Here is a 64637-nt window from a genome sequence, read left to right as displayed (position 1 = left end):
ATAAATTGCAACATAATTGAAGGACCCCCCATTTTAGAGGCTCAAAGTTGGTACTTTTACTACATAAAATGCACAAATTTCCAATAAACTTTGATAAAACTCCATCAGATGTACTTATAAATTTAAAAAAAGACTTAACACCTGCATTTTATACTACTTGATATCCATGATAAACACTGATATTAAAATTAAATCAAAGTAATATGTACAAAAAATCCCTAAAAATAGTTAATTTGTAAATTTTTGTTTTATGTAGATCGATTAGGGACGAGAAAAAAAGGTTAATTGGAATACAAATATCTGATTCTTTCCTTGTAATCGTTAATTTTTTCTACAATATCGAAATAATATTGTATAACGATGTAGTAACATATTTTTAATATATTTTAGGGTCAGACATATAATAAAATTAGGCTTATAGAGGGATATCATTTTAGAAAGAGTAAGGTCCTTCTATTTGTTGGTTCCATTTTTCATTCAACGGTTCCTTATTTTCCTTAATAATAATGAAAAAGGGATTTCATTGCTATAAAACATGGTTGTTTATGCCCCAAAATGGAAATCAATGATACTGACGTCGCATGAAAACGCTCTATTACGAACTGAACCTGCAATTAAAGTGTGATCAATGTTCCTAGCTTGTATGTACCTTAAACAATGACACGAAGGAGGCAGGAGTGCTCCAAGCCTCTCCAACGTCTTTTCGGAGCGATACTCTTGTACAAATCCAACACTAACAACAATAATGATGGCGAATGAAATGGAAGCCGCATCGTCCAACTGCCCCATCATCACACTGATGACTGCAGATGCCAAAAGGAGAAGAATGAAGGGATTGCTAAACTGATCCAGGTACTTCTTCCATAAGGGACGCGCTGCTTTGACACTAAACTCATTGAATCCGAACGTAGAGCGCCGGACAGAAGATTCGGTGGATGTGAGTCCGCTTGGTCCGGAGTGCAGAACCTGAAGGACGTCATCCGGAGGCAATTCAGCTGCTTCTTTTGTTGATAGGGATCGCATGTTGTTTACCATGGAGTACAATAGTCGAATCGCATCCTCAGATCGGACTCACGCAACTAGGGAGTGTGTCAAATGACAAGTAAGTGGTTGGGCTTGCTTATCAGCTGTCAGTCTAACAAGTAAAGCGGTGTCGTTACTCCATCGACGCAACAGGAACTAAATACTACTCAGAAATGTGGCAATTATCAGAACTATTTATCTATATTTAAAGGTAATATCAGCAAAGTTCAATGTTGAACATGACTCCTCCCATTTCCTCTCTTTCCTACTTCATTTCTTTCCTTTTCTTTCCTTCTCTTCTCTTCCTTCTTTCTTGCTCACTTTATTAGGCCTTGTCTCTCTCTCTCTCTCTTCCTTCTTGAGCTAGATAGAGTATTTCGCTAAAGCATTTAGAGATGTCTATAAAATATACATATAGTATGCATGAAGATGGAATACATAGAGTTACACTGACAATAATGAGCAACAACACGTCGTTACCTTTATTATATCACGCATTCCTCCGAAAAGAAACAGAAATAAAGGCCCGAAATAATACAGTAATTAGCCATAAGTCAATCACACCAACTGTTATACAGGGAGCGGGGATCAAATTGTCGCCTACTTTAAGCCTTGATAACTTGAAGACGACATTATCAAATAAAAAACCGGTTACCAAATAGGAAAGCTAATTGCGTGAGCTGACGATAAGTAGTTAAGTTAGCATCATGATGTCATCGTATGAGGGGATAAAGAGCTATAAGTGGAACGAGGAGCTTTCGAGGTCCGCCGTAGTCATGGCATTGGTTAATAATGGAGGTGAAATCTCCAATTCAACGATTGCTTCAACCTTAGGAGTGAATATACGGACTGTTCAGCGTATCCGTAAGAAGCTAAAGGACATCTGGGATGCTGACGCCACCATAAAGAGGGCAGCCAAGGAGGAGGGCACCGACAGGAAGGTCAGGGACACCGACTTTGTCGACAAAGTGAAGAAGATGGTTGAGGATGACCCTACCAGGTCCATGAAGGCCATGGCGAGGGATCTGGGCTGCCATGAGAAAACAATAAGGGACTTTGTGTCTGAGGATTTAAGATGCAGGTGGGCCAGATCTTGAACAAGCTCAAGCACCCAAAGCAGCCCGGGATGCTGTGGTTTTTCTCTGATGAAAGGAATTTCTGTCAAGATCAGAAGGTCAACAAGCAGAACAACAGGTGGATAGCCACCTGTACCAGCCATGTGAGGAAGGTAATGAAGACCAAGTTCCCTGCAACGGTCATGGTCTTCGGGGTGGTCAGCAGTGAAGGTCATGTTATGCCTCCCCACATGTTTGAAACGGGTATAAAGGTCAATACAGAGGTCTACATGGATGTTATTCAGAAGGTGGTTCTGCCCTGGATCCAAGGGGTGGCCGGAGACAGGCCCTGGGTGTGGCAACAGGACTCAGCACCCTGCCATGTGTCCAAAATCTCCATGCAGGGGTTAACCGAGAACTGTTATGACGTCGTAACCAAGGATTTGTGGCCTCCTAACTCTCCCGACCTTAATCCTTTGGACTATTTTGTCTGGGGCTATGTCGAGAGACATACCAACAGACATCCCCATAGCACCAAGGCCAGCCTGATGGACTCCATCAAGAAGGTATTCGGCAACATGGACAATGAGATGGTCAGAAGAGCCTGTGGCCGGTTCAGAGGACATATTGAGGCCGTTATTGATGGCAACGGTGATTATATCGAATGAATGGCTACTCTATACCTATATACTCGTCATAGTTTTGATTTTCAATAAAAAAGTTAAAAAATGTATATTTTGTGTTGTTTTTTGTAGAAAAATATTTTGGCGCCAATTTGATCCCCGCTCCCTGTATATCTTTTATTACTCCCAAAGTACTTAGAGACACCAAACTATCTCTGTCATATTAGTTATTACTTCTTCACCCCTTTTATAAGAAATTATATATATATTTCGTAATATACAAAGTATATTATTATTTATTCTATACGGTATTATAATATTGCTTAGTAATATTCTATTAAAAGCGTAGCTATCTATAAATTTGTATTTTTATTTGATAGCCAAAATTTCTTAATATAAATAATGAAATGGTCAATATATATATTTGTCACAGTAGAGATTGAAATCCAGTAGAATCGTTGATTATCCTAGTAGGGATCATGACAGATTATGATCATGACATCTCCTAAGAGAATCAATAATTCTACTAGTAGAGATTACAATCCTATTCTCTCCTTGGACAAATTAGCATTGAATATTTGAAGAGGTTGCGTGTTTCGGAAAATATGACCGCAAGTCATACAGTATATGATACCGTACCCCGGTAATTTCATTCCCTGTCAATTCATCAAGTGTCTTTTTATTCCTAGTAAATTCATTCCCGAACATTTTATTCCCACTTTGAAGAAGGATATTTAATGGCGTCTTACGATTTATGTTTCTTCACTAGTAAATGGTTTTTGTGTAGGGCTGTAGAGAGGGGCTTGGAAGTGGGCAATGGGAAATTTAGATGAGTGATGATTATTGATGGATGGAAGACGGACACAAATGATTTATGGTGTTAATGGATTAGAAATGACTTCATGATAAATCTTGAATAGTGAGTAGAAATGGAATCCGTTGATATTATTTAAACCTTGCGAAATATAAGTAAATACCGTAAGTACTGCTCTTCTTCATCGTTGATTTGTATTAGTATTCGCTCCTACTTCTTCTCATCCATCGACAATCATCAGATTAATAATCCTCTTTTCTCTTTCTTTCTCTTTCCACAATTCAAATCTACGTAAACAATTAAGCTAATTGCTCGAACCCCTCACTCCCTTCTCCAGGACCACTTACTCGCACTTGCTTCAAGCTCAACTCTGGATTGAATCCTACAAGTTTCAAGAATCATCATCATTTATAGGATAATTCTGGGACTAGTAATAGATTTCTAGAATATATCATTCAACTGAACTGTTTTAACAAAAGAAGTGATTCACTAAAAGAACTCATTTAATAACAGAACTGAATCCTTTACCGATTATTTGTATTGGTTACAGTCAGGTAGCATTTCACTTGAGTCTACTTGTACTATTAAATGAAAAAATTCTTCTACAGCGGCTTCCTTGAGCATTATAAATCCCATATAATATCCAAAAATGCATACCGTTCCAGTTATGCAGGTTTTCTTAGCCAAAGATAATTTATTTACTAAAATAAACCCTTACATTAATATTGGGTTAACTAGAAGACAAGTTAAAGATGTCATATCTTTATTCATGCAATATGGAAGTTTTAGGATATAAAGAATATTGAACTGAGCCCAACTAAAGTCAGCCAGCTTGTATTCCTTAATACTAATTTGGATTTAATGCAGTTTGATGCAATATACATAATATTAGTAATCAATGATATATAAATTTATATTTAATAATTAACAATTTTCTCGTTACAGTTTCATCTTTAGAATTTTTATTTAATTCAATATAAACAGGGTTTTTAAATCAGTTACAATCATTCTAAAAAGTGGGAACAAAGTATTTTTATTGGAAAAGGGGTATCTTACAAGTGATTAATGCCGTGAAAAAATCTTTTTACTGAATCACTAAAAGGAATCACAATTCCCAACATTATCCAAAGCATAATTTTCACAAAAAAAAAGAAAATAAATCGGCAATAAAAGAATCATTTTTGTACAATATTGCAATATACAATACCATAGAGGGTATGACTTTGCCGTCATATTTTCAACCCACGCAACCTCTTCAAATATTCAATGCTACTACTCCCCCTCGTAAAATTGTAATTTGTCCTAGGAGAGACCATCATCATAATTTGTCCTAGGACAGATTACAATCATGATCTCTTCTAGAAGAGTCAACGATTCTACTGGGTTTTAATCTCTACTGTGACATATATATTATAAACGACTAGGGATCAACAAGAAATTGTATTCCTGTTCTTTTGGAAACGGAGTATAAGTATTAATAACTTATTGCTTTATTTATTGATCAAAAATAATACATTATGAAATAGCCATGACGTATCAAGCGAGAGGAGGAAATCGACAACTGGCAACAAAGGAATCGGGTATTTCTATGTTGCTAAGGTAACGCCATGATAAATAGCAGGGGAATTTATTGACGCCGCGACAATAAATACTTTCGTTATACACTCAAAAATCATAATAAAGCAGGCAGCTGATAATCACATTAGTATTTTAAACAATGATGCCATAAGTCTTTCTCCCCTCCCCCCTTCTCCTTGCTCGCGTTTTTCCCTACAGAATTTATAGATGAATATCCATACTCTTGTTATGAGATGAGGATAATAAGTGGGGTGTAATTCTAGACAGAGGACTAAAGGCACATTTATATCGATAAATCCGACAAGCCGTCTGTTTCTCATCGGGCAAGTTCATTTTTCAAATTCCTGTGCCCCCATTTTCAGAAATCCAGACAGAAGGCGACCTTATTTTAGGTATTTTATTCAGTTCTCTATCGACTATCACCATCTAATATTATATTAATATTGAATAATAAAGCCAGGATTGATAACGTTCTTGATAAAAGAAGATGTATATTATTTAATCAATGATGCCATAATTATTTCTTCTCTTCTCCTCGCACGCTTTTGTATTCTTACCAAAATTATCAACCTTACCTATCACGTAATATGTAAAAAAATATAGAAAAGCTGTTCTTATTATCTCATTCATGAGGAGAGTACATCTAAGTAATAAGTCGATATGTGTGATTATGCTCATAACGTAGAATAAAAATAAGGATTATTGAGGTTTACATTTTTGATTTGACCCTAAATTTGACCATTTTACTACAAAAAAAAACCCGGATAACAACAAAAAAAATCTTTGATTTGGAAGGGCACTTAACCCCTTCCAGCCCATCTCCTGTAGACGGCCCTACGTATATGTGTATATATAATATTAATATGTTACATTGGTGATCTCAAGTTTAATAGAAATACAAGGTTAGGCCATCATGTAATCGGGTGTGTTAGAATTTTCAATTTGATGTATAGTACCGACTGCTGGGCAGGACAAGCATATTTTGACAAAACACACAACCAATCATTATCTATGACGTCATTTTTAAAAAGCGCGGTGGAAGTCAAACACCAGTTGTACACGTGTTATGGTATAACTTTGTATTTCTATTAACCTTGGGTTATCTGAAGAATGCTATTTCTTTATTATTTAATTCCTGCGTAGTGAACTTCCTTTCTTAAATAAATTCACTTATATTCAACCCCTGATTGTACATTCCTGAGCCCTCATAAAAAACGGAGAGTAACCTTGAGGATTTGTTGCAGAGTTATACTTGTAAGTCCTTGTATGACTAATAGTGGTATTGGGGATTGGCATTGAAGAAATTCTTGCCAATATCCTTCTCCCCCACCTCCCACGTCACAACTGATTGTAGCTGATCTCTTCCAAAACATTCTTAAAATGGTCAACGTTACCATGTGGATTTTCGTTTTCTTTTTTTAACATGGCCATTATACGCATGGTTTTAACAACTATGCATCAACTCTAAAGCTGGTTAAATAAGTATAACCCTGATATCTCTCTATATTATAAGTAATGATGAAAATCCAGTATAGAATAGGTATGTAAAAAAAAACAAAAAAATCCCAAAAATCAACATGGTAGCTCTAACAATTTCAAGAATGTTTCGGAGGAGAGAACGAATAATACTTATGACGTTTCATTAGATAAGCTACAATTAGCTGAGACAAGAGAGGAAGGAGAAAAGGATATATACAAGGGCATTTGCTAGAATTACTCCGATGTCAACCCCCTATTCAGTCTGAGTCTACCAAGGACTTACAACTGCAAGTCTGCAACAAATCCTCAGGATTACGCTCAGTCTTTTACGTAGACACACGAACGTTCAAAGAGGTTTTGAATATAATTGAGTCTGTTTAGGGAATGATGTTCACTACTCAGGAATCAATTATTAATGACAACTGCTAAGGAAAAGAAAATTCCTTATTATGATTCCAATAACAAATTAACAGGTCAGCTAAAAAACACATCGGATTTAAATCATTGATTATAAGTAACACCCAAACCTAAATTGTGTGTACACGCACAATAGAGGGGGTAAAACCCTTTTAAATTTATAACTCAACAACAAATGTCCAATTAGGTTTTAAATATAATTGAATTTATTTAGGAAAGGATGTTCACTACTCAGTAATTAAATTATATTGACAAGTAAAAACTGCTCAGGAAAAGAAAATTTATTCTTCAGATTACCAATTTCAAATAAACAGGCCAGCCAAAAAATTCTCCAGATTTACTTTACTGCACATATTACAAGAAACCTTAATTTTCCATTTCCCCTTTTTATCATACCGGCAGATAATATAGACCTATGTTCCATGTGATCATTTTTTTTCTCCATTGATATTTCTGTTGCCTTCATAGTGGTGAAAGGGGAAGGTGCGTAGCTTAGATACATCATTCTGATTTGCTAAACTGAGTGACGTCACAAGTGTACCACTTAGAAATGAAAACCATAGATAACTATGAAAAAAATATTTGTAGTATATAAAAACTTGAGTTGAGAATTTATCAAGGTGGGGGATGTTATAATATGCCATGGTCTGTTCAAGATATCTTGACTCTTAAGAAGTCAAAATCCCATAAACATGTATTTCACTCGGTGGATTTCATTTCCTTTAACGCAAGGATAGTTGATTGTGCTGGTGCCTCTTCATATCAAGGTCTGTGATAGTGACTTTGGATCTTGTTAATAATTTTGCCTATATATAAATTCCTCCAGATCTTCCACGGAATCATCGTATACTTCTATATATAAGAACTAAGAAGTTCTATAATACGACAGAATAATCTACTGAAAGACCTAGTGAGAAACAGAAAGAGTTCTCACCCTCTATCCACAACTCCTTCTTTGAAATTCTTGTAAGTCAACTCTGGTTCGTCCCGGACTCTAAGCAAACGATTCCATTCATAAGATCCCTTCACTGTGCTTAATGTATATAACGCAGAAGTCGCTCATCTCTAACACAATCCATTTATCCGATATCGATTCCATTTATAAGTTGGACTCCGTGATATACAGATAATTTTGTATAACTCGGCCACTCCCAGCTCCCAATGTTTTGTACATAATATCCACTTATTTTTAAAATATTATTGATTTCTTCTCTATACTGATGATTTTTATTATTATCAAAATATATTTAATATTAAGATACTGGTGTAAATCTCCTATCTAAAGAAAATTGAAAAATATTCATAAATGATTAAATGCAGTTGTTCAAAGTTACAAGACAAATGCAGATAGATGTGTGGTGATAACGCCGACTACATAAAAGAAGGTGGGAATTTCTTAGATGAAACAGAAAAACGCAATATAAGTTTTTTACTTCAATGAAAAACTGAGGAGGAATTTTTCAAGAGTCAAATACAATATTAAACCACTGAAAAACTGTTCAACAAGTTATTAATATGAATGATATTTGTTTAAATTTTTACATGAACTTATTATATACAAATTCAATCAATTTGATCGTGCGGTATTTGAATTTTGATATCATGAATCTAATCAATTTCAGTTGGTGAGGCAGGTTTTTAACCAGCTAATCCCTTCCTTATTTTCTTTATTCTTGCAGCGTGAATACTTATACACTCTTCTTTAATAATAATTTTCACGTCATGACGTCACAGTATCTTTTATGATCAATGTTACCAAATATCCGATTTTTATAAAGTTCAGTTAATCTTAAATCCCGTGGCTCCTAAGGATTTTATCACTCTTTTGAATTAATATAAATTATAGTACTCATATCAACAGATATGCTTGTCATACTGTCGCAATATTGAGAAAAAGTATCTCAGCTCTCTTTTATGTTATCGCCACAAAGATGTTCACTTCCCCCCCCCCCTTTTTTTTTCATTACTAATATGAAAATAAGATGTAAGTCCCAGGCTCAGTTTACATGTAGCAAATCTTACATTTTGTGTTAGGTCTAGTAATCTTAGAGTAAAATACAAGTACGGGGCAGTGTTTTTAATATTATATTTGTTGCGTTATTAAAATGGAGCAGCTTACTTCTGTCAAATTATAAAAAGTCGTGAGTGACCTTAATCCTCCTGCATCCACCACCTTAGTTGATGTTTCCTTTTGTAGAGTCTCTTTAGTAAGCTCCTGCTATTAGTGTTATTGCAGAAGTTGAATTGACAGAGCAGTGTAGCGTTTAATAATATAAATATGCATAAGTAAGCAACGTGGAGTATAATAAGAATAGATTATGTGAATCCTTATAAATATACATACCCGTATAATATCTTGCATAAACTACAAATGATATTATTTTGTAATAATTGTAATATGTCTTTAAACAGTTGTATAACTTATCTTCTTCAAGGATAGGAGATGCAATTAAGTATTATAAAAGTATTTTTATTTTTATTTTATAAACATTACAGGAGTATAAAGTGCTAGCGGTAGTACCTAGCATTGTCCGGAGTAATTAGGCTTCGGCTAAAAGACAAATTGTTCTTTCATAAAATAGAAGATAACTTCTCCAGAAATCCTGAGTGTTATATTCCCTTTTTATGAGCATACTCACACATAGCTAATGTTGGATCAGTCCTAGGACATAACTACTCAATATAACCATACTTGTATAAATTCATATGACGTGTTCTTTCCTCACAAATGAAAGCATAATAATATGAAAAAATTAGATATAGGGATGACTCGAGGAGTAACAAAGAGATCTGTGTAAACATGAAACTAAGGATAGTGATTAGAAATGAAAAAAACGACTGTTTTGTCTGCTCTTTCTTCTTATTTGTTTAATTTTTAATCAGTCGTGGTGGAGTTAACTTCTCCCTCTGAAGTAAGCATTATTGCTTATGTATTGAGTCAGTTGTTTTAAAAATGCATAATAAAATAAATATATAAGAATTTAAATATAGTTACAATATTTTCCCGCCTTTATTACTATTTAAAATGTAGAAGATTATCCTCTTGATAGCAGTAATTCAATTTTCCCCTCCAAAATCATCAACCAGCCTGGCATTATTAACAAGGGTCTAAAATTGTCTACCGTTTTCCGACTGCGCTCTTGCAAAAAATCCAAATCTACTGATGAGTCTTTAGAGCGCTCACAAAGAAAATTAATTTTAACATACCCGCCTATATATTTATTCAAATCATAACATATACTGAAAATGCACATTTATTATGATAAAATAAGAGACCAATAACAGGAAGAACAACAGTTCCCTTTGTATACGATAAATTCGATGTCACTGACCAGAAGTGAAAAAAAGGAAAACAATAGCTAGCTAGGACTGAAGAACCAACTTATCGGTACCTAGGACTGATGAAAAAGATTGGACCGATGAAAAAAAGACTGACCATGAATGTAGTCTTCGATCCAATACTAATTAAAATACATGAATGGAAAGAGAGAGAGAAAAGTAAATAAAAGGCAGAAAGAAGTATATAAAGAAAAAAATAGAGCACAGCATAGCAAGGAGTTACTGGTGCCCACCATACTCAGTGTGTTTTTATTTTTTATGATTCATACATACTAAACCATTAAACTAAGTAGTGCATCGATCACCGTTAGCCTGATGATATAGTATGGTCAATATTTGTCTTAATATTTTCGCAAGATGTCGCTTTTCTATGACGTCACGCATTTATAAATTGTAGTTAGTACGTAGTATTAATAAGCTTGAATAAGTAATAATACGTATATAATTTTTTCTTGTCTTAAATATTTACTACTTACATATTATTATAAAGCAAATTTGAAACAACATTGTGATGTCCGAGTATGCAAAAATAGAACTGAGTTAAATTTCCCATTCCCAAAAATCCAAAAGAAGTCGCACGAAGAAAAAAAAATGGATATTAAATCTTAAATATCTTCCTAATTGGAAACCTACTGACCAAACTGTATTTGAAAATCACTTTAGATCATTAATCCTTCTCCATAATTGTTCAAGCAAAAAGTATATGAATAATGAAGTAAATGAAAGTAGAAACATTACAGTACTTGACTCATTCACAAGAGAACAGAAAATTATTCTCCAAGAAGACAAAAAAGGTAAATTTTGACAAAGAATTTTTTTTCGCTAATAATGACGTTAGGCTCCGATACGCTACTTGGTGTAAGGCTTTAACAAAGTGTTAGGTTTCGCTCGGGAAACCATAGATAAGTCTGCCTCTGTTATATTTTTTGTTAGACGGAATTTGTTCGGTCCAACAAAAAAACTCGGTCTGGACCGGTCTCTAGAAAAATTCGGTCTAGAAGGGTCCAAAAGAAAAATTCGGTCTCGATCGGTCCAAAGGAAAATTCGGTCTAGATCGGACCCCAAAAAATTGTTCTAGAGCAATTTTACAGATAAATTGCTTATAACATGACATGGTATGTATTTTCAAGTACAATGACGTCATACGAAGTTCAAAACGAGATAGCTCTGATGATTTTGGATCCTGTGGTATCCTATATGTATGCAGTATTTCTTTTAAAACATATAGTTGTACTGTTGATATTCATTTGAAAAAATTAACGACGGTTGATCGAGAAAAAAAAGAAATTTGGTCTCTCATAATATATAAAACCGAAAAAATGGTCTATAGGATAAGTTCGAAAAAAATCGGTCCATAACGTGAGACCAAAAAAAAACCTAGTGGAAAATCGGTCAACGGTCTTAAACCGCGGTTTGGACCGAAAAATTGGTCTAGAAAAATCACTTAATACTGAACTGAAAAAAATATTCGTTACTGGACCGAGTCTCAACACTAATACATATATTGTTCAAGTATAATATAGGAGATATATTTATTATTTGTAAATTCAGAATCAAAAAGATTATAGAATAAATTTATAAAAATAAATTAAAAAAGATGTGCCCAAAACTATACCACCGCTACACTATCCAACGGGAAAAATCTATTATTCTAGTTTGCTTATGCCCTGTTATTCCTCTCTATTTGGAAAATCCTAACATATAAATCAGCGAGCAAGGCACGTCGGGACCTTATTGTATCAAACAACCTTTCCTTCAAAAAGACACAGACAAAATACCCGAAATATATTCGTAGTTAGCCAGTTCTTGATAACTTTGGAATTATTATTCAATAATTATTGGGAGCTGTTCACAGCTTAAAAAGATTTATTTCCAATTCAAGGAATCAACGTTCATAACACTGATTCAGATAAATATTGACAGCAAACAAGAAATTGTATGGTATATTTTTGATTTAGCAGTAGATATAAAAAATGTAAAGGGGATGTGAAGATGATGTTTATACCACTAAAAAAAGTGTAGGTGACTAAAACATTCAAATTGTAGTAGTTATTAGTAGTAATTGTAGTGTTACCCATCTAACACATAAATATTCCATGTATTTTGTTGTCAATTGTGGATTATATCGTCTCACTTCATACATCATAGCATTTTAGTAATTTATTGTTTTTGACAAGATGACTATATAAATGGTCACCTTGGTAGTCGATAAATAAACGAAGTAATAATTTTACTCATCGTACGATCCGAATTCAAAAAGACAGGAATACAATTTCTTGTTGAACCCTCGTCCCAGATATATAAGTATTGGTTCTAGGAAAATTGGTGGGAAATATTTTAGCCGAACGGACATTTCAATGAAGGACAATTTGCCGAATATAGCTGAAAGTACATTTTTGTTTGCTGAAGGATTATTTGGGACAAGTGGCCGAAGAATTTAAATTTATTGATATGTACGATTACATATTTTAATTTCATTTAAATGATAGTATGATGAACAGGTATTGTTGATATGCTATATATGTAAATTAATGTAGGTTCTATTGCAAGAGAATATTGTCATATTCATTAATGATCTTTTTATTTATACAACACAGTAGTGCGTGGTTCGAATGAAGTTCGAATCTACCGCTTACGTGTTTCTAAGCAACAAAGAGTTCAGTTGCTACATCCTGAGTTAGCTTAAATCCTTCAGCCGCCGCTTGCGTTAGCACCAAGCCCCCCCCAAATCAGGTTGCTCAGGGAAATGATTGACCATAAGGCCATTGACTCTACTGTCACTATGTTTCTAAGCTCGGAGGACCTCTTCTTATATTCTATCATGCACCCTCCTCCACGGGCTGTGTACAATCCATCCATTAAAATCGGTTTTATATAATACTTCATTAGACCAATAAATTATAACGAAAACAAATATAATACAAACCTTTTATATTTCTAAGTATATAAATTAACAGCATATATTACATAAACATGGCACAAAAAGTACAAATTACTTGCATAAAAGTAGATGGTGCACAACCTGTGGGCTGGGGATGGTTCATAGTATATTGAAAAGGTCATTGATGCTTAGAAATGCAACGGCGGTAGAGCTTAAACTATCTTGGGGGTCAAGCACTTCACCTTTACAACCTGAGAACCGGGCTGTATTTTGGATATTAAAGAGTTTCTAGATACTCAAGGAAGCGGTGGCTGAAGAATTTAAAGGTAATTCCATGTCAAATCAACGAAGGCATGTCACCCGACCCTCTCATATTTGGATTCTCAAGTTCAGAAATTAATTAAGTGTACAAAATTTTTGTCATCATTCCAGGTCGCCATTAAAAAAACACCATTTAATATCCCACCCCACAGCTTGTATGGGTGAAGTACGGGACCCCGAAGTAGTTTAAACTCCACCATTGCCGCGTTTCTAAGCATTTATGACCCTTTTATAATATGCTATAACACGCCCCGAACAATAGGTTGTGCAGAATTGCTCCTGGGCCAAGGTAGGTTAAGGTTAATTCCATATGAAATAGATAAAAATAAATTAAAAATGTCGACGGACTTTTTGAGTTTTGGATGATTTTTGGCACACAAGCTCAAATTCATGAGTAGATTAAGTGTCCCAAATTTCAGCACATAATTCTGAGTTGTTTCTTTGAGATATAAATATATATATATAAACATGTCAATCAATCTTTCATAGAATGCTATAATACACCCTTCCCGCAGGTTGTGTAGGTAAACTGCTGGACCCAAGGCAAGTTAAATTTTTCTGCCACCTTTTCCCTGAGTATCAAAGAACCCTTCTAATATCCCAAAGTATATCCCGGCCCTCAGGTTGAATAGTTGAATTACTAGGCCTCAAGGAATTTCAACTCTCTACTTCAGTGTTTCTAAGAACCAAGGAAACCTTCTTATATGCTATAATACACCCTGGCTCACAGATTGAGAAGATGAACTGCTGGCCCCTGAGATAAGTTAATTTATCAACTGCCACCTCCCTGAAAATACATGAAAATAAGTATAAATTCTAAATAAAAGGCGGTAAAAATCCTATAAAATGGAGTATGCATTATTTTCTAACTAATTTATAATGCATTTTGAGATCTATTATATTACGTAATAATTGCATTCTATAAAAATGCTCTATCATGTCGGGGTTTTTTATTGTATCTCGCAGCCCATCCTCTAAAAATGTGGGGGGAGAGGAAGTGCTAAAATTAGTTAGACCATTCCTGCCAACTGTGGAATTATTCATCTTTTAACAGTAAAAAACTACTCACACCTTAACAGCAAAAGCTAATTTGAGTTCAACCAAGCAACTTTAAAGACACTAATACGTATAAGAAAATGAGATAAATCGAGTTCAACCAATCAACGTTTAGGACAATAATACGAAGAAGAGAAGTAGTCAATTCGAGTTCAATCAATCACTGCTCAGAAAACTAATAAGAGGAAGATGAGTCAATCATTCGAGTTCAACTAATTACCGTTCTGAAAACTAATAAGATGAAAATTCAACAGCTGGCCTTCAAATACATAACCCTTTTTCATATTAATGGGTTAGGCGATAATGTCGTGCTATACAATTTTTTATTATAAATCATGATTGAAAGGGGGAAAAAAAAGAAGATACACCAATCAAACCATCAAGTCATTTCACACAATTATTAACTTATAGTAGACACTTTGTCAAGTTGTACATAATATTGGAATTACGAAAATAGAAGGAAATAAGTACACGTAGATATTGTTATTAATAATGAATGTAGGTAAGGTGCCAACTGACAAGGATGGAGGCAAAAAAAAGTAACTTAAATGTCGAATTATTTGATGAGAAGAAGAGTGGAAAACATTATACATCTCTAACACAAAAATATAGAGTGTATTTTGTCGTCAGGTGTTGATATGTCTCCTTCTTTTCTCCTAATCAGTGCTCTGAATGTTGATTGGTTGAATAGGAATTAATTTTTATTGACCTGTGGACAATTTAGAACAGTTATTATTCCATAGTTGTCTAACTACTAACAACTGATTTTGGGCCTTTTCTCCATGTTTCTTTTTGTAGGAAAGGTTTCGCGATAAAATAAATGTAACAATGTGCTGGCAGCAAATATGTTCAGCATAATATATTTTTACAAAATGATTAAGAGATTTCGTTACATCCATCAAAGTAGAGGTGTTTTAAAGTAAGAATATATTTAAGCTACCCCACAATACTTATGTTAGAGCAATTAATTTCTTTGTTTCTCCTGCGTTGCACAAAAAAAAAAGTTAAACACATGTACAGTGCACATATTATGCATGTACTTTAATCAATTAATGTTATGCATAAAATACAATTACAACACAAAAATGGACAAAATAACAAAGGTGAAACTAATGAATGAGAAAAATATGTAACCATAAAAAGTCAATAATGTTTATTTTTACATTATCCTTAGGGTTGTAAATCTAAAGGATTTTCGTTATGTTAAAAAGAAACCGAAGATTAAATTGGTAACCCCGATGATTTGAAGAATGTTTTGGAGGAGAGTTGCTTAGCTGTCATAAAGTGTCACTTGTTTAGCAGCAAGCAGCAGTGAGTAGAAGGAAATACACACAAGTCCAACTCCGTATATAGCAATTACTCCATTGTCGATCCTCAACACTACTCCAAGTTCCACAAGGACTTACATTTGTAAATAGAGTTGTATAAAATGGGATCTAAGAAGCCGATAAGGAACATGGCAAAAGTTTATTTCCCAAAGCTCTTTTATCCTTGAGGAGAAACCATCTAATTAAGCACTAGTACGTGAGCTCAAGAATAATAGAGCGTAACACTAATTATTTGTCGGGGAGTTATTAATTTAAGTTCTCTTATCGAATTGAGGATCGGCATCGGAGTCATTCCTGCCAATGTCCTATGTCAGGGGGTAGGATTTGTGTTTAATCTATTCCTCTAATGGCTTCTCGCAGCTAGTCTAATAAAACTCTATGAGAGCTGAGCTGCTCTTCTCATAAACATTATTCAATTTGAAAGGGTTACCACGTCATTTTTCTGTGAAGGGATACCGGCAAGTCATATTTTACACCACTCTGTTTATAACTCCCCGACAAATCTTCAGTTTTAGTTTTTTGTTTTTTTCAAGAGCATACATACACTCTCATTTTTGCAGTTTATACTTGGATGTTCTCTCCTGAAGAATGGAAGGTTAATTATAGCAGCTTTAGTAAATAATAATAAGGGTGTCCACAGAAGGTGAGCTGAAGGAGCTGTATCCCCACCTCCCCAAATAAAGGGTCTTTGCTTCTTACTAGAAAAGTTAATATTTCATTTTTTTTATAAACATTTATTTAATTTTTTATTAAAAAAATTAGTTTCCCATAAAAACGTAAGGATTTTTGCAAAAAATATTTTATATTTGAAATTTTTTTACCAAAATTTATATTTTTTGTAAATAGCTGTGGATTTTTAGAAATTTTTTATACACTTTTTTTTTGTGTACTGCAGGTTTTGACTTTTTTTCCCCAAAAAATTTAATTTTTGAGAATAATTATGGATTTTGGAAATTTTTTCAGAAAGATTTAATATTTGAAATTTATTTTTTCTAATTTTTTTCTAAAAAAATTAATTTCCTGTGAATATCTATGAATTTTTGTAATTTTTTATAAGCAGCTGTACATTTTTGGTTTATTTTTCCCAAACAAACAAAAATTAAGAGTAAATAAGGATTTTTGAAAAATGTCTTAAAAATTTAATTTTTGTGAATAGCTGTGGATTTTTGGATTTATTTTCCTAAAAAATATTAAACACCAAGCCTTCCCCAAAATATAATCCAGCGGACGTCCATGAATGAAGCGGTGCTAGCTAATTTTGCCTTAAACTATTTTCCCTCAATTTCTACAATCTACATAAATAAGATTTTTTGGTCATTTTTGGTATTTTTTGTTAAAATTTATGTTCCTTTGGAACTTTTTAATCAAAATATGTAATTTGAATTACTATAAAATGTATTAAATGGTTGTTTTCTGTTGGAAAAATGACGTAATCATTCCCGTAAATTTGAATGCATAAGTCAACAATATCTTAGTATAAAATGAATTCGAACCAGAGACATGTAGGTAATAAATTCAGTATAATACGAAGAACTAAAATAAATAAACAGGGTAACGTTCGAAAAGAAGAGTTGCTAATCACTTCTCCGTAAGTAATTATCATTAGACATGATGGATTATTCATACTAGAAAAGACTCATGAATTGCCAAATAAATAAGATATGAGGCAAGGGGATGATGATAACTCCATCATTATTCCAACAAAAAAATCAATTCTATATTGATAAATATTACATATTTTGATTTACAAATTTATAAAGAACATCAAGTTCAAGCAAAAATAATCAAAAACGATTTTTAACCCCCATTTTATTTGTATATTTAGGGTAAATATCCTTTAAGGAAAATAATTTAAGGCAAAATGTCCCAAGGTGAAATGGTTTAAGTTAAAATGACGTTAGGTAAAATGGTTTAAGTCAAAATTACCTGGCCCCAATAAGGCAGTGCTCAGGTAGGCAACAAGGTTGTACTCGCTTATTAGGTGTAATTGATATTCATCAAAAATAGGTAATAAAGCTACGTTTTCTGATGTTTAAAGGACTAAAATAGTGGCATTACAAGAAGAAGGTCATTCGGAGTACGAAACGCCCTTGAAGATGTGCTGTAGCAAGACAGCTCTTCATTTTTTGATTTATATGCACAAAAAGGGAACAGTACGTCCAAGGAAAAGGTCCACGAGAGAAGACGCCAAGATCAAGTTGACTGTTTCAAGATCTCCCACTAACACCTGCTAAATAATAATAATTTTAAAGAAAGTATAGTTTGATTCGAAAAGGGTGCAAAAAGTAAGTGTTAGTACCACTTCAAGTCATTTGACTAAACCGGTCCTATTTTGTTTTATTTCTTAAATACATACATTTTCTGGTAAAAATAAAAAATATACCACGTGCAGGGGCTTATACAGGATAATATTTATTTCTTTGGGGTTGGTTTTTGGAATTTTTGTGAAAAAAAAATTTTAAAATCATGGTAAATTTAATATCGTTTTTAAACGTTAAACTATCAAAATACCGATACCTATTTTGATACTGAAACCGGTACGATAATATTGGTTATGAGATAATACTAGTTCCTTGATTATAATCGCAATACATTTCATGGAATTTATGAAATGTGGAACTCTCTCGTTTTAGAAATTTTTGTAACAGAAAAGATAGAAAATCTTTTCTATAAATAGATACATTCATGACTATGTTGGTAGTTTTGGCGTTCTTTATATTTTTATTATATTGTGCTCAATAAACATAATTTCCTTGTATGAGCAATTACTTGATTGAATAAAGATGAAAGAACCTATTAATAATTATACCTGAAAATACCTATTGTACTATATATTTTGTGCACTAGTTTGGATTTTGTACAGGCCTAAATTGTCCTTTATGACTTTGGATAGGTATGACAGAAAATAAGGTCCATTTCAATTAATTTTACCGTCGACTTGTCTCATTTTTGGTGATTGTCTTAAAAGGCTCGTCTAATAAGAAATAACTTTAAATTTTCTATAATAAAAATTAATGTTTAAACTATAAGTGAGGCTATTAACATTAACATAAAAGTTCTTTAATTTGTCAGGGTTACCATGTTGATTTCCTTTTAACATTCCCAAAATGCTCCCAATTAGCATTAACACTACTCACTCTCGTTTCTTTATTATTATTTCTTATATTAGGTAGTCAGACAGTTCTAAATTATTCAGTGCAAATTAAAGAATGAGTTGTCGGCATACAAATAAACAGACAAACAATTTTTTTTATCAATATAGATCCTCGGTTCTCAAATGGGGATACACATACCCCTTGGGATACTTGGAGGTCTTCATGGGGTACTTGAGATTTTGAAAGAATATTTTACAAGTGGTATATAAATCAGGGGATTCCTCAAGGGTTGAGCTGGTGGGGCTCTAGCCTCCCAAATAAAGGAATTTTTTTAACTAGAAAATGTAATATTTGATTTTTTTTTTTCAAAAATTTTAATGTATATATATATTTTTTTCAAATAATTTAATATTATAAATTTAATTTTCTGTCCAGAGCTTTAAATTTTTCTCCAAAAAGATGAAAAAAATATTATTATTTAAAATTATTTTCTGAAAATTTTATAATTGAAATTTTTTTGGGTCTCAATTGTTTTAACTATTAAATATTTGATTCATTCACACAAGTAATTTTTCAAAGTTTTCGTTTTTGAAACTCTTTCAATTATCCCTAAATAATTGACCACCTTTAAAAAATAATTTCTCAAATGGTAGCTGAGAACACAAGTGTATAAATCATAAGGTAACATTTGTGCTTGATTATATCTAACCGCAATTCTGCCAAATATTCAAATATCTTTGAGTAAAAATGATTTAATTGATAGAATTCATATTAACAGATGCAAATAAGATAATATGAAGTGCTATTGGGCAGTTGTTCTCAAACAGTGTGTCTTGAGGCAAATTCAAGTGTGCCGTATGATTTGTGACCGCAATACATTATTTGCATATAATAATCCAAAAAATTGGTTTAATTAAAGTAGGTGTGTCAAGAAATTTTTATTTGTTCTTTGTGATTGAGGTCGGGTGAGTTGGAGGGCCAGGTGTTGCGATCCCAGAAAGTGATGTCGTGGGAGTTGAAGAGGTTAGTGGTCCTCATGGCGATGTGTGCAGGCACTGAGTCTGACTCCCAGCGGTCGTATCCTTTATCCAGGGGATAGCGAACTCCTCCATGACTTCGCAGTACCTTATTGCGTTAACCCTTTCCTTGGGATTGAATAAGAAAGGAGACATCGCCTCACCCGGATGACACCCAGGGTCATCACGTAGGCCGAGAACTTTGTGGTGAAGACCACAGGGGCCTCTTCTCTCTCCTTGGCAAGCCACCTGTCATTCTGGACGTTGTAGCTTCTGTGGACAGTCTATTTCTTCTTGTCGGAGAAAAAGATGATTCTTCAGGTCATTGATGAGACGCTTACCATTGGTGAGCCTGTTGGCCTTCATGGATGCTGTGAGAATGTGTTGTTTGGCCATTCAGTATGACCTGTACCCGAGGTCCTCATTCAGAGCCTTGGAGACCAGCTGCTTGTTCACTCCACGGTTCTTGGCCAACGTGGACAAGGAAGTCCCTGGCGAAGCCTTGATGGACTTCCGGAGGCCTACAAGGAAACGGGGAGTGCGGATTCGGTCACTTTTCATGTTGTGGGCCTTGCGGCAGACCTTCTCCTCAACTTCCCAGGCATTGAAGACCTGGTACACCGTGGTCTTGGGGTCGTTAAGAAGCTTGTAGATAGCAGAGGCGTGTGTCCCGCGCGAGCCAATTCGAGGATAGTGTCTCTCCTTGCTTGTTCCATGATGACTATTGTTTGTTGTCAAAACAATTGTGGTGGAAGTTATAGTGTATTGTTCTCGCAACCTTTTATATTAGTATGATTTAACCCCGAATATCCACATTATGGATCTGGATGAAGTTTAAAGTAGTTCCAATTTATCGTGGACACCATGTAATGTATGTACATTCGCGCCCAGGACTTCATCCCACAAGATTCCTAGGTTATATTTGCTTATACTTAATCAGTGCAACTCAATCTAATCAATTAAATAAACATTTGAAAAAAAAAAAAACGACGTATAAACTTCATTTATTTATATGTTTAGGCGAAATCTCCTTAAGGCATAATAGCTTTAAGACTAAATGTTCTAAGGCGAAGTGTTTTAAGGCAAAATGTCCAAGGCAAAATATTTTTTAATCAAAAGTACCTAGAGCCATATAAGATGTTGGGGGCAAGAAAGGAAAGGACGCAAACTTACTAAATCTCTAACTTGGTTAACTGACACTGATTCAGCTTTTACAAAAATTGCAATTGCGACTTTGTTAGTTATGGATGGGGAAAAAGTCCCGCTACCATTTTGTATCTTAATCGTACAGGGTCTCACAAAACCACAATTTATTGTTTACTAGCGAATTTTGGACAGTATAGTACGAAAGTAGACAGACCTCATTATGGAAGACAATGGACATCTAGTAATGCTGTAAATGTGGCTCTGGTGTGCGATAGTGTTTCAGAGTCTCAAGAAACATCAATTCGGAGACGTACTTACCAGTTACAGATTACTGGACGTAGTTTAACGCGAATTTTGAAAAGTGATTTGAAAATGTTACCTTACTAAATTAAATTAGTCTATAAAGTGCTACCGAGAGATCATGATGAACGAGTTGAGTACAGTAATACAATCATAAGGCTGTCACGTGAAATTGAAGATTTTTCGTCTATTTTCGAATCGCAGTCACCATTTTGCCGATAAAATTTTCAAATCATAACGAGAAAAAAAATGTTAAGACCAAATAAACTTTTTATGAAAATCAAACTTACTTATCTGTTCTTCGACCAAAGTTATAGGCAATCAAAATGGTAGCAGGACTTTTGTTCCACCCGTTACATCCATGCCCTTCTGCTCACATAATATCATGGTCGATACAACAAACATCGAAGTTAGTGCAGTGCTAGAACAAAGGACACAAAATAGATGGCAACCCCTTGCATTCTTTTCAAAAACATTGATATCCCTTGAAGTAATTTGAAAAATTATTTTACAAATATAAAAAACAAAATTCAAAAATTCATAGCTATTTAAAGAAAACAGAAATTTTTTTTTAATTAAAAATTATATTAAATTTTCTAGTAAAAAGAAAAAAATCCTAAATTTTTTTGTTTGGACACCCCTGTATTACCAAAGTACTGAACTCACCCTATAAATTAGAGTGTTGTTTTAGTTTATATTATTTTTACTTTTTCCCCTTTCTGTGTGTGAATATATAGTGCACGAAGTATAGAATCGATAAAATGTTGTCGATAGTGTTTAATTATTTAATGAGGAATAAACTACATGTATATATATTTACAAGTATGTTATGAATCAAGATAAAAATATAATTAAGTGTTGCTTTGACAGCTTTTTGAAATAATTTCCTATTATCCAAATAAATATTTTCTAAAATTTCACATATTATTTGATTATAAGGGTCAATTGTAATGGATAAGAAAACGATTTAAGAACAAAACACAAAACATCAACCCATGTCGAGTCGAAACGGATCAATATTTGTTCGAGTTCACACAACATTAATTTGTAAGTCCATTATATAACAACATAGGATCTATTATGTACATAATGTAAGAGCAACAAGTTTTCCTACTTATTGATAGTTTTAAAAACTGTTTATAATATTATAAATGTGCATTGTATCAAGAGTTGTGCTACTCTTTTAGAATAGGACACCTCACATTAAACTCTTTCTGAGCAATATCCATCAAGTATAATTTAAAAATAGTTTAGGTCAAAATTATCGGGCCCCCTCCATTCTTTTTTCTACTTGGGACAATGATCTCGATAACAATTTAGAAACGCATTGAAGATGGGGTAATCTCAGACGGTGAACATTGGTCATCAATTGTTAAAAGGCACTGGAGTAGACTGGGGATCTTAGGTTTTAACAGGGATCCTAGACAGTATTTTTATTTCTTATGAACAAAAGTGGTTCCGATATCGAATGGCTACATCCTCACTTTAAACCAAAAAAATTAGAGTGGAGAATAAATACGGCACGTTCTCTGCCTAGGAGATTGAAAATTCAGAACACCTCTTCTTCCTATGTCCGTCCGTGCTGCAATCAGAAGGACCCAATGCAAAGAGGGAGCAACAGAAAAGTATTGAAATTTGTGTAACAAACTTTTTTTATTGCGTTATAATTTTTAAATTAGTTGAAACATTAATTATATAATTTATTTAAAACAAAAATGCATACCCCTTATCATCTACGAAATCTATATTTTTCGATCGAGGTTACGTGACTCTTGAACATAATTCATGAGTATATAGTTTTCCTTTACTTCTACTTCAACCATCTTGTCTCGTCTTTCCTTTTTGGTCTCTTAAGGTTTAGCCAAAGTTAAATTAACCCTTGTGTCGCTATATATCTATGAGATGTACGTAGATTAACATGATAAATGATGATACTTTTTTGTAAAAGTAACTCTAAAGTTCCGTATGTTTTTTCAAAAGAGGAATTCTATTAAATATTATTTGATTTCTACTACTACTAATAATAATTAATTTAGAACTTGTAGAAACAATTTATGATTTTAATTCTAAGCTTACGATATGTGACAATTGGTAAGGTGATATACTATTCAGATAAGTACAGAGTATGAGTAGTAAAAAGCTGAAATTTAATCATTGTTTGTATTTAACATCTGCTGTAAAAAAAATTGTATAGTATTTATATGTTTCTTTATACATTTGTTCTTTTAAAACACTTGCTAAACTACTCCAATTATTAAGTACACAATATTTGTTGGTAAAGAACTCGAGGCTAGAAAAGTGAGGATGGATAAAAAATCAACAACTAAGACATAGTATAAGAGGATCGATGTAGTTACGTTTATTGTATAACACAACCTTTTTTCCAAAAATAAACAGAATAAATGCCCGAAATCATCAGGTAGTTAGCCAAATAAGTCAATCATTAAAAAAAATCAAATTTATTTCTTAAGTACTCGGAGACTATTACTGTCGCATGGTTTATCCACAATTTTTAAAATGAATTACATATTTGAAATAAATACATCAAATAAAAATATCGTATATTAAAATCGTAGATAGTATTTTATTCGATTCTGTTTTTTAATATTACCTAATAATAGATATGTTACAAAAGATTGAGTTTTCGAATCTTTTTTCTCCATCACGTATTAAGTTGCTCAAACAGCTGATCGATATGTAATTTTGTGATGCGTAAAAAGCAATAAATATATATTTCTTTTAAATTCTATATTTGATGACTTTTTTTTAAAGACATTACAAAAAAATTACCATAATAATATTTTAGAGGGTTTAATTGCAAAGATTCAAGAAAAAGACGCAATTCAATAACTTAAAATGACTTCCAAATTGGTTTCGACGTTTCGGTCCAAAAATGATCTTATAATTAATAGAGAAAATTTTTAACCTGAGGAAGCTTGAACATTTTTCTATTCATTAGTGAAAACACCATTAAAATTGATTGACCTAATCAGTTTTTATGAGATAAAGGAGTTTGTAGTCGCTAATCACTAGAGGATGTAATGAACTGCAGATTTGCTTGTGTGTTTTGGGGAAAAAATCCTCCCTTCTAGTTGACAGATAAAAATTTTAAAAACACCAAAGGAAGTTGTAATACTTTTCTATTCATTAATGAAAAAAATATAAAAGTTGATATATAAAAATCAAAGGTCCTCAAAATTACTGTCATGCTAAAACTCTATCTACTTAAGTTAATCATCCGTTACTACCTTTCTATGAGTAATTCATGAATGGACTTTATCAAGTGATATTCTCTTGAAAAATTCTCTACGTTATCTTTGTCACAAAAGAGAAAGATTCCCAGGAATGAACTACTTTCATAATGCAATAATTGAATATTCCATGTATGATTGATATATTAATCATACGTAATAAAAATTATTAGAATTCAAGTATTTTAGGGAACATTATAAAGTTCAACTGTCCACAGCTATATTACCGAGGCGATGGAAAGGGAAGGTGCGTTGCTTAGATTCTGCATTCTGATTTGCTGACTTGAGAGACGTCACAAATATACTAGTAACAATAATATAACAACGTGACTTGATAATTTATAAAACCCTTCACTCAGCAAAATCAAAACCTAAATTGGGTCATCGGTCATCATTTTATTACACAGCTCCAAAATCCGTAGTGTCTTCTGTATACATTTTTGTGACCTCCTTCACTCTCCCTGCTACTTATGCAGTCTTTTCTGTATCGAGGTCCTCATCCGTACTCCTACAATTTCCCTCTCTTGTGACACTCCATTTTTGGCGATCAAACAATCGGCAAATTCCGTAGGTTAATTAATGCAAAAAACAAAACAAAAATAGTACTTCAAATATTATTGATTGGCCAAATGGGCAGACAGGGGGTTAGATTTATTCATAAGGCTTGATAAATTACTTTCCACTTTAAATTATTTATATTTTTTTCTAGAAAATCGAATTTCAACAACGCCAAGAATCAGTGCAGTCAGAGAAGCGACGTCATAGTAGTGCTACGTGTGCCGTGTGCCTCTTGTCCATCACCACCTGCTACATCCTATCACAATTTTTCAAAAGATCCTACATTGAACTAAAATTGGGTGAAGGCCTGCAAAAGAAAAGATAAGTTCTATCCACATACATCTCACATCTGCAGCAACCATTTCAGCCAAACCCGTAATGAAAGATATTTTCGTAATGAGTTACTTAGACTACCATAACGAAAGTTACTCAATAAATTATAAGTTTCATTTGCAAATTTATACTCCTCCAAAATATCAAGCTAAACTGTGCCTTCTGAGTGAACAGAAAGGTCATGGAGAAGGGAGATCCGCCAAACTATTTTGCCTTTATTTGCATCTACTAGTAAAATTATCCCTCAAGTTGTATAATTTCATCAAGTTAGAGTCTCTAATGTCAGTGTGAATGTTGAATGTGATATATTCTCTGAGAACGAAGCAGCACTAGCCCTGAAAGGAAAAATTTGCACACTGCAGGAAGAGCTAAAATTGTCAAAGGTGGAGACTTCAAATCCAAAGAAAGAAAAAATTTTGCAGTCTTAAAAAAATCCCTAATAGAGCTCTCTACATATTTTTTTTTGAGGGAACTATTCCATCTTATGAAGCTAATGAAAAAACATTCATATTATGGGGGCCGTTCATCGTATCCTTTGGTTTATAACATATGAGTACAATAGAACGATTGACATCATTCACCAGAGTACATCAAAAGAAAATATTTCTTCCAGTATATAGAGGTACCCCGTTTCCTGGAGAATCTACCCTTGCAAATTGTGTTTATAACAGTTCATGATCTTGATAAACAACCCTCCTCAGTCTTTGTACATGGTAAATTTAATTTTCCTCTGAAAGATTCGCAAAATACCACATTCCTCCATCTCCCTGGCATTTAAAAATGAGTTATCATTAACAGTTAGGAAGTAGTGCGGATAAGCTATGCAACTATTACACGAATTTTTTAGCAATTCTAACATTCATGCCTTTGTTGATTGTCTTCATGTTTGGATTTTAAAAGGAGTCATATCATTTAATGTCAACGGGCAAGAAAATATCGGCTCCAATTAAACAAAAGCGATGACATTGTTTGGAGTATCAAAAAGTAGGACTTCCTCTGATAATATTAAGGCATTAGATTTTGCTTTGTCTAATGCTTCAGCCTTTATAGCGAACAAGTTATGCACCTATCAACCACTGGAAGCTGAAGAATTAGGATCAGTTTTTATATCTGCTGCAGCATGATACTCAGCCTTCTCTTTGAGGATTCCAAATGTGTTGGGCTATGGATGTCAATATAGATTGGATTTAGTACGATACTACCCGAAAATATCCGCAAGGTATTTGAACACTTTGAAAAGAATTATTAGGTCTTATGAAACTTTTGGGAAGTAATTGTTTGAAATGTGAATTTTAGACTCTTGACTCAGTTTTTAGTTGCTGTTTTTTTTTTAATGTTTTATTATTATACTCATTTTACTCGTCATATTCTATTTTATTTCTTTTATAGGTCAAAACAGGTTTAATTACTTACCGGAATTTTTTTATTGCTTTGTATTAGCAAATACTGAAAGGTGTTTCGGGAGGGGAATCATTTTAAACTAAAATGTTTATTTATGTTATCATTAACTCAATTCTTCTACCTACATATTTTATAATATCATATAAGTGTTTATGAGCCTTAATATTTATATTAAAAAAAAGATTCCCTCCAATATCCTCTTAAGATGACTCAAACTCTAGCTCAACTCAAAATAATCCTAACCCACAAAAGAAATATTTTAATTATGATAGAGTGGATGTTACAAAAGCTTTACTTTTGAAGATGAGAGCAAAAACCCCTTAGTTTTGGACAGTCTAACCCAGGCTCTAACTCTCCAGTGTGGAGTCAAATATCCCCTAGAAATTTTCAAATGTTATGGAAAAAATGCGTACAGGAATTCGAAACAAAGCTTTAAATTGAAGGCCAAGAAAAAAATTAGGAGTTTGAAACAGCTTGGACAATTATCAAATTAATAAAAAAACTCACACCATTTTGAAGGGGTTCACTTCGTATATGAGAGCCGTGTTTGGGATCCTGAGATCGTTTTCAGAGCCCTCGGGTCTAGTGGTCAACACCAGCAAGACATAAGTGTTACCTTCACTGGAATAACCTTTGAAGGAATGTTTTATGATATTGAAGTTATCTAGTAGATCTACTCTTTTTGGAGTCTCAATAACAAAAGAGGATGGAGCGATCGGTATCGACACTAACGCAGAGAGAGTCCTAGAATCTATCTCGTGTACTATGTCGTAGTACGATAGGCACCATATAAATATATTAGATAGGGTAAAAATATGGATTGCAGTCGCAATACCCTGAGTTATACACTTACTTATTCAGAGTAAATTGAAGACAAAATACTGAACATCCAGAAAAAATTTATATGGTGTTCAAAGCGAGCTTATCTTTCAAAGAGCCGCCAATATGATACAATTTCATTGTGGAGAATATGTCTAAAAAGTGTAAAAAACCGTGTGGAAATTTTTAAACTTTACATGGTTCACTAGACTTAGAATCTGTTTGAATTTCTGGGCAAAATGCTTGAAAGATAATTTTAAAAGGAATACTGGGTTTCTAATCAAAAAAACAATTTTAATGGGTCCTGCTGAGCTGTTAAAGTCTTAAAGTATGGCTAGTGCTTACTGGAAGAAAATGACCAATTCATGGAAATCAATTTTGGACTTTGTTCTTCCTATACTGGGCGTAGACGAACTATTTAACTTCAACCACAGGTTAAACACTGGGGATGAATTCCTCAAGGCATCAGGACTTTCAGTAATTAGACAATTGTGGTTCAAGTCCATAGAGGCTACTCCAACGTCTTTCATTGCAACCATATCTCAAGTGCCTGCAAATAAGGCATCGAAAGCCAAATTGTGGGTTCTCCGGCTGGTTTTGTATGTAAATGCTTCCTTGGATTAGGTTGTAAGCCGCCGGAGGATGTACTGAAAAACGAAAATAAAATATTTTGCAACCCTTTCATGGAAAAGTGGCTCCACTACAGGATAGCTACTTCAACCCTTCTTACAAATAAGTTGAGAGTCAAAGATACAGAGAAAGAGAGACTGCAAATTCTATAAGTACAGTTTAGAGACTTCAAGACATCTATTTTGGTACTGCCCAAAAGGGGTTAATATTGTGCAAATGATCACAGAGTTTTTGAGGAAATACTACAATTCAAAAAGACAATAAAAGAGGAAAGTTCTTCTCGAAACAAGTTCCTCCCGAGGAAAATTCATTCCAAACAATAAAAATATTTGGAATATATCTTAATGAAAAAAATCAACTTTGATGTAATATTTCATTCTACTTTTACTACAAAGATTTAAAAATTAAGTAATATAATCATTATATTAGTAGATAAGTTACTAATTGAAATAAAGACTTAAATTTCTGAAGCTTAACGAAAAACTTTGTTTAACCCTTAACCACCAATAGCAACAAATTTGATACATGGTTTTATATTTTTTTTATTTTCCTAAATTGAATATAGAAAGATTACTTATGTAGAGTAGAAGGCACACATTTTAGCTTTTTTAATAAATATAATTTAGAATATGTAAAAATGTGTTAGTTCCTCGAGATAAACTTTTCTTGGAGGGAATTTTCCTCGGGATGAATTTGTTGAATCTTGACTTGGACTTGTAAAAAATGGCTCGAGAATAGGGTTGAAAATATGAAAAATGAAGTTTATCAATCCCTCCACATTGACTTCAATACAAAATAATTAAATACAAGTTAAAATTTGTGTATAAGCAAATATAATAAATGGAAAAATGGAATGCATTAATATATTACTCTGTTTCTCTTACCTGTGGCAGAGAAACAGAAAAGAGTATAAATATTAAAACATTAGGAGAATAGCAAATAATAATCAAACTACAAATAAATGAGGCATTCGAAGAAAGAAAGAGAGAGAAAACCCATAAATTCATAGCTTTGTCATGTTCTCAATAGAAAAGTAAAGCCATGACATGAAAATGTTGTTGTTAGAGAAGCAATACTGACACAAATAATAATTGACAAAATCCAGGGTTGAACTTATCTAGTGGAACACATTTGATTATTTTCAATAGTAAAATTCAAGCGAGATGTTTTATGAGGACATTTATCAGCTCTAATAATTATCTGGATACGAAGCATAAATCCCTTGCAGGTCTTGACTATGCAGTCATACAGCATACTCGAGTTTGGTTCACTCCTTCTTGAAGGAAGCTTATGGAGACTGGGCACTCCTGTGAGGAGTAACACACACCCTCTCCTCCATACACGCTTATATAGAGTAGTCCAAGGGGTTTTGCGTCTGAAGAATAGGGTGGCCACATGTTGAGATCAGGAAATTTGTCTCTCAGGAAGGCCTGGGTTTTAGTGGTACAATGACACGGAGCTCCATCTTGAGTTAAAACAAAGTAGTCCCCGATCTTTTCTCTGTCCCAAGGTAGCACTTTCTTTTTCTGCTAAACTAATCATCTGATGTTAATGAACCCCAATGCCAAATGAAAGCTGAATAATCAAAAAATGTATAATTATTCCATAACGACCTCAAATCGACCTCAGAATTGGGAGTAGGCCTTAATGAATTTCTCCAGAATTCCTTCCAGATCTTGGACTTCCACTCTGCTTTTTGTGTTGCAGGAGGATCTGTTGTTGTGTCTCTCAACTGCACCCTACACAAAGAAGTCGAACAATGTCCAAAAAAAAGTTCTGACAACAATGGCAACGTTATCTTTGCAGTGTGGTATGGAGTAGAGTCAAATTGCCAGACGAACACACTTTCTGATCAGTCTTTCAGAATAGTTGAGATCCCTGGCAATGACTTTCATCGATTTGGATGGATCATCATCAATGATTTTTTGATTTGCAATCATCTCCAGACTCTTCCAGTTCCTTCCTGACTCTCCAGAAAAAGGAGTTGTCCAGAATTTAGTAACTTTTCAATCTCAACATTGTCTTGTCCGGCGCAGATCACAACAAGGATAATCTGCCTTCTCCATGATTGTGGAATAAATACTTCGTGGATTTACGAAATTTTTTTCAGACGCGAAACATTTCTTTTTATCCAGCAAAATAATAAATGCATTCTACTTCTGCTTGCACAGCTGTCACTGTCGCTCATAGTTCTCTGTTAAACAATGGATACAGGGTGTATGTCGGTCTATTACTGATAGAATCCGACGTAGTTTAATTGGTGAAGTTTAGGGATCTGAGTCCCCTGTAGCACTTTATTAAACATAAACTACTTTTTTCGGACTCAAGTGTTAAAGCATTTTTAGTGGATATACAATAAAGAAAAATATTTATAGCAATAAAGTGTTGTCAAAAATTTGAAGTGGCTAGCATGAACAATCAGGTGAGAATCACGACTTACATTAACACTAATATTACCGTCTTATACAGGCAAATTGTTCTTTCAGACAGATTAATATGGTGTATATGCGTCTCAACGAACATAAACTCCCAATTAATGCAAATTAAGTTCGTTTTGACATGTGACACAGTTGTATTATCGTATAATAATTGGATTATGCCTTATTTTAACAAATTTGCAAAATACAACAATATTTTCTGCTTATAACTCTCAACCGCAACTTTCACATCCTGCAGACTCGCAACGAATAACAGAAGTGTATACCACATCCTCAAAGTGTAAAACAGGTGTTTGTTTTTGAAGAACAGGTAACACAATTTAAAAAAAAAAAATAATGTAAAGTCCTGGCAATTCTCATTGAGGCCTAATCAGTATTTTTGTTGGTTTTTGGTAGGGTGTTACTGCAAAATAAAGCAAGATATGAGATTCCATTATAACAATGATTTTTCAATCGTTTAACACAGAATATAAAACTAATTTTCCTGTTTTATAAGTGCCTAGACATCTATTAATTCCAATATTGTGTATAAAACCAATTTTTTGAGTAAAATCCAAGTATATAACATAAAGTTGTATATTAACTAAATCCATAGAAGCTACAAATATGCACTGTTCCTTAGGACGATTTACAATTTTGTAATCAAAAAGAAGTTTTTCAAAATCAATCTACTAAGAAAAACATATGACTAGCCAACTCAACGGGTTCAACTATTAATATAAATATATAGGTAAAGTACAAAATTCCGATGTACGGAGAGGGAAAATCTTGTAGGAGGCGTGCAAGTGTTTTGTGTACCCCCGTAGAAATAATGGATGTTGATTACTTTAATACTTAGTAGATAAATTCTTAATCTTTCACTCAGTCCAAGACTAATGTTTGACTTCCTCCACGCTTTCTGATATTGAACGTCAGAGTTTATGAGTGGTTACGTGTTTTGTCAAAATCTGTCTTTCTTACCCAGCAGTCGGTACGTAACATCAAATTGAACATTCTAGCAATAGTGACGGCATAGACTATGATTGGTTGTGTATTTATGTCATAATCAGTCTGCCTTGCCCAGCAGTCGGTACGATACATCAAATTAAAAATTCTAGCAAGCCCGATTACTTGATGGTCTAATCTTGTGTTTAGATTAACCTTGACGGAGTCTATTTTTTGTATAATCTGTTACTTCGTTTAATCGCACCATTCGCTGGAAAATAACTCATCTCAAGATATCCTTCAAATTCACGGATAAGTTGTAATGGATTGAATAAAAGTTATAATGGACTTTTCAACATTTATTTATCTAGGATTTTGTCAAGTTTCCAAGAAAATCTAATGGGACATACATCAATTTCCATCCGATATTAGCACCTTGAATCTTTATTACGGCAGAATATGAAAATACTTTGTCTGAATTTTTAATATCTCCTTTTTTTCAATAACTATCATGAATTCTCAAGAGAGCCGGGGAGGATATTCAAATACTCGAATTTCATATTATACAATTCAATTGCAGGTATTTAAAATATCAACTTTTCCACAATACTGTATTACGTAATTCCTGAAAATTTCATTCAGTCCTCTTGATGTTTAAGAAAGTTATTTTGTTTTATTCATATGTAATATTTTAATAGATCACAGATTTTGGTGTAGGTTATAATATAAAAACTACGGAAAAAAAGTGTGAAATTTCGATTATAAATTGTTCATAACTTCGTTAATATTGAAGCTAGAGAGAGGAATTTGGTATCAAAATGTTTTTTTTACCATTATCTATTAGATAAAATAGGTTTAAAAAGGAAAATATTGAATTTGAAATTTTTTGTAATATACATAAAATATATAATTAATTGTTAACGTTGCATAAAATAATAATTTGCTCACAAATTCGATAAGGCAATAATTTCCTCATACATAATATCATTATTCAATTAAATTTCAACATTTTTTTGCCCATCGATGGAGTTGGTGTATTCCAGATTGATTTTACGCCGAGAAGCATTAAAAAATAACCTTTATAACCTAAAATTTCTGGTTTCGTGGCCTACAAGGGTCTTATTTGTAGAAATATTTATTCCCAATATCTACATAATTTAGTGGGTTTTTTTTGGCTTGATAGATATAAGTAAAAGAGAAAAAAATATTTAATATTTTTTTTTAGGTACACGCTTCCAAATTAAAAATGAAGACAAATAATCAAGAATTTTTCTAGTATAAAATAAAAGTGGAGATACGTTCCCTCTAGCCTCCCCCCTTGCAGACGCCCCTGAAAATATTTTGTGGATCTTTGAAAGAGTGATCAGTTCTCAATGTAGTGGAATGCGAAATATCCCATACCCCTCCTTCTCCGTCATCCTAAAAACTCTTAAAATCATCCCCTCAAATGGACGTCATAAATATATGACCCCTAACGATGATAACATCATAGTTTGTCGTAAAATGAAGGCATACAACTGCATGATAAAAAAGAGTATCTGGAAAAAAATTATATTTTAAGAGTTATTAAAGATTTTTGGTTTGAAAAAAATATCTTTGTATACTTATCGAAGATTATTAATCGCCTACAATATGTAGTTCTCTGCATACCACAAAAAAATAGATTCTATATATAAGTTATTTTAATGTTTCTTGAAGTAAAAGTAATTTGAACCACACAGCCTCTATCATAGGTAAACATTTGTTGAGCAGTTTAATTAATAGATTATCATAATACTGGTGAATAATATACATGTGTGCGTGTCCAAAACTTATCTCTCTGAAATTTTTAAAAATAGTTAAATAATTCTGTAATTTTTAAAGTAGTCGATGAATTAATTTATTTAACATGAAAGATGAGAGTCTTAGACACATGTCTATTCAATTTGGCCACCCATGTTCTCCACAACCAACTCCAGCCGGGACCAGAACTTGCTGCATGACTTGGTGATGAAGCTATTGGACTCCCGACAGCATCCCCTTTAAACAACCAAACACTGCAAAGTCAAGCGGTGAACAATCAAGCGAGTGAGGGCTTTTTCTTAAGCTTGTTGAGAAGAATCTTCGACCTTGCGAGGCATTTTTCCTTGTCTACAGGCTTGAGGGCTTGACGAGGAATTCTCTTGTATACCTTAAGGCCAAGATCTTTCTTAACTAGCCGGTCCTGGAGAGGCCGCTGACGGTGACCTTGCCTCTCTTGTCATCGACAGACTTTTTCACGGCAGAAACCATTTTGTCCGACCTTCGAGGCCTTGACTTAGATCTTGTGGTCGCCTTAGGAGTCCCTTTGGCTACCACGCTGTAAACGGTGGTGTGGCTGCAGTTCAGAACCTTGGCAATTTCATTGGGAGTTTTTCCCCACGCGTTAAGTTCCAAAATTGCGACTCGACGTCTCTCCATATTATCGGCTGTTGTTTCACTGTTGCTATTTAGATTTTGCTGTAGTTTTGTTTATAACTAGTCAAGACCCTTGCCTCGAAGTATAAATCGGTTTCAACTCAATAAAATCACGAATATGTGCATGGCGTAAATTTTAAAGGACTGTTCAGTTTTAGACGCACACAGCTGTAATTAATGTAAAGCATTGTATATAATATGTTAAAGATGTCTTTTTTTCCATCTCAGTCAGTTATCTTTGGATTCTAGCAGGATGATCCTTTGGGTTTCTTTGACAGGTTTTCTTTTTGGTGTGTTGATTTGGTGAGCCTGGCGTTGATGTTGAGTATAATCCTCCATTCGTCGAAATGTGATGGAACATACGTGACATTTGAAGTGATTGGTATTCTGATGATTGATTTGTTCTCTGTAAATATGGATGCATTAAATTATTAACTTACGGAAAAAATAGCCTTTTTTTTTTTTTTTTTTTTCACTAATATATTGGTGACTATGAGGGGAATATAACTCATTAATATAAATTTGTCATAAATATTGGTTTGATGTAAAATACATCTATTATCTGGATAAATTATTTTTCAAATAATACTAAGGTTAATATTCAGGAGACGTAAAACAAATCTACCTCTAATGTGAACATATGTAGTACAACCAGAGACAGTAGCAAACAGGCCTGAGTAGTTGGAGTCAGGATTCGTAGAATGTATACCCACTCCGTCTACAAAAATGATTATATTTTTTATGAATAAAAAACATTTATAATCTAAGGCTTCAATAAGTGTTGATAAAGTTATTTTTCTTCTAAATGGTTATAAATTATAGATATTATTTATGAAGTACTATTAATTTAACTTGAAAGTTGAAACTGATTTATAATTTAACATCACAAATTTCAAATCTGTTCTATACGTTGGCCATACAATCACAATTCCCGAACACGTCTAACGTTTAAATTATTATGTTCCATAGAGCGTAGCAACTAGGCAAGATAGTTCATTACTCAGTCTTGTGAATAGTCCTTGTCATTGATATAAAGTGTAACGTTGCAGGCAGAGGTTAAGTGTATTGTTGTTCCTTCGTTAAGAGACTTACGAATGAACTAAGAATAACTATTAATAAAATAAAGCTAATTAAAACAATAATTTTATCTCTTAAAATCAGTTTTAACAAAATAAGTGAAAGAAAATTTCACAAAAAAATAATTGGGTATCTTTCTACAAAAAACTACATTTTTTACAAATTAAATATAAATATTGTGGGTTTAGCTTTTTGATGCTTGAGAAAAAAGCCCTTTTGTAAATTCCCGTGTTGTAACTGTCCCCAGTCTTCCCTTACTTACAAACCTCCATATTTTGGCCTTCCCAAAAACGTTAAAGTCTTAAAATAACTACTATTTTGTTGTTATAGGGACAGTAAAAGTTTCATACCATTTTTTTTAGCAGACCTAGAAAAGGTTATTTTCCAGGTACTACTGACAAAAAACGAAAAATAATGTAGCCATAAATTTGGTATTAAATCACTTGACATAAACAAATATGTTATAATCATGGTTGAAAATAATATGATCCCCCAAAAATGAATATAGTCACCCTGACAATTTGAAAACTGTTTGGTAGAAGAGCATTATAGCTCTCATGCCATTCAATTCAATTAGCTGCGATCAGCTATGGGATGAAAGAAATAAACACAAACAATAAATCAATCCTCAACTCTACTCCGAATCCAACACTAATAACTCCATAACAAACCACCCGTTTTACTCTTTGCGTTTAATGACATAGTGTTTACTTTATACCTATACGTTATATGTTCTCTCTTCAAAAATATAAGAATTAAGGACGATAGGTTTACAACATGAAAAACGTTTCTTTTGGAGCTAGGATCTTTACTGATGATCAGAAACAAATTATATTAATATAATGAATTCGTTATATATACTTTGAAACTTTTAATAGCTGAATATTCAATAACTATTTTATATACTACCTACAGAATAATTATGTATCGAGTGTCTTAGTTTTGTATACTTATTTATGATAAAAGAATCGCATCATCATCCAACCAAAGAGTCGCTTAATTGAATAAATAATAGTTGGTTTTGAGTATGGCATGAGTTGTAAAGATTAGTATAATTAGAGGTGAAAAAGTTGTGGAAATATCGATGGGCTTAAAAACCACACCTGAGATATTTTACTACAATTATGGGGACTCTGAGAGACAACATATGTGCTGCTAGAGATGCCCATTAAAATAATAAAAATTAAAAAATTAAAGTGGTCACCATGACCTTCTTTTTTTTTTTTTTTTTTTTTGTAGAAGAGCAGTATAGCTGTGAGCATTATGAGATGAAAGAAACAAAACAAATACAAATACCCCTTACCCGGTATGCACCTATGAAAAGAGACTTTTAAAGTGAAAAAATTGTTTTAAATTTAATTTTCAAAGTATGCGCCTTCGCTAGCCACACATTTTCCCTATTTTTCAGCCAATTTATGGGCGTCTATCTAAAAAAAATGGTTTGTCTTTGGCTGCAAACAAGCCATCCACCCATTTTTTTGTATTCAGTGTGAGAATCAAAGCGTAAATCATTGAATGCGTGGCCCATCAATGCAAACAATTGATAATCGGAAGGCGCCAGGTATGATGATTAAGCTGCATGAGCAAAGGTTGCCAGTTGTACGATTCAACAAGCTGGTGGGGGGGGTTATAGATCGATGCGGTGATGCGTTGTCATCAAGGAAAATTACCTTGTGTTGCCTGGCTTCATATTTTGGCGTTTTTGGCGTATATCATGGTTCAATTCGGCCAATTCTTGTTGGTAACGATCACCATTCACAGTTTCACCAGGTTGTAGAAGGTCATACTAAATGACAACATACTGGTCTCAGAACCCACACAGTATTGCCTTCTTTCCGAAGAGATTATTTCTCATGTCAAAATCCCCACTTTGGAATTTTTCAAACCACCTGAAGCACTGTGCCCTGCTTATAACATGACCACCGTAAGCTTCCACAAGCATTTTATGGGATTGAGAAGCATTTTTCTTCAATTGCTAACAGAAAATCAGTGATGTCCGCACATCATTGATTGTAGGTACAAAATTAGACATTTTTACGAGCGAAAAAAGTGTGTCGTTGAATGAGAATTAAGAAACAATGAATTAAATAATGTTGACACATGTATATATATGAATTTAGATTTTTGGACCGGTTTATAATGTCTAACTGGAGACACCTAGGAACCAATAGCCGAAAGTCTCATTTCATAGGTGCATACCTAGTATAACTCTACAATAATTTCTCAGTCTTACTTTTCGTCTTTGACTCACAAGTTATACTTTTAAGTTCTCTCTTCGAGAATGAAAGAATAATAATAACAGTTTTGGAAGATAAAAAACATATATTTAGAAAACGATTACAAAAAGTTGGTCCCAGATAAATTGGGAACATCTTCAAACGCTTATAACAAACGAACTAGATAGGGTAGAACCATAACTTTTTAATTATTTGAAAGCTACATTTAATGACCCTTAATTATTTATAATGAGATCCTCCTTTCTTGATAACCTCGGGCACACTGCTCCAGAAGATTTTGCAGGCCCGGGCGACCTCGTGCAGATCCATCTTTGCCATTGTTTGGGTAATGGACAGCATCAGAGCCTCCACAGACGAATGATACTCGGCACAGATATCGGCTGCTCGGCTCTCTTCATGAGATATAAATTGCATGGGTTTAGGTCCAGGCTATTTGCAGGCAAAAAATACGGGCTCCAAAAGTGAGGACATGTTGTAGCCAAGACACCCTGCACTTTTATTGCTTTGTGAGCAGTTGCATTGCCTTGCTGGAAAGGGAAATTCCTTCCTTCTGTTACTCCATCCATCCAGGAAAGTAAATTAAAAGTGCAAAACCAGAAACAATACAATGACAAAGTTGGATCCGCACGAGGTGTCCCGGACCTGCATATACTTCAAGGACCGTGTGGCCGAGGTTATCAATAGAGGCGGATCTGATTATGAATAATTGTATGATTCAACCACAATAATATGTTCCTCAGGTTATATTTTTCCCCATATTTTTCTGACAAAGGTTATATTTCATGGTATTACGAAGTTAAATTTGGGGAGGGGGGTGGGGGTGAGACTTTGCCAGAAAACTTGTACATAGCTGGAAGTGTTGGACGGAAGATTTATATATTTAAAAGAAAAATTATTTCTCTCGATCAGCTGTAGGTGTGAGAGATCACCATGTCTGGTGATCCGGTTTGGACCCCTTCAATGCTAATATCGGGACTCAATGTTATCAATCTTCCATCTAGTTTTGGACAAGAAATCTACAGGCCTAATTCTAGATAGAAATAAATTAGGATGTTACTTCAATCTCTTCGCAAACGATAGACGAGGGAGTACATTCAAGATGAGCAGAGAGGTCGAAGCGTAGAAATCCACAAAGAAATCTTCGAATAGGTGACGTAGTGGATGAAGTGTTAGTGCATCCAGAGTGGTCTCTAGGGAGAGTTATAAATGTTAATCTGGATAAGGATGGGCAAGTTAGAAGCGTTCTTACTTGAGCGTCTAATGTTCAGACTTCATAAGATCAACCATGTATATGTATTGTCTGTGCATCTTATATATATCAAGTAAATCATTGATATCATGCTAGAGATGTAATGGAGACACGTGTTGTCGAGTGTAATTAAATATAATAGTGTTTTAATTATTTGTGCCATAATGTTGGGCGGTATTTCACAAACCCCTTAAAATACCTTGCAGTAGTTTCTAACACAGATTTTGAAGTATGTGTAGAGATGGTGCCTGTGTCAGAGCTTGAGAAGAAGGCTGGAGCGAGACATATGGTATTACTGTATTACTGAATTTATACTATTGTAAATACCACCTGGGTGTCATATGATTTTGGGGGCAAAAAGAAATTACAGCAATTAAGACATTAAATACTAAAATAGAATTAGTACCAGGAAAATATTATAATTATATTTAAATTCATATATATTTTGTATTATGGATTTTCAAATCAATTTAAAGTAATGATAAAAGTAAATGCTAACTCACTACAACTAGTAAGATAATGAACAAAAAAGAAAGAGCACACGGTACAACCGTTTCTCCTTTATCAAATCTTTTTGTGGACTAAAATCTATTTATGAAAACCGGCGGTGGACTTTATGTACAAGTCGGGGGGAATTATATTATGTTGACGTCATTAGGGGCCCAGCAGGATTTTTAGTCTTTCAGAGTCAAATGTGACAAAGAATCATTTTTAAATAGATAAGAGAAAAAAAAGTTATATAAATTTCAGAGTATAAAGTTTCGAGAAGGGATAAAATGGAAGCAAGGGGGGGGGGGGAATTTATCCTTTCTCAGAGCCAAGCAGTTCACCTGCACAACCTGAGGGCCAGGGTGGATTATGGGGTTTGACTAGATTTGATAAGATCCGACATATAAGAAAAAACAATCGAAAACGGATTGGCAATGTATGTCTTGGAGCTGGTACACAACTCCTACAAGCTAACTTGTATTGTTTGACGGCCATTTTAAGATTACCTCACCTGAATTTGCTGTTTCGTCTGCATAATCGACTCCACTTGTCCGGCATATCACTGAGAGAACCTCTGTTAGGAATTTCCCACCTAAGGGAATTCTCGAAAGAGCAAAAAATTACACGACCTCCATTGATAGTATTTTCAACCTTTCCGAATAGGTTATCAACTTTTCCAAATCCCTTCTAAGACCCATGTAGAGCTTACTTTTGTACTTGTTATCTAAAAACATTGAAAAATGAGCACTACATAAATGTTCCTGCGTCCAAAATTGCCCTATCCAGTAGAAGTTGAGCGATTTCCATAAAATATTAAAAGACATGATGGAAAGGCTTCCTTATCTCAGGAGATTATAAATTCTCTTCACTTATATATTTTTTTCTTATTTAATTTTAAAAACGTCATCTCCATCATGAGAATCTGTTGCAATTTTTTTCATCACAAGGAGTTACTTGTAAAATGTGAATCAAAATATGAAGAATAAAGCTTTCGGTTTAGTGAATGAAAACACAACAAACCTGGAAACAGAAGCTAATTATTTTTTTTCATAAAACCATATTGGACCAGATGTAATATCTGGTTCAAAACTTGGCTCAACCGGTTGCCTAAAATTTAGGAAAAGATTTTGTATAGGCAGTTTTGCATAGTCAAAGGGTTTAATAATATTTTTAGAAATCTTGGATCTTTATCTTGCTTAAGAATGAGAATAATGCGTCCGATTGAGGCAAAATCCGATAAGTTAGCAACAGATAAAAGTTTTTGATAAAATTGGAGTAAAACGGGTGTTAAAAAAATAGCAGACTTTTTATCAAATTCAAAGGTAAAACCAGATGGTCCAGGTAATCTATTAACTTTTGCATTTGTATTTATTGCATCCTGGATTTATTTTTCCGTAAAATGCTGCTCTAAAGAGTTTCAAATCATCCTTAGAAACTGAAAGCGATTTTTCAGGTGCATATCTCCATTCCTCACAATAATACATCCCATTATTTCTGCACCTTGTACACGTAGCGGTGATAGTGTAATCAAAGCATTTGTTCATTTGAGAAAAATATTCTTTAATTTCTTGGCAGATATATTCTGGATCATCAGATATTTCACTAGTCGATGTAAACAGTGATAGATTTTTCTATTTGTTCTTTCTTTTATCCTTCTCAAGGCATCGTAGCCGTGAATGAGATAAATTAAAAATAGATTCCATTTTGAATTTGGTTCTATTTAATAGGTATGTTTTTCCAAAAGTTGGTTTGCCATATATCTTTTTTCTATCGGAGTTAATTCACTCCTCGTGATTTCTTCGCATCTAGTAATATCTCGCCGGGGTTTTCCAGCTTTCACGGCTCCCTTTTTTCCTAATAGATTTTTGATTTTTAAGATCCTGCTTTGAACTAGAGTAAACATGTTCGTGTGTGCATTAATGGAGTTATATGTCGTTTGAATAATATAAATAACTTTGTCTTGGTGTCATTTATTATTGTGGAGTTGAGTTTCCATTGTCGTTTATATCTCATTTCTCTTAGTTTTGGACATATTTGTAAGCTAATGCCTCTATGATCTGATAATTATGTGCCAATGACATTGTTAGAAAAAATAGATTCCTTTAAAAAACCCTTAATCAAGAATAAATCAATACACAAGGATATTTTCCTAAACTGCTTGTCTTTTGTATAGAATGCATTTGTAAAATCGTGCATTTCCCGAATTTGGTTGAAATTTTTAAGAGAACAATTCTATTTTTTTCCTTCACTAGATGTATCATCTTATGAGGGCAACTGATCAGTTTTTCCCCCCGATTCAAATAATATAGAGTGTCCACACTTCCATATTGCTACAGCGCTTGGTATAGTGAGTTATCACTAATGATGAAAATCCAGTGTAAAATGGGCATGTTAAAAAAAAGAAACCGAAAATCAACATGGTATCCCTGATAATTTGAAGAATTTATGGAAGAGAGAAAGAATATTACTCATGACGTTTCATTGGATCAGCTACAATAAGCTGAGACAAGGGAATAAGGAGAAAAGGATTTTAACAAGGACATCTGCTAGAAATACTCAGATCCGAAATTATGTTCACTCAGGTCCTGAATATAATTGAACTTATCTAGGAAATGATGAGTACTCAAAAATTATATAGTAATGACAACTGCTTAGAAAAAGAAAATTCATTTTTCAGACTATCACTTCCGAAAAAATGGGTCAGCTAAAAAATACACTAGATTTTCTTCATTGGCAATCACCATGGTTTCCCGAGATACAATTTTTTGGAGATTTCCAGAAGTTTTACTCTATTATGAAAAAAATGCATCCATTTGATATTTTTTGATTATTTTTCTGTAAAAATCCAGCTATTTATTTCCAGCTCAAAATATTTATCCGTAAATTTAGCATTTAATTGTTTCCTAATTTAGGTGATCTATTAAATGAATAGCTGAATATATATTCAAGATTTACTTGAGATATGTCTTCAATGATTTATACTACAGCACAAATGATGTGCATCAACTAAAAAAAATTACCAAAAAATACTTAGACAAAAACAAAACAAATGAATTTCCTGCGATACCAAAATGTAAAAATTAGTTTACTCACGAGCTCGCTAAAAATTATTTTTCCGGAAAATGAGAAACCCTAGTTTTGATCTGTTAAATTGTGAAATTGCCTAACTTCACCAATTACTATGGGTTGTACTATCAAAATTTGAATTTTCCCTCAAAACTTGAAATCAACAATATTCAATGTTGTCAATAGGGCATGAACAAACTAAAAATAATATTATCTGCATGGTGGTTTGACAGTCTTTGGCTTGTCGTTACAAAAGGTTGTTTAAAAAAATGCTGAGAATAATTTTCACAGCGCCCTCTAAGTAGTTACATACACTGGCAAGAAAATGTATGAAAAAATACTTTTTCGTCATTTTCATCAATGTTTATAACTTTATTAATATTTTTTACTTTATCCCGATGAAAACTATTATGAAAAAAATGCATCCATTTGATATTTTTTGATTATTTTTCTGTAAAAATTCAGCTATTTTGACCAGGCTTCATTTTATATCTAATGTTTTTCTCTGGCAAGTATGAGAAATAAGTAGTTAATTCCTACAGAATGGTTATCATTCTATCTTGAAGACGCCAGCCATTCTTTCTGGACAGAGATTAATGGGAAGATTGTTTTTTTTTTTCAACAATACAACGACCAAAATATACGTCCAAGCTCTGCAAAAAACTTCTTAGAAAAGAAAGAAGCATCTCACATCTTATCTATTATCTAATGGGTAGCTCAATCTCCTGATTTGAACTCTATAGAGCTATTTTGGTCACACCTAGACAGAAGTGCCCCACAAGTAAGGTGAACATTTTGAAAAATGAATGAAATGACATCACACCTCCCTATCTTGAAAAACTAAAAGCAAGAATGCCAAAAGTCTTGAAAGCAGTTATAGCAGCAAAGGGAGGATTTTTGATGAAGCTAAAATTTAAACAAAAATATTTTGATTTTTTACAAATAAATGTGTATACCCATATTGAGCCTTAATTTTTCTTCATTTTAATATCCTAATTAATGTGTTACCAGATGATAAAGTCATAAGAAGTTAGAAAAATAAGTAAAATTCAATTTTTTCTAAACTTTTTCTTGACAGTGTATATCTGTATTTTATATTGAATAATAATATCATTCAGGGAGTTGTATTATTATACCGCTGGATGGGGCCATTCTTTCTGTCACTTTGTTTAAAAACTCATGTTAGTAAACAACACTCACGCCTAGCGATGAAAATCGGGTGCATTTCTAGCTCGCCCATTATTTTGGAGTCGGGAAACTGAAGTGTTAATTTTCTTTTCTTTATCTGTTCTCATTATTATTTAATTCCGGAAGAATGAACTTCCTTTTCTACTACAAACAAGCTATCATTGATATATGTATACGTAACTGGATTGAGCACTTGCGTGAGCACATAAACGATGAAGAGTAATCCTGAGGACTTGGTGTGTTATTATAACATTGATTTTTCGTTGGACTTATACCGATAATTGTTTTTTAAGACGGTTTATGCGTTCGATTTGGACGCTTCATGACATATAAAAAGCGGCCGAACCAGGCGTTAAAATTTTGGGATCACTGCGTAACTAATTATTGGTTATTTCAATAGAATAGTAGAAATGAAGATATACAGAGTGGGAAGAAAAATGAGCGATTTATTTTTTAATCTTGTACGCAAACAACTCATCTGGTGAAGAAGCTTGTATTCTAAAAATTAATCTCCGTCCAAATAACTTTTATTTTGTTTATTATGCATCGCACTACGACAAAAAATGAACAAGCAACAAGCCAAATGCCAAAGGGCACATAATCTACTTAACGTCCAAGTAAGCGGAAATGATATCATTAAGATTGTCGGCGTCAATGTCAGCACAGTCCAACATGTTTGAAACACTGGTTTGAGCACCAAGAGGTCTCCTGGAAGTGGTGACTGTAACAAAAAGAGAGAGGAGGCCTTCATCCACATCCTAAAGTTCAAGGTAGATGCTGACCCACCGACCACCGTGAAAAGTCAGCAAAAAATTAAATCAAAAGAAAGGTGCAAGAAAATTCGCCCAGTTCCCCAAACCTTATAACCCTCGACTATTTCTGGTGTGGCGCTATCGAGAAGAAGATCAATACCCCCCCCACACACACACACGCAATGTGGACTCGCTACAAGGAGTGGTGGACCAACTACCCAGTAGAGAATATCAAACATACGTTTAACGTGGCCGTCATTGAGACTAGTGGACGCCATATTGAATGATAAAACTTGTGTAGGACAATTCTTACTATCCCAAAAAGTTTATTTTAAAATAAAAAGTTACACGAACTTAATTCAACATTTCCCTGACCGCTCATTTTTGCTTTCCCACTCTGTACATATGAGTAATTATCTTTTCGAATACCTTGCTGCAATATACACATGCATGGTGCATCGAAGAATGTTTTCTTTTGTCTTCAATGCTCTATAAGAAGAAGTAGAAATAATAAACTATTCACTTTCTCTGATAAGCAGAAAAAATATATATGAATAGACAAAAGAAATGATGAATGTACGTATTAATTAGTGTAGAGTTTCGATCTGGAAACCGAACTAATTCGGTCCTTTAAAGAAGTTATATATTTGGACCATAGGTTGCATTGAAAAATACAATCTTGATCGTTCTCATATAAAACTCGGATAGTAGGAGTACAGTTTAACTTTTCAAAGTGTAACTAGACTCTTTGTTTTATAAAAAAGGGCCGTAATAACAATGGAGATCCCATTTTTTCAGTAGTAATATTGTCTGAAATATTATATATACATATTTTCTATTAATATTATTATTTTTTTTTTTGGTTGGTGGAACTTGGTTTTTGGATTTTTTTGAAAAATAATACCAAAATTAAAATTTATTGAAAAAAATTTCAAAAATCCACAGCTAGTGACATAAAATTCAAAAGTTAAATTTTTCGAAAAAAAATTGAAAAATCCATAGTTAGTAACAAGTAATTAAATTTTTTAGAAAAAAATTTGCAAAATTAAAATTTAGAAAAAAAAATCAAAAACTCATTTTTTCGAAAAAGTTTTCAAAATTCAGTTATTTACAAAAAATATATTTTTTTATAAAAATTATTAATATTAATTTCTGCTTTGCTGCATAATTTTCCCTAATGACCTTTTTTTGAAAGAAAATATCATATTTAAAAATAATCCTTTTCGGGGGTGGGGGGAGTTACAACCCTCCAAACCACCCCGTGCAGACAGCCTTTATTAGTCTATAAGTAGTAAGTCCTCCATAGTCACTCCAGCCCCTCCCCCTAAGAATCAGGCCCCATGATTTAAACCAGCAATATAAAGACAATGTAAATATTTTACATATATACATTAACATAAAAGACTCCAATAACTCATATGATACAGAAAAATATATTCAGGATAGGACTTACAAAAATTGAAAACTATTAAATTCGGATCTGTTATCTTCAATTTTGGATATAATCGTTCTAGAAAACATCACTTTAAAACGAACTGGGGAGATCAGTATCAGACCGACTCTCAACACCAATACGTATCTTTATCTTAACATCTAAGATTAGGAAAAGATAAAACTCTTCATAATACATACCTTAAATACAAAATCACAATCCAAGCATTGATAATGTTCCTTTTCATGTTTATCAAAGACCCCTCGATTCTTGAAAATGAGTCCACAAATAGCACATCTAGGATGTTCCTTTTGAATATGACCTGTGAGTTGGGCCAGAGAGAGGAACTCTGATGAGCAGACTTGGCATATTCTATTAAGAATAGGTATATATATACATACATTTGAAGAAAAAATGGATTTTTGACTAATTCAAAACTTACTTGTGAATATCCTCCTTATGTTTCTCAATTTTCTCTTTGGAAATGAATAATTTCTTACAAACTGAACAACTGTGACTCTCTTCATGATGTTTATCCAGGTCCACGAAAGTTTTGCAATTCTTGGCACAAATGGAGCAAGTGAGATGTGAGCGCACCATGTGGTTTCGAAGGTTCTCTGCACTTTTGAAGGACTTTTCGCATTTATCACACTTGATCATTTGATAGCCCTATATGGTCAAAGAGGAAAAACATAGCTTAAAATAAACTGAAAGGAAAGGTTTGACACACCCTACCTTGGAGGTTGATAAATGTTGTTTACGAATATGCTCACTGAGGAAAGTGGCCTTATAGGTTCCATTACAAAACCTACAGGGTACTCTAGGCTGTTGAGTGGCAGCTGAGGACTTGTCCTTTTGATAAAGTCTTTTAGAAGACTTGGATTGGACTGGGTTAACAAGAGACGGTGCTTTAGGTAAAGGGTTATCAGGTTCAAGATAAACTAAATTGCCACTCTTTTGTGGACTAGTATTCGGTATAAGGGAGGTAGAGAGAGGTAGCTCAAGTGGATGGTTTTGAAGTGGATCCAAGAGTTCAGATTCAGAGTAGAAGTCCATATCTTCATAGTCATTCAAGTAGTTCTCTTCTTTTACATTGACTTCAGTCAATGATTGGATTCTGAAATCAAAAAAAGGGGATTAAAATTTTTATCATTATCATGGATCCCATTAGCCTTCATCGTGTATCATAGAAGTTCCTAAGCCCCTGTTACTAGCGACGATAATATGAAACTAAAACTTTAAAATATTTGAATAAACAAGATTGACAAGATATATTCCATCATTTTCACATTGATTGATTCGTCAAATAACAAAAAATATGCAATATTATGAATTAATGTTAGGTCTTTAAACTAGTTCCATCGTTTAGAATTTCCAAGATCCTAAACGATTAACTTATCATTCATAAATAAAACTTTTTCCCACAATCTATCTAATTAAGGATTAGTGAAGGATACTACCCAATTTAGAAACTTACTTTTCCATAATTTCTGCATTATCAAAGGACTCAAAGTCATCTTCAAACTTTGGTCTCTGAATCTTAAAATCATTAGAAGGGAAAAAATGAGAGTTCATCAAGACCCTTTGATCTTTTAATTTTTCAATGGGTTTAAGGTGCAGGGTGCGTTTATTATTAAGCATTGGTTCATCACAAGGGATATTTGTCGATGAGAAATCCTTATTATCGACAATATTTCCGTTATTGTATTCGGGAAGTATATGAAATGAAGGATTCTATATTATAAAAATAAAGATAAAATATGTTAGTTGGTTAATATTGGCAATGTCCTTATTCTTGCCTGCCCAAAATGCATGTTATCATCCACAGAGTCATTCCGAAGCTCACTTTTTTCAACTAAAAGAATTCTCCTTTTGACAGAACACGGAGGCTCCTTACTGCCTGCTTCAACAATAAGGTCCTCTCGAAGAGCTGTAACATCGTTTTGTATAAGTAGGACAGACTGTGATGGTCCAAGTGTGGACTGAGTCCCAGGAGTTTCCTTGGATGCAAGTACAACTATTTTACCGCCACTCATTTTGAATTGTACATTCTTCCTTTTTCAAATTTTTCTTTTATCTTTTTTTTTAAAGAGAAGAAGGAAAATAAAAGTTAGAAAATTCACTTCACTTCACTACTCGTTTACATATTTATTCCATTTGTGTTTCCTTCATCTCCTAAATATTCACTACTAAGTAGTAGCAGAAAAAAAATGCACTGACGACGAATATCTTCTATTATGAAGTACATATTATTATTATTCCCCCAAACCGGTTCTTCTCTTACAAAAATATATCAACTAATGTTAGTGCTAACTAACATTCTGGCCATAGATTTCTTTACACACACACTCTTTTTTTATTATTAGCATTTTGTGGATTTGTAAAACCAGTTTTTCGAGTTTAAAAGGTCTCCAGCGCATTACTAATTATAACTAAACCTTCATTACACAATTTTATGATAAACTGCAGTCTTGTTAACATATATATCTTAGTAATAGTTAAATATTTATAATGATCCGAAAAATAGCTTTGTTAGGCTAGATGTAAGACATTATTGGCTAAATTGGAGAACATACAGGCCGAGTGCATCAAACTAGTTAGAAGTAGAGAGGGGGAAGAGACTATACTAGTTATTTATCTAAATATCTATGTAAACAGCTTTTGACAAATTGGAATGGGAATTAAATGTCTTTCATAATAAATATACTGTAAATTTCGATTGTACCCTTAATTTAATGATAATTCTCTTATTTTATTTTAATATAAATTGATATTTATGGGACAGCTTTTTAATCGGGCAATACAAAAGAAAGTTAGTAGGATTTTTCTTATAATTGAGTCTGGATTACATTTACAATATTTCTATCAAGCGACTATTTTGATAAATCCTTTGAAAACGCCTCAAATTACCCTTAAAGTAGCGAAAATTCATCGTTATAAAGAGAAAAATCTTTCAAAGACCAAATTTCAATCAAATGAAGTCTCATAAATCAAATGAAGTCTCTAACCTATAATTATCATTGTTGGATATCTCAAAATTGCCTGAATTTATTACTTCCTTGATTTTTGTTCAGGATTTTTTTTATGTTAACTCACCAGAAATTTACTTAAAAGAAGTTGCCTCATTATATCAGTATATTTTTGGTATCCGAGCATTTCTGTGAATATAAAACTTGGGGTCGACAAACTTACAATCTATCTTTAGTTTAAACGACAGTAAAAGTTCAAATGCGTCTTGTTTTTTTTGTGGAATAAGGTAATAATGTACAGTGACTGAACACTATTGGTTAAGAGGAACATAAAAAAAAGACTGCCCAAAGAACAAAACTGTATTGCAAACATAAAATACAGCAAATTCACACTATCAATGTTTAAATGTTTCGAAATATCATTTGTATGACGCAGAGCGATTAAACTTTTTCCAATTATCCGTTATATGGTCATTTCCTAATTTCTTTACGGTCATTTTGATGCTCATTGGTTCATATATTTTTTTAAAGAAGCGGTGATCAGGTGATTAGTTCTTGTCCAAATTTAGTTGTCTACGAAAAAAACTCATTTCCACGCAAGTTGTCCATTTCAGGCACCACATAGCAGAGATGTATAAAATATGACGGAGTCGCCGTAGCTCACCGATAACGCGCTCGGGAAAAGTTATTTTCTTGAATTCAATGTGCGTTCGTGCCCAGGTGATCCCTAGAGAAAGAAATATACTTTAAGCATATGGATTTCACCAAAAAGATTCCTAGGTTAGTTTGAGTAAAAAATGTAATACTATAATGTTTACTGCCACTCCGTCTAACCAATTAAAGGAACATTAAAAAAAATATGTCATAGAATGCTTCAGGTTTTTTTTATTTTTCAAAGCTTTTTTCAAAGAATTATTGGGTCATTCCACTTTTTTTTTTTTGCAATTTACGGGATGAATATCACCGATTTTAATTATTTTTGGTCAGCTGGCTTTTCTAAATGGAATAGGAGAGTGTGTGAAATATTAGGATTCTGTGACTCACCTGAGCATCAGAGCTCACAATAAACAATGATAAATAGACAGATTTTATTTGAAAGGGGCTATATGGGGGTAATGAAATATTGGGCTGTAGGTATGTACCGAGTGCTACATTGAAGTCTGAACACTTCCTAATTTAATAATAAATGATGTTTGACTGATTGAAACTAATTCATATTTCGATATATTAAAACATAAACAGTTAGTTTCAAAAAAAAAAAAAAACTTGAGCTCTCTAGCTTATGAACAAGTCTAGAAAATGAGACTTGAACGTGATCGGCGAATTTCAATTTGCACACTCCAAGCAATTGGGAGTTTCGAGCACCACCGTCTACGCCGTCAGCAAGTCCAAAACGTTAGAGAGGAAGAAGGGCTCAGTCAAAAAAGGTCAAACTGGAACCGTAGGAGTTAAAGAAAAGAGTCCAGACAAATCGCCTCAAGTCCATGAGGCCCCATACACACCAGACTGTCCAAAGAGCTATCAAAAAAATGAATGGACAGTTTCTTGATAGGATGGAGAGACCACTTTTGACACCAGCAGTTATAGACAACCATCTCTTCTGCTGCAATACTCTTTTAGATAAGTCTTTTGAACTCTTTTTGAACACTTTTGGTCTCACTACAGACCTGTTTCTAACCCCCTCAACTTCACTTTTTGTGTGCATGTGGAGGGAAGGCCTACAGTGACTCTCATCCAAACACCGAGGCCCTCAAAGCCACAGTCAGTCAGCACTGGGACGCCATGGCAGAGGATTACATCTGTTGCAGGTGCCAGGCCTTCCTCCTTCTGGAATCCTTAGGGTGGCTACATTAATGACTAAGAGTGCTCAAACACACATATATTTATAGTATTCTTTTTTTTTTATAATTCTATTGTTAATTAATAAATTATATCTCGTTTAAGTTTAAAATTTGAAGTGTCCAGATTTTAATGTACAACTTGGTATATCATGGCGTTACCTCACTAGCAAAAAAATATACAGAGTATAGTGTTGTCAACATGAGATCTTTCTGCTTCTTTTCTCTTAATCAGCGTTTTGAGCGTTGACTCGTCGAATTAAGCTTTTAACACTTTTGAACAGCTGTTGAATAATAATTCCATAGTTGGAAGAATTGGCTAACTTCTAGCTGAGTTTGGGCATTTTTTCATATGAAATGTTGGATGATATAATTGAAGTGTAAAGAAGTGATATATGAAGTATAAAAAAATTGTTCATATTTTCTTCTTTTCTTGATTTTTTCAAGATTATTTTTATGTTGATACAAACAACATATATATATTGTTTAAAAATTATGAAATGATGATAACAATAGTTATTAATAGATCAATAAAATTCCGTGTTTTATGGATAACATAAGGAAAACAGAATAAAAACTACAATTAATTGAATGATGATGAAATGAAATATAGTTGATTCCAAGACAATTTTGGAAAAAGTGTATCGCAATTATTGCTTTAATTGGAAACTAAGGAGTGCATATGTTTTTTTTTTGTTTTTTTGTAAGAGCGCAGGAAGAGGAAGGAGCGAGACTTATGGTTAAAGGTGATAATTTTGGTAAGAATACAAAAGCGTGCGAGGAGAAGAAAAGAAAAACTTATGGCATCATTGATTAAATAATTCACATCTTCTTCTATCAAGAACGTTATCATTCCCGCCTTTATTATTCAATGTTAATATAATATTAGATGCTGATAGTCGATAGAGAACTGAATAAAATGCCTAAAATAAATTCGCCTTCTCTCTGGATTCCTGAAAATGGGGGCCCAGGAATTTGGAAAATACTTACCGGATGAGAAGCAGATGGTTTGTCGAATTTATCGATATAAATGTGCTTTTAGTCCCCTATCTAGAACTACACACCACTCATTATCCTCATATCATAACATGAGTATGGATATTCATCTAAAAAATCCAGTTAATGATGAATGCATCAAGTCAGACTTTAACTCTGATCTCACAAAGATGTTTATTGCATGTAATATAACCTAATCCATTGCTAATCCTCCTCCGTTCAAAAAATTTATGGAGAAATACGCGGGTAAATTTATCCCTTCCCGAGGAACCATCATTAATTAAAGGAGAATGGTGGTAATGATGTCATTTATAGAAATACAAATCTAGGAAATTGTAAATTGTAAAGTTAAGATAATTTTCAGCCTATTTAGAGTCATCCACACCAAATTACGAAATGGAACACTGAATTTTGTACCATCTAAGAGTAAGTATTCATTTCTTTTTTAAATCTAATCCTAAAATATGGTTCTATTTTAGCTAAAATTATCAAGAATTATGATACGCAACTCATTAAATGGCAAAAACAAGTGCTTATATGGTCACAGCAACGGGAGTAGTAGCTTTGGATAGTTCATAACTAGTTTGTCTGACATTAGTTTCTTCCCTTAAAGACTTGGGTATGATCATTAGGTTTTCCAATATTAAATAGTGAATAAATATTACTTTTTTATCACTTAAGGATTAGCTATGGTTGATAATCCCCAAGAAATGGTCTTCAAAAAATTCATAAAAGGCAAAAACAACTGCTTAAATGGTCACAACAACGTGGGTAGTTACATTGGGTGTAGCATTATAATTAGCAATTGTGCGTATCCTTCATGATAATAGTATGCTGTTATACAAGCATAAATAACGGGGGGGAAATCTTTTTTGATGCCCTTAATAAGGAGTAATATCGCCGGACATTACTACATAATTAGCTTTTGCACTAAATCTTCCAGATGGATTTAATTCTAAATTTTTTTTATTAGTATATTTATTGTCTAATTTTATGATTTTGACATTTACTTTATTATTAATAATTAGTTAGATCTTATCTATCATGTGCACAATTGTATATAGCAACTTCCACATAAGGAAAAAAGGGTGATTATCTTTTTTTATTAAACTCCACGTCTGGCTTTTGTTTAGCAACTTAAATTTATGACATATTTAACTGAATTCATGTCAGAACAAGAAAATACTATTTGGATCAATCTATTATTTCAATATTCTGTATTTATAATTTATTGTTATTATTAGTTATAAGATTCTAATTGTTTAATTTTGTATATTTAACATATATGTATGATGGTTTATTTTTTAGTATGTAGATTATGTTTAATTTAAGCCTTCTTTTTAAAATTGGAACTTCAAATGTATTTCGAAATACTATACTTTGTCATTTCATTAGTTATTATTCTGAGAATATGGGTCATAGTGAATTACAATTTCATGGGGTGTGACGTTTTCAAATCTACTGTAACGGATAAAAAACGTCTAAGTCAATTATACGTAGTATATCTTCATTAAACATTTTACTAATAAATACTTTCGTTATAGCCTCAAAAATCATAATAAAGCATGCATATGATAATCACATCAGTATTTAAAACAATGATACCATAAGTCTTTCTCCCCCCTTCTCTGTGCTCGCGTTTTTCTCTAAAGAAATTCTCAACTTTGCTTATGGTACACCTGAATTAAGATCCTTGTTAATATCAACTCCCTGTTTTATGATTTTAGAGGGATTTACTGAATGAATTACTGCTATAAAGAGGCGAACCTTCTACATTTAAGATAGTATTAGTGAAGGGAAAATATTATAATTATACTTAAAACCATATATATGTTTATATATACTTTATTATGCATTTTTATATCAATTAACTCCATAGGCAAGAATTCTTCTCTTAGAGGGAGATATCAATTCATGCACGCATGATTAAATAATGAACAAAAAAGAGCACACGCATAAAACCGTTTTTCCTTCTCTCATCGCTATTACTAAGCTTTTCCTTTACACACATCCCATTTTTAGTCATTGGATATTTTGGGTTGAGTCTTAGAACAAATTACTTTAAGATAAGGATAATGATATATTCGAGAATACCTACGAACGTACGTAATCACATGATAAAATTATATTAGTTTTGCATCTCTCAACCTTTCATTCAAAAAGAGTAAAAAAAGGACACTAACCCTTTTGATAGTTTTACAATTTCTTACATCCTTGTCCCCTATTTTTGGACTATCGTTTATTTAACATGTCGTTAACAGGCTGACAATGCTTACCCTTCCCCCCACCCGAAATGGAACTTTAGAATGTCCTCCTAGGTTCTTGGGTTTTAGTCTATAAAAACATATTGAATCACGGGTTTTTTTGTATATAATAGCTAATAAAGAACAATTATAATGTTTTGTTATTAAAAAATATATAACAGTTAGTTATTTGATTCAAGCAAATATATTAGATGCAGTTTTGTGCTTTACGATACAAATCTGTATCCAACTATGAGTAATATGAGTCAATCAACACATAGCTATAAAAGAAGAAAAAAATCCTTTCAAATATTTTATGTGTCTTGATAGATGAAGAACATGATAAAATTGTTTTGTCTGTCCATGGTTGTAACCTACTTACATATACATTTACGTTGTGTCAGCTGTCGATTTCTACTTTTCGTCATGATGTGTAAGGTAATTTTGAATATTAGATATTCTGCCAGATAGTCTATTCGCCTCCTTTTTATGTGTTTATATAGGGAGTGCAACATAACTTCCTTTATAATAAGGCGTGATAATCCGACTGTGCAGGTAGTAGTGGGGTGGGTGAGGTTTCATTCTTAGGCGAGATTCTAAAGAGTTTGTAGAAATACCTTCGAAAATAAATATTGGGAAAAAGTGTTTCACAATATGTTTTATTTAATTAAACTAATTGCAATTTAGATCCAGAGTTTTTATTTGTGCAATTTATGGAAATCAGTGAATGGCTTTAATTTATTGTACACAAACAAGGATACATTCAATTTTGTTGTGACGTGACCGAGAGAGAAAGGCGTGGAGGAGACCTAGGATATGTGTTACGTTTTATTTACATGAACATACTACCTGACAGAGACTCGCCTGACGGGATATTTATAAGTGAGTACTATATATAAAAGTACATTACCAAAGAAACGGCTTATGATAATATTAGATATTGAGAGGTAGAGAAACGACTTAGCCAGAATAATACGCAACATTATTCTCTCAATCATCAAGCCACACCAAACTTTTGATTAAAACAAAAGTTTAATATGCAAGGTAAGCATCGGCTCATCCACATTCCCAGAATATTTTCATCTATGCAACGGATCTAAATCACACAATAATGATCCAGACCACCTGCTCGTTGGGACATGAGGAACAACGCCTCTTGTTTCTGGAGTATTTTCCTCCATAAAAATACATCGAAGATCCCATAGTAGAGAAGTCAGACCTGTACAAAACACTTTGGATTTGATCGCATAATCGTTACCTGATTTTATGAACATAACGATGCACCATCACCCCGTGAACGATCACGAGCCAAGTCGTGCCCTTATCGGTCTTGTGGTTCTAGAGATTCAAACCAGATGTTGTTACGTTACTGATAGACAGGCGTGGGGGAGGCATTTTGTGTGTGTACTGTTTTATTTGTATGATAAATGATCTTACAACATGATAGTGACTCGCCTACTTGAATATTTATATGTGAATACCATATATAAAAGTAGACTACTATACTAACGTCTTATGGTAATACAAAAGATTGAGAAGAATGTAATCGACTTAGGAATAATATGTAGTACAAAACACTATTCATTTTCATTATTTGAAATTTGCAAAAAAATTGAATGCAAACAAATCTAGGGACGATTATGCTAATGTGCTAAATTGGTGCCATCAGATTTGGTGTTATGTAAGGATCTTCAATTGCTTTAAACCAAGTAATTGGAACCAGATTTCCTACAGAAAACCCCCCCAAAAAAAGTTTTACTTTATTTGAAGTACATATCTGCACTTGAAGCAAATATTTACAGCATGATGACATTGAGAAGGGCATCCCCCCCACCCTCTGCATAATACTTTGATTAAATTCAAATAGAGCTATGATTTTTCTGCATTAAACTGTTTCTTATCAAACCGTTGTCTTTTTGGGTTTTTTTTAATATTTCATTTTAATCTATTTGAAGTAGTTTCTTTTTTGATAAATTTGTTCATTTCGTTAAATATATCAACAAGGTGTGTATTCATTTGAGCGAGGTTATTATCAGCGAGTGTCATCCTAGGGACATTCATATGGCCAATAATTTATTTGGGCTGGCTAATTTTCAAGAATTTAGATTTCTGCGACATTTTCATATATTATTTATTACAAGATAAATGTCATTCTTATTAGACAAAAAAGTCCATCAAAGATTAACGTTTTTAACACTCACGACGATAATTGTCGGAGAATGTGTATCCCGTTTTTAAGACCCTACTCTACGGTAACCCATCAATCAGAGTGTTTGAACGCCATCATACTAAGTGACTCTTTTTAAAGTTATTTACCTCATGGAAGATTGCATAGTTGATGCAAAATCTGACAAGAGTCATAGTCACTCCTATATACTTCTCTTATTTTATTCTTAACACCACGATAGTCAGTAATGTAATATATATTATATGAAAAGTCGCCGAAATTAACCTTGTTGAAATTAAGCTCGTCCATATGAATGTCGCTAAGTTGACACTCACTGAAAATAAGGTTGCTCAAATGAGTGGACACGATATAAATAGGACTTTTAAGAGATGACAGGTTAAGATCCCTTTCATATGTTCTATGAGAACTTTGTTAAAATACATTCAGTTGAAGTTAGTAATTCTTCGTGGCGTGTTACTTTATATATACAAGTATGCCTTGTTTGTTATGCCGTCTGTAACGTCCGTCAAAACAATTTATAATTACTCAAACTTTGAATTTACATGAATAATACAGAGGAAAGTACTGCTAGACTCGCTCAGATCTTTTCCGATGAAAAAATGATTTTGATTTCTTCATGTCCTCGTAATTATCAGCTAACGTTATCCCTTTAGTTTCAGGAAGAAACAAGAATGTGACGGAGGCAAATAGGAGTAATATACCAAATATTACTAGAGGAACATCTTCGTGAATATCCGTTCCAATGTCCAGAATGAATGTACATATGGCAGATCCTACCTAGGGATATTTGATTAAATGAATTTGTCAAAGTACCACATATTTTAAATCACTTTACCTTACTCCAGCAATCAAGGATGGAAAAAGCTTGGCTTCGTACATTGGTTGGAAATACTTCCGGAGTGTAGATATCAATAAAATAAAAACAGGCTACTACAAGACTCTGAAGAATTCCATAGACAATTAAACGAAATACGTCGTATTGGAGGAAAATGAAAGTAACCCCAATGACACCAGTGAGGCCATAGCAGCATAATAAATATGGTATTCGCTGAACCTAACGATACATAATATAACTTTGATCATTCAAATATGGTTCTAGGTCAAAATCCCCCGACAACATGGTCGACTTGTCTGAGATATTTTTCTATTTAACGAGGTTTTCATTTTATATGCACAAATTACATAAGAAATAAATGAAGGAAGAAGGATCAATAAAAAGTTCAAATAAATTAACATTTTAGTTTTATCCCTCTCAAAAAAAAAAAAAAACCTACCAAATCATTATACAGATATTATTGTTAAAAAATAACTAAATCAAATCCTTCAACTAACAGAATTGAGAACACATATACAAGCATATAAAAAAAAACAGGAGCAAATAAAAATAAAATATAAGAAGCAATCGACCATTAAAAGTACAAACAGACTCCATAGTAAGACTGCTTCTTTTTAAAACCATTGTAAGATCTTACAATCCACCTAAAAGAGTCTAAATATTTTGCGGACATTTAGGGATAATACCTAATAACATCATCTCCATATTTCCATCTAGATCCAGAGGTGTCTAATTCAAATGCATTTGTCTTTCCTGGGAGATCCCTATCGTTTTGAAAGCCCAAACAATACCAGTGCTTTTGTGAATTTTGATTTTTGGCCATTTAGTCCCTTTCGGTTTAAGGAAATAAATAGTTTTATAATTCAAACACTGGGGCAATCTACGAAAGCGTGTATGGAGGAGTTAAAAGTTTTCTCGCATTCTTTACATGTAGTATTGTACGAAACAAGGGCAGCCGAGATTTGAAACTACGCAATCAATTCTTTGTCGTTATTAATATATAGTAAAGATTTCTCTATTTTGTATACCAGGATTTGGGAGACTTAATAGTTTTCTAAAATTTCCACATATCACAAAATGTACCTTTCACAAATACCAATCAGGGTATTTTGTATGGTCTTGAACAGTCAAAATAGATTTATCTATAGTCAGACTTTCAAGGCAGGTCGGATCTTCTGTATTGTTGACAAAATGTTTCTTTGCTACGTTATAATGAATTATATATATGGTAGTGTTTCGACTCATACGTTGGCGTTCCATACTATAAAACCAGATGAGTAACACACCATGAAAATGAGATTTTCTTGACTGATCTGTTTGATAGAATAGCACCCATCATCAGAAGCATGTATAGTATGTTGACAATAAAATCATTCATTTTTTTATTTTTTTTTGGGAAAAGTAAATGGCTTAGGTTAAAAAAAAAAAAAAATATTCTCACCCTAGTTTATAGGGGAGTAATTACCTGATACAGTAATTCTCCATTCCAAGAGGGGATGTTTCTTTATGTCAATAAAAATCATCTGGTATATCTTGGGTATAATAGAAGATAGTAAATTTAGTCCAACTCCTTTAATTTTTTTTTTTTTTTTTTGCTTTTTGAGAGAAAGGATGTACTTTGAGTAAAAAAGAGTCTCCAGCCACGAATTTCCTTCATTAATTGCCTTCTCAGTTAAAAAAGCAGAGAATTTGCTTTATATAAAACCAGAGGAACTATTTCAGCACCATACAATTCAACTCTTTTTCTGAATCCTCAATTTCCTCAATTCTCTTACTTTCTTATAAACCAACAAACTGACGTTCCGTGTTTCCTTCGAGAAATAATGTGACATCATATGCATAAGTATCAAAAAAAATGTTTCAAATTCTCTAAAGAAATTCCAATGGCCTGTATCTCCTTCGTAGAGCTATAGAAATTCTTTAAATGCGGTAAAATATAACAAAGGTGCGGCTGGACATTCTTGCCTACAGCTCTTTTGGAGAAGAATAGGCTTACCTGCACAACCATTAATCTCGATTATATATGATCAATTATACAGCAAGGCTCTTATAGGATTAAAAAAACGCATTGGCAATAGCCTTTTAAAAGCCCGAAGTATATGACTGTGTTTCATAGAATCAATGGCATGTGGAAATTCACAGCAATGATTGCCCCAAATTATCTGCTTTAAAGAATCAAAACATGCTTTAATATTTTTTATATTTCCTTGGTATATCAGTTATTTTCCTATTTCTTCGAAATCATTTCTTGATGGTTCCCTATCTTTTGGTTGATTCTTTGGAGAAAGAAGAACTCTCCAATTTCTTAGAAACCAGTGACAGAATGCCTCTAGAAGAATCAGACACAGTAAAAAAATTATCAAAATCATGGGAAGACAGAATCCACAAGAACTTTTACAGGTTCAAGGAACCTTGGTTCTTACGTCTTGTAAACAAATTATAGTAGAAAGTTTTTGCTTTCAAAGTCTTTCACTTAAAGGATGTCTGGTCTTTCTGTCTCTTCCACCTCTTGTATTTTGTAAAAGTATTTTGAATGTTTAAATGATGGCAGATATTAATTCCTCCTTACTTTCTTGGGAGTTTCTCCATTCTTTTGGGAAAAACTAGTATCTGGAGTAAATCTTTTTGTAACTGATGATTCTGACCTTGTACGTGAGGTCATAGTGTGTTCTACATTAAATAAAGGTTTCCTTTTCTTAACGGTTTCATATTTTCATTCGAATCTAATGGAATATCTTTAAATGGTTCCTATTTAATGCATCAACTTTTCCAAAATCCCTATTTTCCTGAGATCCATCATTATTAGTTTATTTTTCAGTTGCAAACAATTCCTCTTGTACGACTTTATCATCCTTCCTTGGTGAGTGACTTCCTTCTTGATTCTCCCCATCACTTGATATGTATCCTGTTTTGACTCCTTTAGTTTTTGAAAGTTCACAGTTATACTCTTGATCTATTACTCTATCCTAAACTAACTCTTTACTCTCTTTCTCTTGACAAATTTTCTTACCTATTAGTTTCACGAACTTTGACCATTTTACATAGCTATTTGGACAACTTTTTGCAAATTGAACTGGCATAGAGCATCTAACACATGTTATGGGCTGACCTGGATAACTGATTTGGGTCTTGAAACCCTTTATGGGAAGAAAATCCATCATCTCAGACTTCAGGACTAAACTCAAACAAAGTTCCCATTCCTTAGCTTCTATAATCTTCCATTATGAAAGAAACTTGCTTTGGCTTGGTTAACAATAGTTCCATATTTCTCAAAAATAGAATTAATTTTTTCGTTACTCACATCTTTATTAGGCGAATGAATGGTAACATTTTTCTCATAAAGAACCGGATTTCTAGAAGCATCTCTTCACTGAGCTTTTAGGCTCCTCACAATTCCTTTGAGACCACTGCAATTTTCATCTGATTTCCTACTTATATATTCCTCTTCTACGTGAGAAAAAACAACACCAACATCTGGCTCCTTATTAAGGACTATAGCACAATTACCATTATATTTTCGGAACCTGGACAAACGTGAATACCCTGAAGAATTGAAAGGTTCAGTTTTAGTGTTTAGTGCTGCTTAGGAGAATGATCGCCCTCAATCGGCTTTAAATCTATTATAATCTTACTATTTAGGGCTCTTGAAGCAAGATCTTTCTTAAGTGCACTCAGTATGCGTCCCACTTGAAGATTATTTCTCCCTCAGGACATGATGAACATTTCCGAGATATTTCGACACTCTTTTGGGTTACTTACTTAATTAGGGCGCACCGTAAAAGTTTTCTCGCATATCCCTTTATATCTCAAAATTGGAAACTGTGACAGAGAAAAGTTGAAATTTCATTATCGCAACTTTTTTAATTAATAGGGAAATATCCTTGGTAAGTGAATTAAAGCGAAGTGACGCAAAGAATATATTATTGAAATAGGCAAAGGATCTCAAATTTTTGAAATATTGGGCCCATTAGCACATTGAAGGATTATCAGAGTAGATGGAAGGTCTCATTATGTGGAGGAGATAGAGAGTTTGTTTCGTAAGTAGTATCAGGTGGAAGGACTCGGAGTCGATCCGTGGAGTGAGGGATGAGGTCAAGATAAATTTCTAGTGTTATACATAATAAGATGTGATCTCATCTGGCCTTATCCCTCAGACCTCCCCGTGAGTCCTTCCCCTTATACTTAATAGGAGACAGTGTGTCCCATAATTATTTTATGCTCTTTAAAGCTTAAAAAAAATATACTTGACTTTCAGGCTGATTTCACGTGAAGATTACATTAATAAAAAGCCATTAATCAAATCACAGTAATTTGGTTATATTTTCCAATGGTCAAAATTATTATTATGTAAGTACTTAACTGGGTATCTTGTTACTCCGTATTATTTATACCGAGTACTAATTATAGGTATAATAACAAGAGTTACCAATAATAAATTTCCATTAAAAATTCAATATTTGATTGGTATATGGAACCAAATAGTACGAATTTGACTTTACTAGGGATATTTGATTAAATAATCCATTAAATAAGGGAATGCTGCCTTAATTTTTAGTTTTTAGGGTGAGGAGGATTGTCCTCAGGGAATTGTTGTAAAGTGTTTTATTCACCAGGAGGTTTTGTATTGATACCTACATGATTATATACACATCATCAGCGACGGAATATCTTTGCAAATGGGGAGGAATAGTCCCTTGGCGCGAATCATACGCATACGTACCTTTTTAAATATGAAGAAGCCGACTAAGGCTACAAGAGGTACCAGGACACTCTTATAGACACATACGAGGAAAATATTAAATGGGATGAGTTTGGCAGGAAAATGGATTCCATAGCTAGATTTTCCTATGCAAAAAAGGGTATCATAAGTACAAGGAATCTCCTACGAGTTTCTCCATCTTCCATTAACAGAAGAACCTTTTTGAACAGACTCACTCCTGAGTTTGTATTACTCTTATCTTCATCTTCTTCCTTGATTGAGTTCCTAAAATAGTTTTTTAAATGAAAAAAATTGGATATTTATAAACTTTTATATTTAGTTATATCTTTGGAAGTAGTTTAATCATAAATACATCATTTATCTTACATGGCATGTCTTGCGAGATCCTCAAATATCCGCAAGTACTCTGTGGACTCCAAATCCACACCATTAAAGGCAGCAATCCTTCTGAGAGACTTATCAGCTTCCTTTATTTATCTATTTTTCAGAAGCCATCGTGGAGATTCACATACCCAAAGGTGCAAAGTTGAGAGGAGCGCTATTGATGCAAATGCGATTTGAATATTCCTCCAATCACGTAAGGCATAGCAAATACCCACCATGACCAGACTTCCAAAATTCCAAGCCATGTTCATGTGGAGTCCAGCTAAAGATCTCATTTCAATATTCACAGACTCTATAATGAGAACAAATATGCTTGACCACATCAGATGTGCAGATCCTCCAACAAGGAATCGAATCATTATAGATAGGTTGTAGTCATTGCTAAAAGCTGTGATGAAGCTGGCAATGCAGTGGAGTAGAGAAGATCCGAGGAGTGTGGTACGTCTTCCAAAATGATCGGAGCAAAATCCTCCAACCAATGTTGCCACAACTATCTAAGTGGATTTCATTTTAATAATATAAAAACGAAATTTGTCACTAAAATTATTCAATAAGTGTTCATTGAATCCGTACACAAACAATTGTCCAAAAGGAAATTGAAGAAAAATACTAATAAATTTGATGAATCTAGATACCTTTGATTATCATTCATGAAGCATTAGGTAGAGAATAGGGCTAGTTGTTACACTTAATAAGTTGATGTTTTTTTAATTTCTAGCAAGTTTCTACGAGCCATACTCCAGCACTTTCAAAATGTTTATATTTTATAACAATTTATGGTTATCATAAAGTAAAATGTTGCTAATTGTTGAAGCTTTCAGATATAAATATGTGTCAAAGACTAACTGGAGGTTTAGTTCATACAAAAGATAGGACGGGTCTTGGAGCCGGTACAATATAATTAAATTTGTATTATCCAAAAATATCCCATATCTGAGACCAGACACAAGGTTTGGGTACTCGAATTTTTTTCTGGATCCTCAAAAAGATTAATAGGAAATACTTATTTCCTCGGGAGATCTTACATTTATTCATTTTATAAGATACGTTGAAATTAAATATGTGTAGTTTTTTTCACTCTTATTCTGCAAAAAAAATTATCACACTTGAAATGGGTTACACGACGTTGCTTGGGCCAAGGAGGGAGTGCGAAATCCCATTAACATTGTATGAAGTTTGGAAGATTATAACTTGCCTTGGGCCCTAGCTGTTCACCTGCGCTATCCGTAGGCCGAGCTGTGTTTTGTTATATTGGAAAGGTTCTTTGATGCTCAGGTAAGCGCCTTCAGGGATATTTACCATGCCTTGGGCCCAACAGAGGGTCTGCAACAGCTACCACCACTGCCTGGAACTCACCATCCATTCTGAGGACGGATTAATAGGTAATAAGCTTGTATTGTAATTCGCCCAGGATCTTGCCATGAACTTCAATACTTTGTGTGTTAAAATGGGTACATAATTACATTTGGCCCGGTATAAGAGATATGCATTATGAGCATTGAAGATATTTTACAAAATATATTTATGTTTACGTTATAATCCATTATAATACGAACATATAATATTTTTACTTAGTTATAAAAATTATTTTATATTATATAATAGAATAATTAAAAAAAAGAGAAAATACCCTAAATGACGTCACGAGGTATCGATTTTACCTTCTTTAAGAATCGAAAAGTGTGACTGGACTGGACCATCGGCCTCAGTTTTAAAAAAAGAACCACACAACAATGCCTCTGTAGTCTACTTCGACTTGCAATATAGAAACTTTAGCTCCACTGTGGTTGATAGTTACATTTTGCTCCCAAATTTGTATTCAAAATTAAAAGTTTCTTACAAATTTATCAACACATGAAAAAATCTGTCATGTCATGTCATTCTAAGATCGATAATAAACTGTATGAATGATTTTGTGACGCATATGACTACTGAAATATATTTTTGACAACTTTCAACAACAATCAAATTACTAATTAATACAATCTCAATTAATAAAAATTACCTTTGTATTCAAAGATTTTTGTTCAACTGACTAAAACAAAGTCCAATAACTAGACTTATTTACAAGGAGGGGTACTCTTAATTCTAGGCTGGGCCAGTGCCATGATTAGGATTTTTATTTGGGTTTGAAATATGATTTTGATATATTTATTTTTGAAATGTTTTAATTGTGACCGATAATTTTGCCACGAAATGTTGATTCACTGGTAGGCTTGCCTCCATCTTTTTATGTTTTTATAGTAGATGTTCGAAGTTACCCTTAGTCCTTCCTGCCTGTTGTATCTCAGCTATAAAGTCACCCTGTAGGTTCATTAGAATCCTCTTTGAGGCCGTCTAGCCTCAGTTCTAAAAGTCTGACAATTTTGTACTTGACGCCATTAGAAATAAAAAGAAAAAAGGTCCCATTGTTTTGTTTTCGTAATTCAACTCCAAACATCCAGCTAAGGTCATAGTCCTCCGCGTCGTTCTATCTGACGGTAGCAAGATGCCTCCATACTACTTCAAGACCAACGAAAAAGTGAACACAGACGTTTACTACAAGGTCCTCAGTTACCATGTCTTACCATGGTTGAAGAACAAGTTCTCTAGGGGCAACGATGTGTTTACCTAAGACGGCGCCCCGGCACAAACATCCAAGGAGGTGTGACATTTCTGCAGGGATAACATGGCTCACTTCTGGCCTTCGTCTTCACCTGAAGTGAACCCCCTG

The 64637-nt window shown here is 33.4% G+C and overlaps 2 protein-coding genes and 1 long non-coding RNA gene across 5 annotated transcripts in view; all 3 read right to left on the bottom strand.

Annotated features, from left to right (window-relative positions):
* Positions 1–1188, bottom strand: part of SPoCk (secretory pathway calcium atpase) — a 3667-nt gene extending 2479 nt beyond the window's left edge. The window contains 1 exon segment of the mRNA XM_040707969.2: positions 650–1188. Coding sequence (XP_040563903.1) covers positions 650–1035 — 386 coding nt within the window. The 5' untranslated portion in view covers positions 1036–1188.
* A 19465-nt stretch (positions 1189–20653) lies between these two features.
* On the bottom strand, positions 20654–48035 carry LOC121114110 (uncharacterized). Of its 3 annotated transcripts, XR_011779214.1 has the most exons (8): positions 47551–47968; positions 47229–47485; positions 46487–46868; positions 46194–46420; positions 45952–46123; positions 44716–44808; positions 39825–40391; positions 33363–34667 (listed from the first exon to the last, which is right to left on the bottom strand). XR_011779214.1 is itself a non-coding variant. In XM_071887041.1 (7 exons), exons 1-7 carry the CDS (start codon positions 47785–47787, stop codon positions 21893–21895), a joined length of 1401 nt encoding a protein of 466 aa, XP_071743142.1. In that variant the 5' UTR covers positions 47788–47968; the 3' UTR covers positions 20654–21892. The 3 variants fall into 3 exon arrangements, 2 of the variants coding, with proteins under 2 accessions (XP_071743142.1, XP_040563898.1); XM_071887041.1 differs by lacking the exons at positions 33363–34667; positions 39825–40391 and adding an exon at positions 20654–21925; XM_040707964.2 differs by lacking the exons at positions 33363–34667; positions 39825–40391 and having other exon boundaries at positions 44626–44808; positions 47551–48035.
* A 6476-nt stretch (positions 48036–54511) lies between these two features.
* Positions 54512–62413, bottom strand: LOC139904921 (uncharacterized). The gene is made up of 4 exons (XR_011779213.1): positions 61907–62413; positions 61541–61804; positions 56821–57039; positions 54512–56762 (listed from the first exon to the last, which is right to left on the bottom strand). It is a non-coding gene; the product is annotated as an uncharacterized lncRNA (long non-coding RNA).
* Positions 62414–64637: the final 2224 nt, after the last annotated feature.

Source organism: Lepeophtheirus salmonis, chromosome 3 (assembly GCF_016086655.4).
Source record: "Lepeophtheirus salmonis chromosome 3, UVic_Lsal_1.4, whole genome shotgun sequence".
Classification (NCBI taxonomy): Eukaryota; Metazoa; Arthropoda; class Copepoda; order Siphonostomatoida; family Caligidae; genus Lepeophtheirus; species Lepeophtheirus salmonis.
The sequence above is the reverse complement of the archived record's forward strand: the minus strand, read 5'-3'. Positions and strand labels throughout refer to the sequence as shown.

Excerpts from the sequence above, each read along its gene's own strand:
- LOC121114110 (XM_071887041.1), bottom strand. The coding sequence starts at position 47,787 with ATGAGTGGCGGTAAAATAGTTGTACTTGCATCCAAGGAAACTCCTGGG. Across the intron at positions 47,486-47,550 it reads ATAACATGCATTTTGGGCAG|AATCCTTCATTTCATATACT; the intron begins GCAAGAATAAGG and ends TTTATAATATAG. Across the intron at positions 46,869-47,228 it reads AATGCAGAAATTATGGAAAA|AATCCAATCATTGACTGAAG; the intron begins GTAAGTTTCTAA and ends TTTTGATTTCAG.